Genomic DNA, 72,089 nt, shown 5'->3' with positions numbered 1-72,089 from the left:
AACATCTACATTTCTTTCCAGATAACATGACTGTGTATGTAAATAGATTGTAAGAATTTATAATAAGGATAACCAGGTTGATGATGTACACATTTCTTTTTTAATTAGAATGTATAAGCCACTGAGACCGGCTGATTGGCCATTGAGCAAACTGTTCTCTGGGATTAGGCATCTGGAACTTTGCTGGAAGTGGGCAGTGTAATGAGGGCTGCTTCTCTCCCCTTCCCTGTCTTCCACTCCCTTTTCTCCTCCCCTTCCCCTGCTCTTTTGCTCCATTTTCTGCTTCTTCTCCCTTCCTACTCACCTTCCCTCCTCCACCTCTCTGCCTTCCCTGCCCTCCTCCTGACCAGACCCTGGATACCAGTGAGCAGGGCTGGTCCAGTGCATGGCTCTGGGAAGTGGTGTGTAAGCTTCTGAGAGATCTCTGCCCAAGGGTGGACCCTCAGCCCCTGTTGGTGTGAATTCACCCTGGGGTTAAAACGCATGCCTGTTGGGGTGCCTGGGTGGCTCAGTTGGTTAAGTGACTGCCTTTAGCTCAGGTCATGATCCCGGAGTCCTGGGATTGAGTCCCACATCAAGCTCCCTGCTTGGCAAAGAGCCTGCTTATCCCTCTCTCCCTCCCGGCTGCTCTGCCTACTTGTGATCTCTCTCTATGTCACTGTCAAATAAAAATAAATTAAAAAAGAAAAGCATGCTTGTCAGTGAACTGCAGATATGCAACCAAGGAGCACTAGCACAGCAAGTGGAAAACCCCCAGGAACACGTGAACTACAAACACCTGGACAAGTTCACCTTGCTGGGGTAGGTTCCCGTTGTGGGAGTGCATTCCTACGTTCGAAGAAGCAAACTGCCCACTTCAGTTTGACTTCAGTGGGAATTACAGAGATTAGTTTTAGTTAATGTTATTTACTTTGAGCCCCTCCTGGGAGTGGCTTTACCTTATACAAAACAGCAACAACAGCACTTCTAATTGGGATAGTATTAGTGAACGGTAATGAGAGAAGTACGAGATTATGTGAATAATAATTCTGTTAAAAGGGGCTTTCTATAAATACAGGATAGTGTTATACTGGAATTTGAACTTTCTTCCTAATTCTCTTGACTTTCAAGTCTGAATTGTACTTAAACACTATTTTGTTGGTGGTGCGTTTTAACTTAATAATGTGCTCTTTTAAAATTGCTCATTATAGGTGGAGAGTTTTTAAACAGGGAAAGTATTCTTCAGATAATAGGCTTTTATAGGTATTTGAGCCTGTGTCTTTGTAATAAAGTGTACTTAATCCTTTAAAGTGCACAATCTTTTTATAATGTCCGTGGGGGTATTCATAGGTATTAAATTAGCTGCAAGGGGGTTTTGCAGCATTCTCTAAATGCTGTAAAAAGATATTGAGAAATTCAGAAAGATATTGAGAATTAGAAGAAAAGAATTAATATTACCAGATACTCTACTAAGATTCAAGTGTGTTCATTTTTTAGTAAATTTTCTTCTTATTTGGACTTTTTTGAGCAGAAGAAGCTTGCAGGATATTTCAGTGCTAGAGTCAAAACGTGGTTGTTTATGAGTGAGCTAGGTTATGGAATTTATCCATCCATGGTGTTTTAGAGGATTTGAATTCATCTCATCTGCCTCTTTGGCAGAGGGCGAACTGATCTCCTGCACTGGGTCTGGAATTTCAGCTGCACACAGTCTACAGTTTTCTCAGTCTTTCCTGAATATAATAGGATTGTGGGGATTACGCTATAAACATTCATTTGAACCCGGCTTTTGGTGTCCATTTGGGATTATCAAGAAGCTTGTTCCATTAGAAAGTAAGCTATCCATCATATTGATTTAAGAAGAGTAGTTGATATGTGGTGTTTTGTCCCACTGGAAATATGAGCAATGATTTCTTATATTGTATTTTAAATTTTGGGGCACCTGGGTGGCTCAGTCAGTTAAATGGCTGCCTTTGGCTCAGGTCATGATCTCAAGGTCCTGGGATCAAGTCCCAAGGCGGGCTTCCTGCTGAGTGGGGAATCTGCTTCTTCTCCCTCTCCCTCTGCCCCCACCCCCGTTCATGCTCTCTCTATCTCTCAAATAAATAAATAAAATCTTTTAAAAAATAGTAAAATATACCCAACTTTTCTATCAACATGGATGGGACTGGAGGAGATTATGCTGAGTGAAATAAGTCAAGCAGAGAAAGTCAATTATCATATGGTTTCACTTACTTGTGGAGCATAAGGAATAACATGGAGGACATTAGGAGAAGGAGAGAAGGGGGTTGGGGGAAATCGGAGAGGGAGATGAACCATGAGAGACTGTGGACTCTGAGAAACAAACCGAGGATTTTGGAAGGGAGGGGGTTGGGGGTTGGGAGAGCCTGGTGGTGGGTATTAAGGAGGACATGGATTCTGTGGAGCACTGGGTGTGGTGCATAAACAATGAATCTTGGAACTCTGAAAAATAAAATTATAATTAAAACAAACTATCAGAAAAAATAATAATAAAATATAAATTTCTTCATCATGATCACTTGGTGAATAAACTCAAAATTAAGATGGCAGAAACCCCACCCAAAACCGACAAGTTTTTAAGAACAAGGGAGATTTGAGAAATCCAGCGTTCCTCTGTCCGAGAAGTTCTGCTCCAGGCCAGTTCTGGAGGGTGGCGGTGTGATACTGGACGTCCCCTGTCCCCGGTGGGGAATGAGAGCTGTGAGGCTGCAGGTTACTTAATGAAGGATGCTGGCGGGATGACTGACACATGCCTGCATTTTCTGTCCAGGGTCTGATTAGAAAGGAGCCCGGATTCTGGCTGCTCTCAGGGAGAGCAGGCTCTGGGTTGCAAGGTGTGGACTCACGCATCTTGCCCTTGGCTGTATTTCTGGTCACAGCTGGGAGGAGGTGAGGGACGGTCCAGGCACATCTGCTTGCAGGACAGAGCGGAGTCTCCACTGCTGAATTTGCGTCTGAACATTTGCAAGGAGCCTGGCACACAGTGTCCATAAATATTTGCTGAATGAATGACTGAATCAATTGTCTAGCATTTTTTCTTAACCCTTGGTTCACTTAAAAAAAATTTCCCTTGAAGTATTATGCATAGAGAAGTGCACAAGCATAAATGTGGTGTTTAAGAAATTACACTGTGGAGCCATCCCATGAAACACCTGGTCGCCCCCCAGCAAGTTCAAGAAGAGAGCTGTCTTCATGCGCTCAGGCCACTATAACGAAGTACGGACTGGGGAGGCTTATAAGCTCCACCTTAGGAACCCAATCACTGCCCAGATGCCCCACTCCCTAATAACATCACTTGCTCATTCCCAGCATATGAATGTAGGTGGAACACAAATGTGCGGAGCACGTGAAGAACATTTCCAGCCCTCTGAAAGCCCCTGTGCAGGCGTTGCTAGGGTGTGGGGATGGGGAAGTACAGGTGTGTGCTGGGCCATGATGGGAAACATGATGGCGGGTCTTCTCATTGGCATCTAGAAGGATCCAACATTTGAACTGTGAGTAGTTTTCTATCTATAAAACATTTAATACAATTAACCTATGGTTTAAAAATTGACATAATTATAGCTTTATATAACTTTGATATAAAATTCTTGAATTTATTAATTATGATTTGTGTCTCATCTTTAGTTGAAAAGTTGGTTTAAGTAGTTTAGAAGAAAAATAACTTTTTTGGAGAGACTACAAGTATCTTAAAATTGTAAATTCTTAATAGTATTTCAATACATTTATAGACTTCCATATTTCATTATTTAATTTATATTTTGGTGGAAGTTTATTCAAATGTACACATTCTCATAATATTTCATTGTATATTTTAATCTGAAATATATCTTATAAAGTGGTGGGTTTCTTTGGAGCATGGAGAATGAACGTAAGTTAATTTCTGTGTGTGTGTGGAAACAGAAAATATAAAATTGGAGCTCAGAAATGAAAAGCTGAAAAAGAAATAAGAAATTTTTCAGAGAGAGAGCTCTGCTTAGATTAAAAAATAATCTGGAGACAGGGAAATTAAACAGACTTTTGTAAAGTATGACTCACATGAAATTTGCAAACAGGATATTATAAATTTTATAATTAGATTTAATTACTGACAAAATAATGAAAATGAGCAAGAAAATTATTCCCTTGCAAACAGAAAACTTAAAGAGGTCAGATAAAATCTCTTTGTATTCATTACTAAGGGAAGATTGCAGTTTTGATCAAACACTGAAAATGGAAAGGACTAATTCTTATCAAATCCACAACTAGACACAACTACAAGCCACAGAGCCCAGCCTGCTGCTAGAAGATGGGGTGACATTTGTGACATCAGTAAATTGGGCAAGAAGGTGGCAACCTCAGCACAGTGTCTTGACTGCATGCGAATGTTTGTAGAAAACACAGCCTGATTCAAATAGATGATTCAGATTTTCCTTTTGGTAAGCCCCACTGAAAACTTAGTATTTTACATCCAAATTGTTTCAAGTGGTAAAAGAAAAACAGAAACCAATTTTTATGCTTCAGGTTTAAACACAAAGTATTTTATTTGTGTGTGTGGTGTAAGGAAGTGATCCAGTTTCCTTCTTCTGCATGTGGCTGTCCAGTTTTCCCAATACCTCTTGTCGAAGAGACCTTTTCTCATTGCATGTTCTTCCCTGCTTGGTTGAAGATCAGTTGACCAGAGAGTTGAGGGTCCGTTTCTAGGTCTCTATGCTGTTCCATTGATCTCTGTGTTTTTGTGCCCGCACCATACTGTCTTGATGATGACAGCTTTGTAATAGAGCTTGAAGTCTGGAATTGTGAATCCTCCCTCTTTGGTTTTCTTTTTCAAGACTGCTTTGGCTAGTCAAGGCCATCTCTGGTTCCAAATTTTTGGATTGTTTGTTCTAGCTCTGCGAAAAATGCTATTGGTATTTTGGTAGGGATTGTATTAAATCTGTAGATGGCTTTGGGGAGCATAGATATTTTACAATATTTGTTCTTCCAATCCATGAGCATGAAGTTGTGTTTCCATTTCTGTGTCCTCTTCAATTTCTTTCATCAGTATTTTATAGTTTTCATAATGCAGGTCTTTGATCTCTTTGGTTCAGTTTATTCCTAGGTATCTTATAGCTTTGGAACAATTGTAAATGGGATTGATTCCTCCATTTCTCTTTCTGCTGCTTCATTTTTGGTGTCATTTTGGTGTAGAAATGCAATTGATTTCTGTACATTGGTTTTGTATCCTGCAACTTTACCAAATTTGTGTATCAGTTCTAGCAATTTTTTGATGGAGTATTTTAGGTTTTCAATATAGAATATTGTGTCATCTCTAAATAGTGGAAGTTTGACTTCTTCCTTACTGATTTATTTGGATGACTTTTATTTCTTTTTTTTTGGTCTGATTGCTGTGGCTGGGACTCCAGTACGATGTTAAATAACAGTGTTGTATCACTAAATTGTACACCTGAAACTAATATTACATAGTATGTTAACTAACTACAATTTAAATAAAACTAAAAAAAGTGAAAGCAAAGTATTTTATAACTGTATTTTACAACTGAGCTTTGGCCAAGATGCTATCTGTAATGGGAAATACCCATGTTCTTAATGATAAGAACACAAAACATCCCTTGCACATAAAGATAATACAAGTTTGATTATTAGCATGAAAAGAAGTTTGCATAAGCAGCCAACAGCTCTCAGTGTTCAAGAAAGATATGTGAAATTGAAATACGTTGAGGTAATGTTCCTAAAAAATTTTATGTCCAATATTTAGCAAGCATGAGCATGTGTGTGTGTGTGTGTGTGTGTGTGTGTGTGTGTGTGTGTTTAGCATGATTCCTCTAGTATAATACTTAAAGAAAGCAATAGAAATTGTCCTACTTTTGTAGGTGTGATTTCAAAGTTAAATGACAGAGTGGTGGTTGGACATGGAATATAGACCAAGATGGAAGCATATGAACATTGTCAAGGATGGAAAATTCAAGTGAGATCCATATTTCAATGATGAGTAAAGCAGGAGGATCATACATAAATGTTTAAAAAAGTAAATACTACTCACTTACAGCAACATTGTACAAAGGACTAATGTTCTGTTGAACAACTAACATTTATTGTATGTGTTATTAACTGCCATGCAAAAGAAAACAGGGACATCAAAAGAAGTGACTGTGTCTTTGGTTTAAATCCATTGTAAAGGGGCACCTGGGTGGCTCAGTGGGTTAAAGCCTCTGCCTTCAGCTCAAGTCATGATCTCAGGGTCCTGGGATCGAGCCCTACATTGGGCTCTCTGCTCAGTGGGGAGTCTGCTTCCTCCTCTCTTTCTCTCTGCCTGCCTCTCTGCCTAATTGTGATCTCTGTCTGTCAAATAAATAAAATAAAATAAATCTTTTAAAAAATAAATAAATCCATTGTAAAATGTATAGGTTTTGACTTACCTAAAAGACAAGATAAGCCACTTGCCATTTTAGGCATTGATTTAAAAGATAGTTGAGCCCCTATGGTAAAGGCATTCATAATACTGTATTAATAAAGAGGAGAGCTTACAAACCAGAATTTTGGCTGAAAATCCAAGCTGGGAGTCATGACTCCATTATACCCATCATGACATTTTTTGGAGCAATGAATGCAATAATTATACATGCTGTTTTCTGGATCTTCCAGGATACGGAATATCTTACCAAATTGGTCTTTTCAATCATTCTCCAATACTTGAAGGGAATAGCAGATAGACGCTGTTAGAGAAATCATATTTTATTTTGACAAGATGAAATATTTACTGGAAGAGTTATGTGAAACAACAGATAACCCTCAAGTAAAAAATAATCTGGTCCTCAGAGCACAAATGAAATAAATATTGCCTCTGTATTATTTGAAGTCATGAGGGTATGAACTCTTGTTTGCTAAGGATATGCAGCAAAAAGCTTACACAAAAGCCAACCCTAAATTTAGGATTAAAATAACTTGAAATATTTTTGTTTAAAAAAAATGGATTTCGCTCATGTGGAACATGCTCTGAAGGTTCCATTCCAACAAAACTTGAAAGCGTAGAACCAGGAAATGTACATGTCTGCATGCCTATGAAAAAGACTATGTAGTAATGATTCTGAAATGAGTCACACCCATTGTGACTTCTGACGTCGTCTCAAATGAAGAGGCGTTTGAAAAAAATTGGGCCGCATTCTGTCCGTTTGGTATTCTTTATAATGTTACAGAATTTTCTGGATTCAGGAAGAATTTTCTTCTTTAAAAGAAGAACTTACACTCTTCAGCTCAGTAAGAATTAAGTAAATAAAGTAAATGCAAGATTAAGGAATTCACTGATTGTATATTTTTATAGCTTATTTAAACAAACCCATATTCATATGTTAACTGAAGTCCAAACTTTATTTGGATTTTCTTCGTTTTTACCAAATGCCCCTTATCCATTCCAGGATCCTGTTCAGAATATTGCATTTCATTTGGTTGTCTTATCTCCTTAAGCTCTGCTAGGCAGTACTGTCTTTTCAGACTTTCGTTGTTTTTGATGACCTTGACAGTTTTGAGGAATTGCTGATTGGGTATTTTGCAGAATGTCTTTCAACTGGGATTTGTCTGATGTTTTTCTAATGATCAGACCGGGGTTATAGGTTCTGGGGAGACAGACCACAGGTGTTAAGTACTATCTGCACCACCTCGTATCACGGGGGACGCTCTGTCAGCATGATTTGTCACTGTGGATGTTGACTTCCAACACCAGGCAAGGTCCTAATTGCATTTCTTTACTGTAAAGTTACTCCCACCCCTTCATACTGTTCTCTTGGAAGGGAGTCTCTTGCTTTAGAGTGGAGAGAGATGCTCCACATCTTTGAGAACAGAGTATCTATATAAGTTATTTCAAATTCTTCTGCATGGGACATTTGTCTATCCTCCCCCGTTAGTTTCTGTATTCAATCATTTATGTCAGTGTGGAGTCATGGATATTTATTTTATACATCGAGTCATAATCTAATATGACTTTACTCACTTTGTTGCTCAAATTTGTCCAGCTTTGACAAATGGGAGCTCTTTTAATTGGCTCCCGTGACTTTTTGATATACCTCTGGTCATAGTTTTTAATTAACTATATTATATTATTATTCAGCACTTCCCTGCCTCTTGCACTACAAAATGCTAAGGGCTCCTCTTGTGCATTTCTTGCCCCAGTCCTAGCATCAGCCATTTCTCTGAGGACCCCTTGGTCCTCATTGCAGAGCAGTGTTGGAAACCAGGATGTGAGTGCTAGACGTGTATATTGCTACAGAGCGGTGGTGTTCTTGGGTGCTGTCACCTGATGGAACAAGGAAATATGTATGAGAATATTAACTGGGCATACACATTTGGCTGTAAATATTTCTTGATGAAATCATCTGTATCTATATCAAACTAAACATGGGTTTATGGGGATGCTTGGGTGGTTCAGTCTTAACTTAAGCATCTGCCTTCAGCTCAGGTCATGACACTGGAGTCCTGGAATTGAGCCCCACATCGGGCTCCCTGCTCAGTGGGGAGACTGCTTCTTCCTCTCCCTCTGCCACTTCTGCTCATGTTCTCTTACTTTCTCTCTCAAATAAATAAATAAAATCTTTGAAAATATGGGTCTATGTCTCAGCTCTAATCTGTTACTACTTGGGTCATTCTAGGGTCCTCCCCTTGCTTGTCTCCAACCTCCCACTCCAACAGTGGGAAACCTGGCCGCCACCATCCCCACCCATTTCCTTAGTTGTTCGGTTCTGGTCCAGAGGTATGGTGATTTCAGAACTGGTAATGTGTACGCCAGTGGGGAATACGTTATCAACTAGAGCACAGTGCTTACGTACAGTTTCCGTTGTCATCAGGACTGCTCATTTCTGGAGTGACTGAGGTCAGCACCTTTCCCCCTACCTCTTAAGTGACATTGTTTCACCTGTAATAGAGGTAGATTCTCCTGTCATGGCCTGCATTCCATCCTGGGATCCCATGACCTCTTACGTGATTAATTTTTTTGTATTCATTAAAGCTCCCTCTTTTTTTTTTTAAGATTTTATTTATTTGACAGAGATCACAAGTAGGCAGAGAGGCAGGCAGAGAGAGAGGGAGAAGCAGGCTCCCTGCTGAGCAGAGAGCCCGATGTGGGGCTCGATCCCAGGACTCTGAGATCATGACCTAAGCCGAAGGCAGAGGCTTAACCCACTGAGCCACCCAGGCACCCCTAAAGCTCCCTCTTTATACAGTAAAATTCTGTGGGTTTTGAGAAGTGCACAGTATCACATATGCACCATTACAGTGTCAGACAGAATACTTCTGCTACACTAAAAAACCCGTTGCTTCATGTACCTTCTCCCATGCCCAGTTTAAACCTTTGGCAGCCACTAATTTGTTCAATGTCTTTATGTAAATTTTTCCTTTGCCCGAGTATCATATAATTGGAATCATAAAGTAACTATCCTTTTCAGGATATGCAACAATATGCATTTGAATTTTATCTCTGCATGTGTGGGACTTGGTGGCTCCTTTGTTTTTATGCAGAATGGAATCACATTGCATGGACATGCCACCATGGGGTTAGTCACTCGCCTTTTGAAGGGCGTGCTTAGTTGCTTCCAGTTTGGGATGGTTATGGCTCAAGTTTCCATGCAGGCTTTTGTGTGGACCAAAGTTTTCAAACTGACTGGGTAAGTACTTAGGATCATGGTCGCTGGATCATATGGTCCAACCAGTTTCGCTATAAATGAAACTGGGAAACTGTCTTCCAAAGTGTCTGTACCACTTCTGATTCTCACTAACAATAAAGGGGAGTTACCGTTGCTCCACATTTTTGCCAGCATTCAATATTGTCAGTTTTTTGTTTTCTATTTTAGCTCATTCCAGCCATCTTAGCTGTTCATATAGGTATGCCATGATATCTCATTATTGCTTGGATTTGCATTTCCCCAATGAAAAATGATGTTGAGAATTTTTCAGATGCTTATTTGCCATCCATAAATCTTCCTTGGGGAAGTGTCTGCATCTTTTATCCATTTTAAAATTGGGTGGGTATTAAGGAGGATACGTATTGCATGGAGCACTGGGTGTGATGCATAAACAATGAATCTTGGAACACTGAAAAAATAAAATAAAAATTTAAAAAATTGGGTTTTTTTTTAATTGTGTTTTAAGCTTCTTTGTTTATTTTCAATATAAGTCCTTTATCAGATATGTGTTTTGAAAATTTTTTCTCCAGCCTGTGGATTGTATTTCTCTTTTTTTCCTCTTCATACCCACCACCAGACTCACCCAACCCCACCTCCCCTCCAAAACCCTCAGTTTGTTTCTCAGAGTCCACAGTCTCTCATGCTTTGTCTCCCCCTCTGATTTCCCCCAATTCACTTTTCCTTTCCTTCTCCTAATGTCCTCTGTGTTACTCCTTATGCTCCACAAGTAAGTGAGTTAGAGGAGATTATGCTGAGTATTTCTATTCTCTTAACAGTGTTTTTTACACAACATAAGTTTTTAATTTTAATAAAGTCCAAATTATGAATTCAGTTTTTTCTTTCATGGATCATACTTTTCTTTTTGTATCCAAAACCTCATCATCAAATTCAAGTTTTCATGGTTTTTCTCCTCTTCCAGAAGTTTTATGATTTTACATTTTATGTTTAGAGCTAATATGAGTTAATTATTGTTAAAGGTGTAAGATCTGTGTCTAGATCTTCTTTTCATATTGACATCTAATTGTTATAGCATCATTTTTGAAAAAAAGTTCTTTTTAATATTGAATTTCCCTTTCCTTTTTGTAAAAAATCAGGGGACTGTACTTTTGTGTTCTATTTATGATCTCTCTAAACTGTTCCATTGACCTGTTTCTCTGCTCTTTTGTCAATACTATGCCGTCCTAATTTGTGTGGTTTTAGAGTAAATCTTGAAATCAAATAGCATGAGTCCTCCAACTTCATTCTTCTTCTTCAGTATTGTATTGCCTGTCTAGGGTTTTGCCTTTTTATACATACTTTACAATTAGTTTATTGATGTTCACAAAAGAGTCTTGTAGGATTTTGATTGAAAGTACCTTCCATCTATAGATTGAGTTGGGAAAAATTGACAACAATATCGAGACCTCCCATCCATGAACATGGGATATCTCTCCATTTATTTTTATCTTCTTTGATTCCCTTCATCAGTATTTGGTAGCTTTTTACATGCAGGCCCTGTATATATTTTTGTTAAATTTTGCATGATCATTCCATTGTTTGTCGATATTGTATTAGTTGGTATTTGTACTGGTCAGAGTTCTGTAGAGGGATAGAACCCACAGGACGGGTCTGTATCTATCTATCTATCTATCTATCTATCTATCTATATCTATGTATTTTTCTATCATCTATCGAGAGGTTTATTTTAAGGAATTGGCTCACATGATTGTGGAGGCTTGTTAAGTCCAAAATCTGAAGGGTAAGCTGGCAGGCTGGCAACTTAGGGAAGAGTTGTATTTTGAGTCCAAAGGCAGTTTGCTTCTAGGATTCCTTTTTCCTCAGAGAAGCCTAGACTTTGTTCTACTAGTCTAAAAGTTCTACTACTTTTTAAAAAATCTTCAGCTAATTGGATTAGGCCCACCCATCTTATGGAAGATAATCTGCTTTTATAAAGTCTGATGACTTAAGGGTTAATGTCATCCAAAAAAACACCTTCACAGAAACATCCAGTACAATGTTTGACCAAATATACACACATTGTGGGCCAGTCAAGTGGACACATAGGATTAACTATCAGAGTATTTTTTAAATTCCATATTCCAATTATTTATTCCTAGTTTATAAGAAAGCAATTGACTTTTGTGTTTTAAGTGTGTACTGTGGGACCTTGTTTAACTTGCTTATTAGTTCTAGGACAGTTTTGTTGAGCTTTTCTTCATACACAATTATTATCTGTGAATAAAGACAGTTTTACTTATTTCTTTCCAATCTGTATGTGCCTATTTCTATTTCTTTCATTATTGCACTAGCTAAAACTTCCAGTGCCATGCTGAATAGGAGTGGTAAAAGAGGACATTATTGTCTTGTTCCTGATCTTAGCGGGGGAAGTGTCCAGTCTCTTAGCCTTAAGTAGGATGTTAGCTTTAGGTTTTTAATAGATATCATTTATCAGTTTGAGGATGTTCCTCTCTCTTCCTAGTTTTCTGGGAATTTTATCATGATAGGCATTGGATTTTGTTAAATTACGATTAAATGATTTTTCTTCTTTAGCTTGTTGATATGATAATTATATCAATTCATTGATAAACTTTTGAATGTTGAACAAGCCTCATATGCCTGGAATAAATCCCACTTGGTTTTGGTATGTAGTTCTTTTTATACATTGTTGGATTTGATTTGCTAACATTTTATTGAGGATTTTTTTTTTAATGTGCTGTTTGGATTTATTTTTTAAGATTATTTATTTATTTATTTATTTATTTATTTGACAGAGATAACAGCAGGCAGAGAGAGAGAGAGAGGGAGGGAAGCAGGCTCCCACCAAGCAGAAAGCCCGATGTGAGACTTGGTCCCAGGACCCTGAGAACATGACCTGAGCTGAAGGCAGAGGCTTTAACCCCCTGAGCCACCCAGGTACCCATGCTGAGGATTTTTGCATCTATATGCATAAGATATTCATCTATAATTTTCTTTTTAAAAAATATCTTTACTTGGTTTGAGTATTAAAGTAATGCTGACTTCACAAACAAGTTAGGAAATATTCTTTCTGATTTTATCTTCTAAAAGATATTATGGAGAATTAATATTATTTCTGCCTTAAATGTTTGGCAGAATGTACCAATGAAACCTTCTGGACCCAGTGCTTTCTTTTTTGAAATGTTGTTAACTCTTGATTCAATTTCTTTTTAAGTATAGGGATAATAATATTGTCTACTCCTCTTTGTGTGAATTTCAAGATATTCATTCCTTTTAAGATATTCATTCATTTCATCTACATTATCAAATTTTGGGACAAAGGTTGTTAATAGTATTCCTTTATTATCCTTTTAATACTCAAGGAATCAGTAATGCTGATCTCTCTTTCATTTCTTATATTGGTGACTTGAATTCTCTCTTTTCTCCTTCCCTCCCTTTCTCTCTCCATCTTTCTCTTGTCCTGGTTAAGGATTTATCAATTTTATTTATCTTTTCAAAGAACTAGTTTTCAGTCCCTTGATTTTGGTTCTTTGGTACTTTCTCTGAATCCCACAAATTTTGCTGAGTTGTATTCTCATTGTTATTTAGTTTAAATATTTAAAACATTAGCTGAACTTCTTTTTGACCTATGGGTTTTTAGAAGTATGGTTTAATTCCCAAATATTTGGGGATTTTTCAGCTACCTTTTTGTTACTGATTTCTAATTTCATTTTGTTGTGGTCTGAGGATATACTTTGTATTATTTCTATTCTCTTAAACTTATTAAGGTATTTTTCATGGCTCAGAATGTGGTTTATCTTGGTGAATGTTCCACGTAAGCTTGAGAAGAATGTGTGTTCTATTATCACTGGATGAAGTATTCTAAAACATGGCAATTAGATCAAGTTGATTGATAGTCTGTTCAGGTTATCTATATATTTACTGATTTTCTGCCCACTTGATGTATCATTTACTGGCAGAGGCTGTTCAGGTTTCTAGCTATAATAGTGAAGTCGTCTATTCCTCCTTTCATTTCTTTTTTTTTTTTCCTCACATATTTTGATGCTCCATCATGTGGCACATTCATGTTGATCATTCTGTCTTCCTAGAGATGTGACTCCTTTATCATTATTTAATGTCCCTCTTTATCTCTGTTAATCTTCTTTGTTCTGAAATCTACTTTTTTTGAAATTATAATAGCTACTCCAGTTTTTTCCTCCATTAGTGTTATCACAATACATCTTGCTCCATCCCTTCAATTTTAACTTGTGTGAGTCTTTCTCTGTATTTAATGTGGGTATTTTTTGTAGACAATACAGAGTTGATTTTTTTAAAATTCCACATGAGAATCTCTATCATTTAAGGAATTTCTGAGGCTATACACTTTAAAGTGATTAGTGATATATTTGGATTGATATTTACTGTTCTTAACCATTTTATATTCATTAATTATTTTATTCCTTCCTTTTTATGCCATTTATTGTTTTAATTGAGCCTTTATGTAATCCCGTTTTATTTCCTCTCTAAGCATATCAATTTTACTTCTTTTAAGAATTTTTAGTGGCTGCCCTAGCATTCACAATACACTTTTTAAAGTACACTACATCAGTCTTCCAATTGCACTATATCCTACCATGTATAGTGCATGTATTTTATATGTGTAGTATATTTCCCCTCTCCTACCCCTTGATACATCCCTGTAATTTATGTGCTGTAATCACACAACACCGCATTACTATTATTCCCTTAAGCAATGCTATTATTCCCTTAAGCAAATAATTATCTATTCAGGTCAATCAAAAATCAGAACAATACAACTATTTTACTTTCATTTATTTCTTCTCTGATGCTCTTCCTTTTTTAAAAATGTAGACCCAAGTTCCTAATCTCTATTGTTTTCCTTCTTCCTAGAGAGAAACAACTTCTAACATTTCTTCCAGTGCTGATCTACTGACACTGAAGTTCCTCGGTTTTTGTTTCTCTAAGAAAGTCTTTATTTTTCCTTATTTTTGAAGGATTATTTCCTTAAGGGATAGAATTCTAGGGTTTTTTTTTTTTGATATTTCAGTTCTGTTTTCTGAAGAAAAACACTGAAATTCTTATCCATGTTTTTGTATAGACAAGATGTTCCCCCAATTTCTTTCAAGATTTTCTCTTTGTCTTTGGTTTTCCACACATTGAATGTACTGTGTCTAAATGAGTGTGTGTGTGTGTGTGTGTGTGTGTGTGTGTGTGTGTAAACATGCATTTTGGTATTAATACTGCTTGGTGTTTTCTGAGCTTTCTAGATGTGTGGGTTGGTGTTGTCATTAATTCTGAAAAAGTCTGGCCATTATTGCTTTCTCTATATCTTGTGCCCCTTTCTATCTTCTCCTTTTGCTATTGACATATCATCAAGCTTGCTGACTCTTTCCTTGGCTGTGTCTAGTTTACTGATGAGACCATCAAAAGCGTTTTTCATTTCTGTTACCGTGTTTCTGATTTCTAGCATTTCCTTTCAGTTCTTTCTGAGAGTTTCCATCTCCCTGCTTACATTAGCCATTTATCTTAGTCTTTTCAGGCTGCTATGCCAAAGTGTCACAGACTGGGTGGCTTTTATATTTATTTTTATTTTTTATTTTATTTATTTATTTTTATTACTTTAAAAAATATTTTATTTTTTCAGTGTTCCAAGATTCATTGTTTATGCACCACAACCAGTGTTCCATGCAATACATGCCCTCCTTAATACCCTCCACCAGCCTCACCCATCCCTCCCCTCTAGTAGAAATAATATTGCTCACAGTTGTGGAAGCTGGGCATCTAAGATCAAGGCACCAGCAGAGACATATCTTGAAAGAAGTTGCTGTGGCCAATGTCGAAGAGGTTACTGCCTATATGCTCCTCTAGGATTCTAATGGATTCCTGCCTCACATTAAGGTCTTTTATCCATTTTGAGTTTACCTTTGTGTATGGTGTAAGAGAATGGTTGAGTTTCATCCCTCTAACACATAGCTGTCCAATTTCCCCAGCACCATTTATTGAAGAGCCTGCCTTTTTTCCACTGGATATTTTTTCCTGCTTTGTCGAAGATTAGTTGACCATAAAGTTGAGGGTCCATATCTGGGCTCTCTACTCTGTTCCACTGGTCTATGTGTCTGTTTTTGTGTCAGTACCATGCCGTCTTGGTGACCACAGCTTTGTAATAAAGTTTGAAATCAGGTCACGTGATGCCCCCAGTTTTGTTTTTCTTTTTCAACATTTCCTTAGCAATTCGGGGTCTCTTTTGTTTCCATATAAATTTTAGGATTGTTTGCTCCAGCTCTTTGAAAAATGCTGGTGGAATTTTGATCGAAATGGCATTGAAAGTATAGATTGCTCTAGGCAGTATAGACATTTTAACAATGTTTATTCTTCTGATCCATAAGCATGGAATGGTCTTCCATCTTTTTGTGTCTTCTTCAATTTCTTTCATGAGTGTTCTGTAGTTCCTTGAGTACAGATCCTTTATCTCTTTGGTTAGGTTTATTCCTAGGTATCTTATGGTTCTTGGTGCGATAGTAAATGGAACCGATTATCTATTTTTCCTTTCTGTATTTTCATTGTTAGTGTATAAGAAAGCAACTGAATTCTGTACATTGATTTTGTAACCTGCCACATTACTGAATTGCTGTATGAGTTCTAGTAGTTTGGGAGTGGAATCTTTTGGGTTTTCCATATAAAGTATCATGTCATCTGCAAAGAGAGAGAGTTTGACTTCTTCATTGCCAATTTTTTTTTTAATGGTAGCTGGATACTGATTTTTTTTCATCTTTATTTTTTTATTTTTTTAATAAACATATAATGTATTTTTATCCCCAGGGGTACAGGTCTGTGAATCACCAGGTTTACACACTTCACAGCACTCACCATAGCACATACTCTCCCCAATGTCCATTAACCCAGCCCCCTCTCCTGAACCCCCTCCCCCCAGCAACCCTCAGTTTGTTTTGTGAGATTTAAGAGTCACTTATGGTTTGTCTCCCTCCTGATCCCATCTTGTTTCATTTATTCTTCTCCTACCCCACTCACCCCCCATGTTGCATCTCCACTTCCTCATATAAGGGAGATCATATGATAGTTGTCTTTCTCCAATAGACTTATTTCACTAAGCATGATACCCTCTAGTTCCATCCACGTTGTCACAAATGGCAAGATTTCATTTCTTTTGATGGCTGCATAGTATTCCATTGTATATATATACCACCTCTTCTTTATCCATTCATCTGTTGAGGGACATCTAGGTTCTTTCCATAGTTTGGAAAAACCATATATATATAACATATATATATAACTATATATATATATATATATAGTTATATATATATATATATAACTATATATATATATATATAAAACCATATATATATAACTATATATATATATATAAAAACTACATATATATAAATCCCACTTGGTCGTGGTGAATAATCCTTTTAATGTACTGTTGAGTCCTATTGGCTAGTTTTTGTGTGAGAATTTTCACATCTGTGTTCATTAAGGATATTGGTCTGTAATTCTCTTTTTTGATGGGATCCTTGTCTGGTTTTGGGATCAAGGTGATGCTGGCCTCATAAAATGAGCGTGGAACTTGTCCTTCCATTTCAATTTTTTGGAACAGTTTCAGGAGAATAGGTATTAATTCTTCTTTAAATGTTTGGTAGAATTCCCTTGGGAAGCCATCCGGCCCTGGACTTTTGTTCGTTTGGAGATTTTTGATGACTGTTTCAATCTCCTTACTGGTTATAGGTCTGTTCAGGTTTTCTATTTCTTCCTGGTTCAGTTGTGGTAGTTTATATGTCTCTAGGAATGTATCTATTTCTTCCAGATTGTCAAATTTGTTGGCATAGAGTTGCTCATAGTATGTTCTTATAATTGTTTGTATTTCTTTGGTGTTGGTTGTGATCTCTCTCCTCTTTCATTCATGATTTTATTTATTTGGGTTCTTTCTCTTTTCTTTTTGATAAGTCTGGCCAGGGGTTTATCAACTTATTAATTCTTTCAAAGAACCAGCTCCTAGTTTCCTTGATTTGTTCTATTTTTTTTTTTTTTTTGGTTTCTATTTCATTGATTTCTGCTCCGATCTTTATTATTTCTCTTCTCCTGCTGGGTTTAGGCTTTCTTTGTTGTTCTTTCTCCAGCTCCTTTAGGTGTAGGGTTAGGTTGTGTATTTGAGACCTTTCTTGTTTCTTGAGAAAGGCTTGTGCCGCTACTTATTTTCCTCTCAGGACTGCCTTTGTTGTGTCCCACAGATTTTGAACCATTGTGTTTTCATTATCATTTGTTTCCATTATTTTTTTCAATTCTTCTTTAATTTCCTGGTTGACCCATTCCTTCTTTGGAAGGATGCTGTTTAGTCTCCATGTATTTGCTTTCTTTCCAAATTTCCTCTTATGAGGAAATTTGGAAAGAAATTTTTTTTTTCTTTCCTCAGCACTGTGGTCTGAAAATATGCAGGGAATGATCCCAATCTTTTGATACTGGTTGAGACCTGATTTATGACCCAGGATGTAATCTATTCTGGAGAATGTTCCATGTGCACTAGAGAAGAATGTGTATTCTGTTGCTTTTGGATGAAATGTTCTGAATATATCTGTGATGTCCATCTGGTCCAGTGTGTCATTTAAGGCCCTTATTCCTTGTTGATCTTTTGCTTGGATGATCTGTCCATTTCAGTGAGGGGAGTGTTAAAGTCCCCTACTATTATTGTATCATTGTTGATGTGTTTCTTTCATTTTGTTATTAATTGGTTTATATAGTTAGCTGCTCCCATGTTAGGGGCATAGATATTTAAAATTGTTAGATCTTCTTATTGGACAGACCCTTTGAGTATGATATAGTGTCCTTCCTCATCTCTTGTTACAGTCTTTGGCTTAAAGTCTAATTGATCTGATATAAGGATTGCCACTTCAGCCTTTTTCTGATGTCCATTAGCATGGTAAATTGTTTTCCACCTCCTCACTTTAAATCTGGAAGTGTCTTTGGGTCTAAAATGAGTTTCTTGTAGGCAGCATATCGATGAGTTTTGTTTTTTTATCCATTTTGATACCCTGTGTCTTTTGACTGGGACATTTAGCCCATTAACATTCAGGGTAACTGTTGAGAGATATGAATTTAGTGCCATTGTATTGCCTGTAAGGTGACTGTTACTGTGTATTGTCTCTGTTCCTTTCTGATCTACTACTTTTAGCGTCTCTCTTTGCTTAGAGGACCCCTTTCAATATTTCCTGTAGAGCTGGTTTAGCGTTTGCAAATTCTTTCAGTTTTTGTTTGTCCTGGAAGCTTTTTATCTCTCCTTCTATTTTCAATGATAGCCTAGCTGGATATAGTATTCTTGGCTGCCTGTTTTTCTCGTTCAGTGCTCTGAATATATCATGCCAGTTCTTTCTGGCCTGCCAGGTCTCTGTGGATAAGTCCGCTGCCAATCTAATATTTTTACCATTGTATGTTACAGACTTCTTCTCCCGGGCTGCTTTCAGGATTTTCTCTTTGTCGCTAAGACTTGTGAATTTTACTATCAGGTGACAGGGTGTGGACCTATTCTTGTTGATTTTGAGGGGGGTTCTCTGCACCTCCTGGATTTTGATGCTTGTTCCCTTTGCCATATTAAGGAAATTCTCTACAATAATTCTCTCCACTATACCTTCTGCTCCCCCTCTCTCTTTCTTCTTCTTCTGGAATCCCAATTATTCTCATGTTGTTTCATCTTATGGTGTCACTTATCTCTCGAAATCTCCCCTCGTGGTCCAGTATTTGTTTGTCTCTCTTTTGCTCAGCTTCTTTATTCTCTGTCATTTGGTCTTCTATATCACTAATTCTTTCTTCTGCCTCATTTATCCTAGCAGTAAGAGCCTCCATTTTTGATTCCACCTCATTAATAGCTTTTTTGGTTTCAACTTGGTTAGATTTTAGTTCTTTTATTTCTCCAGAAAGGGCTTTTATCTCTCCAGAGAGGGTTTCTCTAATATCTTCCATGCCTTTTTCGAGCCCGGCTAGAACCTTGAGAATCGTCATTCTGAACTCTAGATCTGACATATTACCAATGTCTGTATTGATTAGGTCCCTAGCCTTTGATACTGCCTCTTGTTCTTTTTTTTTTTTTTTTGTGGTGAATTTTTCTGCCTTGTCATTTTGTCCAGATAAGAATATATGAAGGAGCAAATAAAATACTAATAGGGTGTCAAAGACCCCAGGAAAATGCGCTTTAACCAAATCAGAAGAGACCCCAAATTGTGGGAGGGAGAAAGGGGATAAAAAGAAGTTCAGAAAAAAAAAATTAAAGAAGGAAAACAAATAAAGAAAAAAATATAAAAAAGAAAAAAATATATATATATATATTAGATAAACTCGATAAGAAACGTTATAAAACAAAACAGTAAAATTAAAAAAAATTAGCAGAAGAAAAAAGTAAAATAAAAATAATTAAATTAACTGCAAGACTAAAGAATCATGGGGAGAAAGCCATGAGTTTCGTGCTTTGCTTTCTCCTCCACTGGAATTCTGCTGCTCTACTTGGTAGGTGAACTTTGTCTTGGCTGGATTTCTTGTTGATCTTCTGGGTGAGGGGCCTGTTGTAGTGATTCTCAAGTGTCTTTGCCCGAGGTGCAATTGCACCGCCCTTACCAGGGGACGGGCTAAGTAATCTGCTCGGGTTCGCTTTCGGGAGCTTTTGTCCCCTGAACACTTTCTGTAGAGTTCCAGAGGCCAGGAATGAAAATGGCGGCCTCCCAGTCTCTGGCCTGGAGGAGCTGAGAGTTCAGGGCCCCACTCCTCAGTGTGCCCTCAGAGAAAAGAGCCCAATCACTCCTGTCTCCCTGGCCTCTGGCTGTGCTCCGATCTCACCCAGCCTGTGACAGGTTCAAGGTAACCCCGAGCTGAGAGCTCACTCCTCGGCTCTGTCTCTGTAGCTGGCTTCCCCGCTCTAATACCTGTGAGATCTGTGACACTCAGACACCCCCGATCCTTCTGTCACCCTGCGGGACCTAGGACCATGCTGGCCCCACGTGGGCTTCACCTCTGGAGTATGTCTCTCAGTGGAGCAGACTTTTAAAAGTCCTGATTTTGTGCTCTGTTGCTCTGCCGTTTGCAGGGAGCCGGCCCCTCCCCCCGCAGTCTATCTTCCCATCTCTTTGGATTCACTTCTCCGCTGGTCCTACCTTTCAGAAAGTGGTTGATTTTCTGTTCCTAGAATTGCTGTTCTTCTTCTCTTCGATCTCCCATTGGATTTGTAAGTGTTTGCAATGTTTGATAAGCTATCTAGCTGATCTTCGGCTACCGATGTAGTCTCAGCCTGCTACTTCTCCGCCATCTTGACTCCTCCCCTCTTCATTACCAATTTGAATACATTTTATTTCTCTTTGTTGTCTGATTGCTGTTGCTAGGACTTCTAACACTATGTTGAACAAGAAGGGTGAGAGTGGGCTTCCTTGTCGTGTTCCTGATCTCAAAGGGAAGGGCATAACCTTTCCCCATTGAGGATGATATACACTGTGGGTTTTTCATAAATAGATTTTATGAAGTTGAGGAATATTCCCTCTACTCCTATACTTTGAACCATTTTAATCAGGAACGGACAAAGGCAAAGGAAACAAAAGTGAAAATGAACTTTTGGGACTTCATCAAGATCAAAAGCTTTTGCACATCAAAGGAAACAGTCAACAAAACATAGAGGCAACCCATGGAATGGGAGAAGATATTCACAAATGACACTACAGACAAAGGGCTGATATGCAAGATCTATAAAGAACTCCTCAAACTGAACACACACAAAACAGATAATCACATCAAAAATGGGCAGAGGACATGAACAGACACTTCTCCAATGAAGACATACAAATGGCTAACAGATACATGAAAAAATGTTCATCATCACTAGCCATCAGGGAGATTCAAATCAAAACCACATTGAGACATTACCTTATACCAGTCAGAATAGCGAAAATCAACAATACAGTAAACAACATGTGTTGGAGAGGATGTGGATAAAGGAGAACCCTCTTACATTGTTGGTACGAATGCAAGTTGGTGCAGCCACTTTGTAAAACAATGTGGAGATTCCTTAAGAAATTAAAAATAGAGCTTCCTTATGATCCTGCAATTGTACTACTGGGAATTTACCCCAAAGATACAGATGTAATGAAAAGAAGGGCCGTCTGTACCCCAATGTTCATAGCAGCACAGTCGCCAAACTGTGGAAAGAATGAAGATGCTCTTCAATGGACGAATGGATAAAGAAGATGTGGTCCATGTGTACTGTGGAGTACTTTGCCTCCATCAGAAAGGATGATTACCCAACTTTTGTATCAACATGGACGGGACTGGAAGAGATCATGCTGAGTGAAATAAGTCAAGCAGAGAGGGTCAATTATCATATGGTTTTGCTTATTTGTGGAGCATAAGGAATAACATGGAGGCTGTGGGGAGATGGAGAGGAGAAGGGAGTTGGGGGAAATTGGAGGGGGACATAAACATGAGAGACTGTGGACTCTGAGGAACTGAGGGTTTTGTAGGGTAGGTGGGTGGGATGTTGGGTGAGCCTGGTGGTGGGTATTATGGACGACACGTACTGCATGGAACACTCGGTGTGGTACATAAACATGAATTCTGGAACACTGAAAAGAAATTTAAAAAGTAAATAAAAATTTAAAAAGAAGAAAAAGAAAAAAATAAAGTAAAAAAAAAGTCAATCAAGCAAAGAAACTAATTTAAATACAACTTGGGAAAAATACAGTATAAGCCAAATTACATATGAAACATATATATACAAAAAAAAAAGGCATCAGCAGATTCAGGGTCTGATGGTCAGATTCAAGGTCTAGATGGCTGTCTCTTTTCTATGACTTCATATAGCAGAAGGAGCAAGGGAGATTTGTAAGTTCTTTTTTTTTTTAAGATTTTATTTATTTATTTGACAGAGAGACCACAAATAGGCAGAGAAGCAGGCAGAGAGAGAAGGGGAAGCAGTCTCCTCGCTGAGCAGAGAGCCCGATGCAGGGCTCTAACCTAGAACCCTGGGATCATGACCTGAGCTGAAGGCAGAGGCTTAACCCACTGAGCCACTTAACCCACTTAACCCACAGGCACCCCTGTAAGGTCCTTTTTTATTGGGTCACCTCTACACCTTATGAGGGCTCTGTCTTAAAGACCTGGTCAACTTCCAGAGGTCCCTCGTCCAAACACCATCACACTGAGGTTTAAGATGTCAGTATAGTGCTTTTGGGAGAACACAAACATTCACTCCATAGAACCATCTGTTTTTACATGTTGTCTCTTTACCCACTTAACATACTAATTGTGTTTATTTAAACATACTAATACTTAACGTATGAATCATAGTTATTTAAAATTCTCTGGCTGCTAATTCCAACATCGTTTTATTTGAGTCTGATCCTCATGCTGCATTGCCTGTTTAGACTGTTTTTCTCTTACCTATTTGCATACTTTATCTGTGTTTTGAAGGTTGAGTAACAAGAGTGGAGCTAAATAGGTCTTTATTGTGAAGATTTATATTAATCAGGCTAGGAGTTGGGCTGCTTTTTATGGATTTGTTAGTTTTAATGTTAGCTATAACTGTAGATGCAAGGGGCTTACAGTGTCTCTGGCTTCAGTGTTTTTGTCTCTCCTATTGTCTTTACTTATTTTTTTATTTTTTATTATGTGATTTTAGTCACCATACAGTACATCATTAGTTTTTGATGCAGTGTTCCATGATTCATTGTTTGCATATAACACCCAGTGCTCCATGCACTCTGTGCCCTTCTTAATACCCATCACCTGGCCAACCCCCCCTCCCCAAACCCTCAGTTTGTTTCCTATAGTCCATAGTCTCTCATGGTTCATCTCCCACTCTGATTTCACCCCCCTTCATTTTTCCCTTCCTTCTCCTAATGTCCTTCATACTATTCCTTAGCTCCACAAATAAGTGAAATGATAATTGACTTTCTATGATAATTGACTTTCTCTGCTTGACTTATTTCACTCAGCATAATCTCCTCCAGTTCCATCCATGTTGATGCAAAAGTTGGGCATTCATCCTTTCTGATGGGTGAATAATATTCCGTTGCATATATGAACAGACACTTCTCCAAAGAAGACATACGAATGGCTAACAGACACACGAAAAAATGTTCATCATCATGACCCAGCAATGGTACTCCTGGGTATTTACCCCGAAGATACAGTCATAGCGAAAAGAAGGGCCACATGCACCCCAATGCTCATAGCAGCAATGTCCACAATAGCCAAACTGTGGAAAGAGCCATTTGATTTGATTCAAATCAAAGCCAGATTGAGATACCACCTTACACCAGTTAGAATGGCCAAAGTTAACAAGACAGTAAACAACATGTGTTGGAGAAGATGTGGAGAAAGGGGAAACCTCTTACACTGTTAGTGGAAATGCAAGTTGGTGTAGCCACTTTGGAAAACAGTGTGGAAGTTCCTCAAAAGGTTAAAAATAGAGCTACCTTATGACCCAGCAATTGCACTACTGGATATTTATCCCAAAGATACAGACATAGCAAAAAGAAGGGCCACATGCACCCCAATGTTCATAGAAACAATGTCCACAATAGCAAAACTGTGGAAAGAGCCGAGATGCCCTTGAGCAGACAAATGGATAAAGAAGATGTGGTCTCCTGTTGTCTTTAACTTCCCTTCAAACTCTTCTTAGACAGAGTGCTTATGGTGGTGTTGGCTCTGTTCCATGCTCATACTGGAGTCTTGGTGGAGCTGGTGGCAGGTGTAGGGAATGGGCAGTGTTCCAGTGTCCTATAATCTGATCGACAGTGACTGGAGCCTGGTCTTGGGGCTGTGGCTTTTACCAGTTTCTCTCCATTGGCACAGGTTACCCCCATGGCACTTCTTTGCTTCCCTCCTTTTATTTCCTTGAAGGCTGGCCCTGTTGACTCTTTTTCTCCTTAGATGAGACAGCTAGCAGGGGCTGGAGCAGGATGAAAGTCCTTGACACACCTAGGATAAGGTTCTGGCAGTGTGTTTTTCCCTGAGGCATAAGCCTTTGCTATGGAGATGGTCTGGGCATATTTCTTGATGATTATTCTTGCCTTCTCCCTGACATGGCCATGAGGGGATCTCTTTTAGGTCTTCACCACAGAAACCCGGTGTGGCTTCTGGTAGTAAAGTCCATGAGAATGTTCACCCTCCCACCCCCAGAGGTGTGGCTTCCAGGAATTTCCTACTCTCTTGGTGGTCCACCCTTATCCTCCAGCAGTTCAAATTGCTGTTTAAGTGTTCCTACCAGTTGGCGTCTCCAGGGGCTTCTGCTCCAGGCAAGCAGATCTGCATTGCCCTATCTCTCTGGTTGTGCCATCTCTCCTCTCCAGGTTTGGGGGTGGTGGTCTGTCCTTCAAGCTCAATTTTTCTGCTAGGTTCAAGAAAAGTTTTTGATTTTCAGCAAAGGAGAAAATTGCACAGTTGCCCCAAATTTGGGTTACTTTTTAATCGGGATCTTAGGTGTGATGCAAATGAGACCATCCTGCAACTGTTTCGCTCTCATTTATGCTTGTCTTTACTCCTCCACTAGCTTCCTTTTGCTTCTGGGGCTAGGACCCATCTGTTTCCTCTCCCTAGTCCCTTCTCCCCTGTAGCCTTCTGGAAAGGGATGTAAAAGCCCTTCTTAACTGCAGTTCCAGGGTAGAAGAAGCAAAGCTGATCCTGCATCAGTGGGCTGAAAATGGGAAAAGGGGAAAAGGGGTTACAGCACAGAGGTCTTTCTGAGGGACCACAATAGGTCTTGGTGACCAGCAGGTAGGATGAAGGGGAGGGGGTGGAGATAAAGGTAGGAGAAAGGGTATCACAATTTCAGGCTGTTTGACTGGCTGGATTAATCATTGGTTAGGTATGCCCTGAGCATACCTAGTAAGTGGACAGGTCGTCCCACGATGCTGGGAAAGTCAAGCCGACTGTTGCACCTGAAACAGAAGAATTGCTGTGATCACATCTGTGCTTCTACAGGGCGACCTCAGGAAGGTGGAAAGAGCACCCAGAGTGGCAGGTCATTGGGAGGTATGTAGCAGGAAGGTAGATGCCTGTCTTGTCTTGTCTCTGGTCTCCTTGATGGAGACCCAGAGGGGATGGGTCAAGTTCTGAGACTGAGCAGGCATTGGAAGGAAACAGCAAAGTTGCTCACAGATCTCCTTGCACGGTTTGTTGTGAAAAGAAACTCAATAAAAGCTACATTTTCAAAAAAAAACATTAACATTAGGCTTCTCTTCTGAGAAATAAATGCCTCTTTCTTCGTCCTTCCTCCTTCCCTCCTTCCCTCCCTCCCTCCCTCCCTCTCCCCTTCCTTCCTTCCTTCCCCTGCACTAACAAGAAACAGAATTAAGGTTGAGCCTCATGCCCAAGGCTGCAGTTCTCATCCCCACGATCCAATATTGAAGGTGCACATGGGGAAACTGATGCCAGGGTGGGACTGCAGAGTCCCCCACAGGCCGCGGGAATGAAAAATTCTGTGCCTTGAATTGCGAGCAGGCTTTGAAATCCCAGATGTGCTTCTACTTGATTCTGTTTTAGAATCATGACAAATCAATATGAAAACATTTATATGCTAGGAGCAACTTTGGAAAAAAAATGTCTTCACTCCCCTGAAACCATCAGGTTTGAAGGTCTCCCACACATTAGTGTGTGGTCCAGGCACAGTACCACTCTCCATCCTGAGCCATGAGATGCCCATCGTCCTTTCAGATCCTCCAAGCCCACGCTGGGTGTTAAGTGGTGTCGGTCCAGAATCCACAGTGGTCAGGGTTCATGGGAGCATGAAGGAGCAGGTGTAGCCACATTGGGGGAAAAGGAGAACTTTAGACTTTTACAGAAGAATTCAGGTTTATTACTTTTAAATATATGAATTAACCCAAGCTGGCCAGAGAAAGGGCTGCCCCCTGAAAGGAAGGGCTTGACTTGATAAGGCATCATTCTAATTCTTGTTCATATTTCCGTAACCTTGTTTCCATGTATGGTCTGTTCAGATAGGTCTAAAAACAATTCATTTTCTTGATTAGTAAACTTTTCTTCATAATATACACATTTTAGACACTGGTTTTTCAGATTCTAAGGAAGGAACTTTTGCACTGGCCCTTTGCAGACGGCAGCTGGCAGGTCCCATGCTCTGGATGCCGAGGACAGTGATGGATGAGCACATCTCCCAGGACACACTGTGAGAACCCCCTGAAGGAGTGTGTGCAGATGCTGAAGAACCTGACAGGTTCATCCAGCCCCGGAAGAGCCTCCTTCCCAATTAACCCCACATACATAGTTAGCATTGATTGAGGACTATAGAGGTGAGTATACAGCAGTCCTGTCCTCGGGCACCAGGAGTCCAGTTGGTAGAGACAGGGAGGTGGTGGGGGGCACGGTTGTGCAGGAGGAGTCATGGCAGAAGTAAGCACTGGGTCTACAGGGATGAGTAGTGCATTCTGCCTCCAGTGGGAGTGGAGGCTCGGGAGAGTTACATAGAAGTGACTTTTGGTTTGGGTTATGATAAAGGGGTTGGTTGAGAAACAGGACCCAAGATGAAGGAGCGATGAAGGCCCGGGCCATGCTAGGTGGGAATCACGTGCTGTGAATAGTGCAGTGTGGTTGGGCAGTGATTGCGCCTCTGTGTGTGGGAGGGGGAGAAGCTTTCATCAGTGTCGTGACATGTGGAACCAGACAGACAGCAGCAGGAGCTGAGATCACGGGGGGTTTCAGGGACATAGCAAACAATTTAGACTCTATTCTAATGACTTGGCAAGCTGGCTAATGGCCTTCAAGTTTTTTCTGTAACTTTTTACCTGAAATAATTTTGGACTTAACGTGAGAGTTACAAAGATAGCACACAGAGTTCCTGCACAGCCTTCCCCTCACTTCCTCTACGGGTAATATCTATGCGACCCTGGCACATTAGACGGAATCAGAAATTGACCACAGTGTAACACTACTGACTCAGCTGCAGACGAGTGAGAGTCCATCAGTTCCCCACATGTGTCCTCTTCTGTTGAGGCCTCTTCTGTTGAGGCCTCCAGGGCAGGTTTGCGATGCTTCCAGTCCTCATGTCTCCCCAGTGTCTGCTAGTCTCTCCCTCGGTTCTTGCTCTCATCTTGCTGACGTGTTTGGAGACTATTGGCCAAGCATATTGTAAAATCTCTTTCCCTTCTTTCCTTTCTTCCTCCTTTCCTCCCTCCCTTCCCTCCTTTCCTTCCTTCCTTCCTTCCTTCCTTCCTTCCTTCCTTCCTTCCTTCCCCCTTTTCTCCCTTCCTCCCCTTCTTCCTTGCTCCCTCCCTTCCTCTGCCCCTGCCTCCCTACCCTTTTCTTTCCTTCCTTCTTTCCTTCCATCCATCCATCCATCCTTCCTCTCTTCCTTCTTTCATTTTTGAACATTCTCTTACCTTATGGCACTACCAACTGCTCCAGACTCCTCTCGTGATGTATGTCTCTTGCTCCTAGCTAACTTGGTTTCTAAACAGGGACTGAGTGACATGACAAGGGACGTGTTTGGCAAGATCCACTTCGTGGAGGGCAGATGGGTGTGTAGCGGGGTCACTATGGCACTGATCAGGCTGTAGATGAGCAAGCCAGAGCTGAGTCAGTGGCATCAAGGGTGCAGGAACAGGGGAGCACAGGTAGGTGGAGAAGAAGTAGCATCAGCAGGGTTCCAGGCTGTTTGGGGGAAAGGAGTATGTGATGAGTGGGTTTCTGTGATATTGGTCAGTGGGCTGTTGGTTCATGGGACTGGAAACTCAGGAGGGGGCTTGGCTTGCTTTTTAGGCTTCCAACAGCAATATTATCACATAAGTTTTCAGCACTCTTCCTCCGGGCTCTTTTCATGTTGTCTCCTCAGCTCTCTGGATCCTCTCCTTTCTTATCAGAATTAACTGAGTTGCCTCGATTTTTGCAAGTGCGCCCTCACTGCTCAGGTAGTCCTTTGTATCTGAGATGTGGAAGGATGACGTTCGTTCTTGCTCTGCCAGACTCTGTTACAGGAAACAGGAAGGAAACGTCACACCCAGATAACTGCTGTCACGAAGCTGACCAATCTAGGGTATACAATAAACTAGCGAATCCAGAAACAACCCAGAATATTCTAGATAGTGAAATCAGTGTGATGCAGGACACACAGCGGAGTAATCTGATGCAAAGTGGCTGAGGAGGGGGAGGGGTAGTTCTGATCCAGTGTTCTTCGCATGTCTCATTAAAGCTGGAGGGGGGCGGGGGTTTTGAGCCAAGACCTGCAGGGAAGGTCCAAGGAAAGAACATTTCAGGCAAAGGACTGGCTAGTGCACAATCATCAGGAAGGGGATGAGATTGAGTGCATATTTTAGGAACCAAGAGAGAACCCATGGGGCTGAAAAATGGTGGACTGCGTGGAAGAAGGCAGACGACGTCAGACGGGAGACAGTATGTGTGGACCAGTCAGCCAGAGGGAAAGGGTGAATTATATTTGAAGGGGAGTAGAAAGCCACTGAAGACTTTTACTTAAAGGAGTAATATGGTCTGATCTATTTGTTGTTGTTGTTGTTGTTGTTTGTTTGAGAGAAAGAGCGTGAGTGGGACGGGGGAGCAGAGGGAGAGAGAGAATCTTAAGCAGGCTCCATGCTCAGTACAGACGCTGATGTGGGGCTCCATCTCACGACCCTCAGGATCCGATTTATGCTTTTAAAAATTCACCCTAGAGCTTGTGGTCTCAGGGTGGTAGGAAGGCAGCAGCAAGTGCCAAGAGTTGAGAGGTGAGATATGCTAAATGGTTTGAAGAGGGTGGTGGAGATGGGCATGAGAGAGGAGGACACATTTGGGAAATATTTTGGAGGTAAAATGACAGGATTTGCTGATGAAGTAGGAGCAAAAATCAGGGATGAAATCTGAGTTTTGGCTTGAACAACTGGGACCTGAGGACAGTTCCCTGAGGGGCAGATGTGGAAGGACTGAGTTTGCAGAGAGGCAGTGAAGAGTGTCATCTTGGGTTTGTTAATCTGTGATGCTGGTCAGGAATCCTCATGGACATGTTGAGAACATAGCCGTGCATTTGGTGCTCTGGTGAAATATTAATTTGAGAGTTGCCCATTTGAGGTTGGTGTTTCAAATGTTGGGGCTAGAAGGGGCCACTGTGGGAGAAGGTACAGATGTAGACCTTGATTTTTGTACCTTCAGAGTTCCAACCCCCAAATGATTGCTTTAGCCATACAAGGTGGTAAATTTCATTAATATACAAATAAAACAACTGGGCTCTGATTATAAGGAGACTATGCCATCTACCTGGGTTGAGATGGGGATAAAAAAATGCAATAAAATTATTGCAAAACCAAAGGCTAAGAAACCACTGACATGTCCATAGTCCCTTGTCTCTGGGACCAAAGAGGATCCGCAGTGACACTCTACCCTTCCTGGGACTTGCATTCAGAAGAGCAACAGGAGAGGACAGAAGCAGAGCCACGCGAGGAAGGAAAGGAAAGGAAAACTAAATGCCTTCCATCTAACTTCTCTTAAGGAGAATGGTTAAAATAAGATTTCTTGCTTTTATCAAATCAGTAAGGGTGGCGGGACCAGAGAAATCTAACAGAGGAAGGGAGGTGGAGGGCCTTGGGAAATAATCTGGGGCAACCCCCAGGAGAGACTGGGGACCTGGGCCAAGGTGTCAGAGCCAATACTGGGAGGTCCTGGCAGAGCCACTAAGGTGATGGCCTCTGAGGAGTAGGTCAGCATGGGAGACCAGAAAGTGGACATTTAAGAGGGTGAGCCTGTTGAGGTCAGCACAAAGTGTGCACGGAATGTCTGAGAAAGTCTCAGCGGCAGTTTACTCCACAATAGCATATCCAAGGCAGTGATGGAACAAGGACCTGAAGAGAAGGCACACTGAAGATGGCCATTCAAGGTGCACCAGGATGAGTAACACAACATTAGGAATGGGCTAGATTGGCTCTGATGGGGACTGTCCCCACGTAGGATGCTCTAACTCAAGAACATGCAGGCAATATTCTGCTGAGTGGCGGATGCTTTTGGGAGATTCTGAACTTCCTGATTTCATCTCCGCCACTGTGGGATAATTCCCTAGACGAAATCTGGTGGTATATGCTCGAAAATAAAATGTTGGAGGTTGGAATACTAAAAGAAGATGAAAGGAAGGAAGATTTGGAATTCCAGCAACTGGGTTGACTTTCCATTTTGTGGGGAGGGCACCAAATAAGAAGTGGTGGTTCTCCACTGGGAAGACAGGTGGGAATGAGGGGAAGGTGTCCAGTGGGGCGCGTTTGCAGAGTCCTCCAGTTCCACGGCAGGGAGGGACGTGGCCATCATGGTGGCCCGGCTAGACTCATAAGAGAAAAACCATCAAACATTCAACAGAGCCCATGGTCCCGGGAGCCCTGGAGCAGGAAAGAGAGAGGGAAGTCAGGGGGAAAAGGGAGATGGAAAGCATTTGTGTGTGCAAGAAGGGACAGGGCCTCAATGAGACCTGGAGATCGGCATCCTGCTGCTGCAAACTTCTAATCTTCGCGGGAGGGACACTCATCTGCAAGGATTCTCAGACAGGAAGGCCCGGGACGCATTTTCCCCTGTGTGGTGAGAGCACTTCCAGGAGCAGCCATGATGGAGAACTGGATTCACGCAGGCTTGTGTCACCGGCTGCAGACCATGTTCAGGGCTGGTGGCACGCACCCCACACTCAGAAGGGCCCCATACTTGTTCTGATGCTCTTTGTGGTCACCAGTTTGAAATCATTAATCACTTTCTATTTGAATGTGTGCTTTGTGCATGACATCTGGTGGGACGAGCAAGCATGCATATGAACAGAGACGATCTGGGCCATGAGCAGCCACCATCCCTGCCTCCTTAGTCCCATGTGGTGTCAGTTGGCCCATGGGCTCTCTGTGTGTGGGATCTGAATATTCTAAATTTTGGGGTGTGCTGCCAGGGCTGAGGCTGTCTTCTAGTTTTGGTTAACTCTTTAGATTCTTAAAGAGTGAAGATTTTGAGCACTTGGGAGTTGAATGAACCCAGTTTCTGAGGTCTGGCAGGACCCAAGACGACTTGTAGGGCAGACAACTCCGGCTCAGCTTCTGAAGGAGCCTCATGGTGCTTGCGTTTGGGAGGGAGCAGAGCAAACGACCTTACTTTTTTTTTTTTCAGTTTAATTTCTTTATTTTGTGATTATTATTATTTTTTAATTTAGTTTCATAACATTTAGTGAGTGTTGTCAATATTACAGATATTCTTTAAACTTAAATGTTTCATTGACATAATTTTGTCCTTTGTAAAACTTTCCTGAGACAGTAGATTTTGGACTCTAATTCCTTTGACTTAGACGTTTTTTGCTTTCATTCCTCTGGATTTTAACTGATGAGTAGAAGGGGATTCACCTCTGGAAGTTAATCCTGAGAAGCTGTTCCATGAGGGAGTTTATGTTCAAATCGGAGGCATCTCGGACTGCAGGCATTTTATTATTCGATTCCTGTCCTTGTCACTTCAGCTCACTGTGCCACCGGGCCTCCCCCTTGTCTGACGTCATGGTCCTCTCCATTGAGAGGAGTCACATGCTCACATTCTCTGCTCTCGTCCCCCTGGAGCCCACATTGTCTGAAGAGGCCGACCGCGCGCCCTGGCCCTCACTGTCCCCTCTCTCCAGAGGATCTTGCCCTCCTCCTCTGTCGTACAAACTCAAGGCTCGTGGCAAATGTCACTGCTCTCCTGGGACGCGCTGCCTCTCTCCTCTTTCAGCCAGTCTTGCAAACCTCCCCCACAGGCAGAAGTGGGGAGTCCGGCTGGGACTTGGCCACTGTGACCCCTGCAGCCCCATATTTCTTGACCTTGGCCTTCCTGGGGCCTGACCTTCACCTCTGCCCTTTCCAAGGTTGTCTGCTCTCAAGAAGAATGACGTCTATCACAGGCACTGCTGGCTTCTTAGTTTACAATGAGTCAGCTCAAGGGGAGGGGATTCTATAGAGAGTGTGTGAGCCATTGCTGGGTGATCTTAGAAACTGGCACACCGCAGACTTGATACGTCTTGATGGATCACTAATTGCTCATTTCTCCAGTGACAATGACATATGTGTCCCTTAGATTTTGAGTCCTTTCCTTGGAAAACTATGGACAAACCCAGCTACTCTGATTCTGGGTCCTAATTTTGGAGTGCTCCCGATTTCTATCTGGAGATGGCTCTCCTAGCAGGTATTTGGAAGAGTGGGGTGATTTTTATTTATGTCACTTCTGAGGAAGCTACTGGCAACCTGGTGGGCTTTGGCCAGGGCTGTGGGACACACTCATGATGTGGGGACAGGTTTGCACAGTATTGCTCGCAGCCACATGGTTTCTCAAGAGAGCACGCTATACCATAGATTAGGTTTCTTTTTAGTAAGCTATAATTACAGTCCAGCTGCCTCCAGCATACTTCCAGGTTATGTTTTGGGCAAAATTTTTTATGTGTCTTTGTGTGAAGTGACCATTTTTAGATAGCATAAAAATCGTCTCTGGGAACCCGAGGGGGAAGAAAAGCGGCTTCTAAATGACACCAATAACAGAGGGCTGGGGCTTAGGGTGTGGAAGAGAAAATGATTCTAGAAGAGTTTTTCTATGGCTACCTGATGAAAATTAGACCCGTCCCATCACTGTCAATACCGGTGCTGCAAGGTCGATGTGGTGCTTGGGCAGGCTGACCTCTCTCCAAGTCAAAATAGCTCTGACTGCATTATTTTGTGGGGGTCCCCCTAATCCAATGCATTGATGAGCCCTATAGATTTTCCTTTCTGCTTCTCTCTTGGATCTGTCTCCCCCTTTCTACTGCCACTTCACAGCCCACCCTACCAACAACTATTTCTTGACTTTATACCACATGCCAGCCACCATCCTAATTACCTCTGACTTAAGACTTACCTTTGTGGCTTATTTGGTTTCCATCTCCCAGGCTAGGCCACTTCAGTTACTTCTTCCTTCTGACAATCTCAAGGAGTCATGTCAGTTTATTGAGCAGAACACTTTACTTCTCCTGTGCCCTCTGTGGTTCAAAATCCTACTGGGCAAGACCCATCCTTCTCCAGCGTGATTCCAAACCAGCTTTCATGTCCGATCCCTGACTCCCAGCCCACTGACCTTCCAGAAGGATGGGCTTCCCTGAGCTTGCTTTCATCTTTACTGTGTTTAATCCAAGTTTTCTTCCTAAATTGCTTCCTCCATCTCTGCCCATTGAAATAGAACTCATCCTATAAACACCTTGCTAAATCATTTGTGCTTCACAAAACTTTTGAAATTTTTCCTGAAGAGATATAATGTGTCCCCTTTTAAGGTGGAGAGAGACTTCCTTCCCTTGCTTTAAGTTTCTATGTAGACTATTCCCATCAGGTAGCACTCCTATGTCTTTCCTGTGCCTATATTCAGTAAGTATTTGTTGAATTGGAGTCATTATGGAGTTGCCATAGATCTCTGAATGTTGAGTGTCACTGAGGACAGGCTAGGTGCTTTGTTTCTCTTGGGACTTTGAAAATAGGACATGGGACATCTGTGGCATCAACAGATTGATATATTCAAGTGTTAGCACTCCCTTATTCTTTTTTTTTAAAAATTTAATTTTATGTTTTCAGTGTTCCAAGATTCATTGTTTATGCACCACACTCAGTACTCCATGCAGTATGTGCCCTCCTTAATAACCACCAGCAGGCTCACACATTCCCCCAACCCTTCCCTTCCAAAACCCTCAGTTTGCACTCCCTTATTCTTGTCAGATTATAATTGCACTGTGCTTTCTCACAAGACATAGAGCTATTCGCCCCAACACATGTTCTCAGATAGAATTCACATTTGTTGTGTTTTATGGGCACTAAGGCATTTTAACTGAAGCTTTTTTTTTTTAAGATTTTATTAAGAGATCACAAGTAGGCAGAAAGGCAGGCAGAGAGAGGAGGAGGAAGCAGGCTCCCTGATGCAGGGCTGATGCAGGGCTCAATCCCAGGACCCTGAGATCATGACCTGAGTGGAAGGCAGAGGCTTTAACCCACTGAGCCACCCAGGCACCCCAGCTGAAGCTCTTTTGTTTGAAGCTCTTAATACTGTCCTATGAGATTTGTCTAATATAAATAATATGAAGGAATAGTATCCATAGTGATCCATTTCCTACAGCCCTAATATTGATGGGATTATAAAGCCTTTCTTGTTATGCATCGTAAATAGCCCAACATACAATGTCATGGGTGTTTACCATTTGTTTTTTACCAACCACGACTAACAGATCTACAGACATACAAAATCCATGTGTGTCACATGATGCATGAACCTTTACTCACCATATGTTTTTTTCTGAAATGAATGTGTCTTTGACCGTGGCTGTTTGCATTTGAGATAGAGGAAACCCATGGTGACCATTTACTAGTGTTACTCAATGAATACCATGGCTTTGGAGACCGAAGACCCTTTGTGGTCTTTAACTAAGGAGAAATTGGTTTTTCCCTTATGTGATTGACTAATGTTGGAATTAAAGATAATTTTTTTCCCTCCACATCACTGTTTTATAAAGAATGAAAAAGAAATCTGAAGACTCTGCCTAAGTTGCCACATTAGGGATATGTGGTAGAGGATCTAAGAGAGCCTGTTGCCAGCCACCATAGCAGTGGTCCTATTTCAGGGCCATAAGGGCTAAGAGAGATCGCTCTCAGCCCAGCTCCACTATCAGGAAGAAATTGGAGCAGTGATGCCAAGATATTTTCTGCCCAAAAGAATATCTTTGTGTGCCAGATCCTGTGCTGGGTGGAAAGTTGCTCCACATCACCCCTAGAGTGATAACAAGTGGGGGATCTGTAAGAAATATGAGTTTTGCCTGGCTCTTATTCAGGGCAATTCCCCCAGTTTCCTGAGGTTGAGGCGTGAACAGGTGTGCGCCTATGTCACCTGCTCCTTCTGCGGGTTGGATGCTCCAGAAGCAGACTGTGAGACTGAGTTTAGCGTCAGGACATGTATTAAGGAAGCCCCTGGTATCAACAGCTCTTGGAAGGGTAAGGGAGGAAGCAGGATTGGGCTGAGATGCACCCTGAGGATGGCCTTGGCCAACTCCACGAGAGCTCTGAAGCAAAAATGGCCCTTCGATGTTGTCCTGAAGTAGCTAAAGTAGCCAGGGTCCTTTATACCCCTGCTCCACCAGGCATTAGACGTTATCCTGCGCTGGGGAAGTCATGATCTTGGCTGAAGAGGTTCAGTAGAGACTTTCATGTCTGCCATGTATGAGCTAGGAAATGGTGCACATGGAAGATCCATGTGGGACCCCGTCCATTTTGGGCCCCCACTTGTCTAGGAAAAAATTACTTTGATAGGTTAGCCTCTTCTGATGGCTCTGAGGTTCAGACCTCTGATGGGGGTTGAAGGTATTTTGGGATAGGGTCATCTTGGGGTTCTTTTCAATAATCCTAAGCATCCCAATTCAGAAACCCGAGAGTAAAGGTCTCGGAAGCTGTGTCCTTGAGATATGTTTCTGAGAGCATCCCACCTCCTTGAGATTCAAATAAGCAATTTGCTGTCAGACTTGATCCCTTCTGCTTAGTGTGTCAAGTCACATTTAAAGAGACTAAGGTGAAACTAGAAAGCCTTTTCATATTCCAAATAAAACTTAGCAGTACAAATCCAAGAGAGGTCAAAATGACTCTCTAATTATTTAAACACAGAGCTGACACTGTGTATAAACACGGTTTGAGACAGTCATTATCTAGGCCAGCTCTCAGGGAACTTCTGCTGCCGCCTTCCTGTTGCCTCCGCTGGAATGAGTGACATTTACAACCTTTAAACACACGGATGAAAGAGGGATTGCAGCTGCCTCCCCAGGTGATGCGACGCTGCTTGGAAATGTCGGTCGGTAGCGATATTACTTCCATGCTCTGGAGTTTATTACTGCAGCTTAACTTCGGATTTCCATGGAAAATATCCTCTAACATGAACTTCACGTTGGTAACTGTTTTGTGGAGCTTTGATGCAGAAGTGCATTTCAAACTACTCTTCAGAAATAATTTCTCTGTGCACTGTAATGAAATCGGATTAATCCTGGTTTATAGCAGATATTTGTTTAAAACAGATTTAAAAATCAAGTAAAACAGGCATGACCATGGCCATTCAAATATAACTAAAGAATTAACTGTGAGTAGTTAGATTTGCGAGGTTCCTTTGAACCTTACATTTTTGTTTTATTTGAGATTACGCAGATGTGTTTTATTCGAGAGTACTATAACAAATGCAGGAAAATATCACCTTGGAGTTTAAATAGTTACGAATACCTCACGACTCTATGTTTGCCAGTTTTGTAACCATTTCACAGGCAGTAGATTCCTCTTCAGTAGTGAAGATGGCATGTCATGTTGTGCATGGAGGCAATAATGGGGAGAAAACAGGAAGTGCCCAGTTTAGGGTCTTGGGTTTGCCTGGAGCCAGACAGCGGGGCCCATGGGCCACTTCCCTTTGCCCAGGTCTTTCTTGATGTTGTATGGTGTTATGTTTCAATTCCAGATTGCCCCAAATTAGAATGTTAAAACTATGCCATTGCAGAAATACCCATGCTGCCCATCGCCCCCTGCCCTTCTTCTGTGCAAGGCTGCGATCATTGCTTGGGTGGTGAGCACACCTGTACCTGAATTAGCTTTAGGCTCTAAAGGTTCTCGGGGGAAATAATGTTTCATTTATTAGTTGGATGTAAGACTTGGATTCAAGGCTTTTGGATGACAACTGGCCATTGTCTGTTGTATGTGCTCTTAAATAATAATTTTAGGAAATGGTAAAATAACCATTCTCATAAACATAAAATTAACACACATCAAAGAATTTATTTCACTCTTTAATCAAGGAGGAAATCAGTAAGATATTGTAACTGGTAAGTAGTCAACTGGCGGCAGTCAGGTGAATCTGCACCAGACACAGCTTGCTTCATGTGCGCAAAAAGCACTAGCATTACTGTCACTCCTCTGCCACGGACATAGCTGTACAATTGCTCAGGCAGAGATCACCTGGAAGCAGTCATATTTGCTCACTTCAAAGTCTTTGATGCTTTTCCCTGACACTATATTTTGAATGCTACCTTTGAACTACACTTTAATACCTCCCATAAAGTTTGCCCATGAAATGAACATGCTTGAATTGTTCTACCTTGAATTCATATGTAGTGAAATACATCTGAGCTAGCAACAGAATAATTCTGTTTTACACAAATAATTTTGGACCTAAAATCATAACGTTTCCTTCTTCCAACTGGACACATTTAGAATTAATAAAAAAAAATACGTATAGGTTAGGATAATATGGCAGGTAGGATTTCTATCCCCAACCCGCCCAGGAACTTCTAATAAAGTCACTAATGGTGTCCACTAGAGAAGCCTTGGATGGAGGTCATGAGACTTGTATGTTCCTTTCTGAATGGCTGCAAGACCTAGAACCATTTTTTTTAAATTTCTCTGGACTTGGGCTTCTTCAACCATAAAGAACAGTGTTTTTGTACTTATGATTCTTTCAGCAAAAGACTGAGTGATTCTCTTTACCATCTATCTCCACTGTGAGTACTGAATACTGAGCATGTTCCTCAGAAAATGTCACATAGTCCCTGTCCAGGGTCATCAGAAACATCTCGGAGCCTTGGCCCAGTAGCCACTCCCTTTACCAGCTCTGTTGAATCTTTGATTCTCCTATCAAATTAACATCTTTACTTTTATTTTTTTATTTTTAGTTGGTGTTTTTAAAAAATTTTCATTTATTTTTAAAATTTCTTTTCAATGTTCTAGAATTCATTGTTCATGTACCACACCCAGTGCTCCATGCAATATGTGCCCTCCATAATACCCACCACAAGGCTCTCCCAACCTCTCATCCCCCTACCCTCCAAAACCCTCAGTCTGTTTCTCAGAGTCCACAGTCTCTCATGGTTCGTCTCCCCTCTCTCACGGTTCGTTCCTCCAACTCACTTCTCTCCATCTCCCCATGTCCTCTGTGTTATTCCTTATACTCCACAAGTGAAACCATGTGATAATTGACTCTCTCTGCTTGACTTATTTCACTCAGCATAATCTCCTCCAGTCCCGTCCACGTTGATACAAAAGTTGGGTATTCATCCTTTCTGATGGAGGCATCATACTCCATTGTATATATGGGCCACATCTTCCTTATCCATTTGTCTGTTGAAGGAAATCTTGGTTCTTTCCACAGTTTGGTGACTGTGGCCATTGCTGTTATGAACATTGGGGTACAGATGGCCCTTCTTTTCACTTGAAGCTATAATTCTGAGGAAGCCATAAATTTACTCACCAATGTACTCCTCTTGTAAAACACTGAGAACAAAATAACTACCAATGGACACTCTTTCTCTCATATATGTGAAAAATGTGAAATGCCAGCTCACTCAGAAATAAGAAACAAGAACAGCCCTTCACTGTGCCATTCCCATCTTCCACATTATGGTTCCAATCCGCGTTCCAGTCAGCAGGCCTGAAGTCTTTTGTATTTAGTTAGTTAATATACGGTGTAATACTGGTTAGCGCACAGGTGTACGATACAGTGATTCGACACTTCCACACAACACCTGGTGTTCATCATGACAGGTGCACTCCTTCACCCCACCAGCTGTTCACCCGCTCCTCTCCTCCTCCCCTCTGGTGACATCCGTGTGCTCGCTAAGGTTAAGAGTCTGTTTCTTGGTTTGCCTCTCTCTCTCTCTTTTTACCATTTGCTCATTTGTTTCATTTATTAAATTCTACTTATGAGTGAAATCGTATGACATTTGTCTTTTTCTGACTTATTTCACTTACCATAATACCTTCTAGCTCCATCTGTCATTACAAATGACAAGATTTCAGTCTTTTATATGGCTGAGTAATAGTCCATTGTGTCTATATATACCATATACATACCATTGTGTGTGTGTGTGTGTACACGTATCTTCTTTATCCACTCATCATTTGAGGGACACTTGGGCTGTTTCCGTGTTTCCATAATTTGGTTATTGTTGACAGTGCTGCTTATAAACATTGGGGTGCGTGTGCCCCTTTGAATCACTATTTCTGTATCCTTTTGATAAATATGTAGTAATTCAATTGCTGGATTGTAGGGTAGCTCTATTTTTAACTTTCTGAGGAACCTCCATACTGTTTTCCACAGTGGCTTCACAGCTGGCATTCCCACCATCCATCCCTCTCTCCACATCCTCACCAACACCTGTTGTTTCTTGTGGTGTTGACATTTGACAGGTGTGAGGTGATATCTCATTGTAGTTTTGATTTGTATTTCCCTGATGACCAGTGATGTTGAGCATCACTATCTTTTCTGGGCTTCCTGGTAGGCACTTGACACCTGTTACCTATTTTAAGCCCTCAGGATTTTCCTAGAACCTAAGAGACTTGCCAGGACTCTACTCATAGAGTCCAGATCAGTCATTGGACCGAGAGTATGTGGACAAGACATGGAGATGTTTGAGTTGATGCCATACATGTGCTATCTGTTGTGCATGATTCTCAGAAGCCTGATTACTTTTAAAAAATTGAAATCCAAGGTCAGTTGTAGCTAGAGCTTTCTGAAAGAAGCATTCCTCTGTTTCCCACTGTCTCATGCTATGAAGGAGGGAGAGCTCAGGACCCTTAGGCATGGTGAACGAATATGCCATGACTAATGGTTGTATTGCCAAGTAATTTAAATAAGAAAAACCCTTAAATACTTAAAAATATTACTACCCCTCCAATTAAAATTTGTGATATAAGGAGTTCATTGATGACTATCTTTATCACATTTTACGTGTTGTACTTTGAATTGTACAGATTGGTAGCTTTAATAAGCTTTCTAAATGTCACTTCTTGACAACTCCTTCCTGACTACAAGCTTGGTCATCAGTCTGGTGATCTTGCAGGACAAGAAAAATATTTTCACATTTGGATTCGGAAGAAGGATTTGAGCAGAACATAAACATGTTTTCAATAAATTTTGAGCAGCAGGCTGTCTGCTTATAGAAAAAAAAATCTTTGTCAAAGGAAGAGAACATTATTGCGAAGGCATTGACTTCTTTAAAAAGGCATGTGTTGAAAGCTCTTTTTTTCCATGATGACATCATCCAGATTAGAATTATACCCCAAATGGTTTTTTCCTTCCGTTTGAATTATGAAATTAAATTTTAACAGTGCACTTTAAGTTATTGCTTTAAAAAAATAAAGTTGAAATACAGAAGAGTTGTTAAGATACTCTCATTTGACTGCTTTCTTTCACACCCTGTCCTGGACGGTTTTGCTGTGTGGCCTTGGACAAGTTATGTAACTTCTCCGAGTCTCTGTTTTCTCATCGGAGAATGGCAATAGTAATAGTTCTTGCCTCCTGGGGTTTCTATAAGAATTTTAAAAGTTAGTCAACATATATCAAATGCTCAATAGATATTTGGGTACTAACTGTTACTTCTTTCTTAAGGCAGATGAGAACAATCCTAGATTGAAATAAATGTGCTGAACAATGTATTTAAGATTATAGAACACACATGTTCAATGCTGTGTCTTAGTACAGTGTACAGCTGGTAAACTGGGCTAGGATGGAATCAGAATCACATCACTGGTTTGCTGGACTGCAGATAGCTGCCTGTTGCTGCTGGTTCTTCCCTTGGGATTTTCTAGGGAGCAGGTGGAGCTCCTACCCTCCAGTTACATCAAGCATCATTGACTCTGGACTGGTCTAGTTTGCTTGTCTTCAACAACTGTTCTGAGGTTACAGAGTTCATACGTATGACTATCAGAATGAAAACTAGGAATCCATACACTGATAATTGCAAATACAAAGAAGTTTAGCTCCCAAATAATGCCACTAGGTTCACAAAGATTTGGCCCATCTGTGTCTTAGGGTAGTCCTTAACTGCCGCTGAGGTTGGGACCCCCATGCATCCAGAATGACTAAGTTAATGAAGCAGAAGTTAACTTGTAAATTGTGTCTATTAGTTTGCTCGTTTTGAGCATGATATCTTACTGGTTTCTAATCATTCATGAATTTAGAAATGTTGACAAATATTAAATTTACAAACAACACACTGATCACGTGAGATATTTAGACTCAAGTGTTTCTTCATTATAATCAGTGAATCGTTTATATTTTCCTTGTAGAGATCTTCTTTCACCTTCATTATTTTTTCCTCGGTATATTATTTATAGTCACCCAACAGTAACTAGCTCCTTTGTATTTTTGTCCTGTGTTAGTGCTGGAAGCACAACTGTGCTACTGTGGGTCCCCTGAGAAGCAGACACTAGGTGGGATTAGACATGTGAGAGGTTATCAGGACAATTCCGGTGAAGGAGACCAGTGGGGGGCACAAGGAGGGGGGTCGGCCTTCAGACTGCAAGGCAGGCCTGATGCCAGTGAGCAGAGAGGGGGAAGAATGGTGGAGGAAAGCTCCACACCACCATGCAGGTGGGAGAAGGCCTTGACCAGGCCGATGAGGTATTCCCTAACTAAGGCTGCTCATCGGGGGAGTCCCTGGTTTGTCAGGAGTGGACAGGCAGGGGCTGAGAGCATCCTTGGGGAAGCATGGCCTTGGTGTGAAGGCCATGATGGAGGCATCCCTGAGCCCCTTGGTCAGTATTGCTCCCCTCAGCAGGAGAGCATAGCTGTGCATTAGCATGGGCACCACAATGACCTGCACCAGGACCCAGGCTCCTGTTGCAATAAACTTGCAGCATGGTTGGGAGTCGGGCTATGGTAACTTCCTTGGGGGCATGTCCGGATACCTTTGCAGACAAGTGGGAAATAACCATTTGCAAGTCTTTGGGAAAAATACTCGACCAATAAAAGACTTACTTGGTGCAACAGCACATGATCATTATGGACAGGATGCAATGTGTTTGTCCAATTCAGTGTATGCTTGTTGAGGCCACATGGTAACCAAGGACCAAGGAGCTCAGTGGGGAGCTGAGTGACCGAGATGGATGGAGGGTCATCACTGCTAGCTGTCCCATACACAAACTCTAGGACCTTCGAGTCTGTCCACCTATGGTGCCTCTGCTGGACTGTGAACTCTTTGAAGACAGAGAAGATGGTATAGCTTCTCTGCATTCCCAGGCACATTGTAGGCATGTAATAGATTTGTTCTCGTTGATGAGCAAAATGTCGAGACAGTGATATATCATTATGATCACCATCACAGTTGTCCCCAACCCCATCTCCAAGCCCTATCAACCCTCCCAGGGAATCCTTTCAGGGAACAAGAGAACCACCATCTCATGGGAAGGGCGCTCACGGCCAGTGTAATTTATGAAATAACGACGGGCTACACATAATGAATAGAGGATGGACGGCTTCCCTTCACCTGAATCTCCTTGCTTGCTGCCTTGGGCTTTTTCCACTATTCCTGTCATTTGCCTCCAACCTACGAAGGGTGTGGACCCCACCCCCCCAATAAAATCTCTACTTGAGAAAGAAGTGGAAATCAGACTTAGGTGGCCAGCTCCTGGAATTCGAGCCTCTGGGCTTCCTGTCCCTGGGCTGTTTGCCATCTGATAGGAGAGCACCACAATCTGCAGTCAGGGGAAGGTGACCTATAGTTGAAATCCTTCCCCTGTTATCACCTCCAGAGTTTCTTCCTTATAGTTTATCCCTTTTTAATGTTGTTTCAATGTAGTTCATTCCTTTTCAATTCACTTTGAGGGTGTAGGAGCACATAGAAAAATATAGAAAATATAGGAAACCATCACAAACTGACTCAGCTAGGTCAAATCTTAATATTTCACCACGTTCTCTTCCTCCTTCTAAAGGCATAAAGTGTTGCAGATGAATTTTGTGGATATTCCTAATCCCCTCCACTCACTTGTTACTCCTGGGCATGTTTAAAATTTATTTTTAAATTTAATTTAATTTTTTAAGGAATTTCTACACCCAATGTGGGGCTTTGGGGCTTGAACTCACAACACCAAGATCAAGAGTCTCTTGTTCTTCCAACTGAGCCAGCCAGGCACACGTCCTGGGAATATTTTTATATCTTCATATCATACACGTGTCTTCATAAACAATGAATAGTCTTGTTTTGTATGCTCTTAAACTTAAAACAGATGATATCATTTTGTTTGTGTTCACTCTGAGGGTACCCAGACCACCCAAGTTTCAGCGCTTCCCCAAGGATTTGGCAGGTGGTCAGGCTCATGGCTGTGAATTGTTCCAGTCAGGGATGCAGCACAAAGTCAGCACAGGGGGTGAAGTCAGGGGCACAGGCTTACACCAGTCTTCCCCCAGAAGTCACACAGAACATGCTAGGTCCCTCCACATGGGAAAAGCTGCCTTCCAGGAACGCATCAGGAGCTTGGGACCCAGGGTCTTCATTGCGTGGGGTGCTCACATCAGTACCCCTGCCTGGCATGGTACGCAGACTCCAGACTCCCCAAAGGAAACCTGTTCCAGCACAGACTGCATTGTGCGCTCACATGGTTTTGTCATACTGAGCCTTAGTTGTCCTTTAGGGAATGCTGGGAACCCTCTGGAAATCCAAGATCCCAGATGCAAGCGAGTCTTTCTAAGGACAACAGGTCCAGGGTGGCCATGTTATAATGCTTTTTTTGCATAGTATCCATATTGTGTCAGCATTTATTTTTTTATTCAACATCATGAGTTTAAGATTCAGCTACTTGATACATTAATTCTGGTCAGCTTATTGAATTTTTACAGTATTTTATTGATGAACATTTAAATTATTCCCTATTTTCAAAAAAAAAAAAAAAAAATTATTCCCTATTTTCCAATGTTGCATGTAATATGCAACAACTATCATTTTAAATGTCTCTTTGGACATCTATGCATGTGCACGTCTTCAAGTTTGCTGGATGTAACCACAGTACTTTTCCAGACCGTGCCTACCTTATGATTCCACCAGAATGTGTGTGAGCACCCATTTCCTTCCCCCCTCACCAAGGCTTGGCACTGTCAAGCTTTTTTACTGATATGATTGGAACAAAAAAGGGGGACCCTTAATTACTGTGAGTAAGGTATGCATATACCTGGGGAACTAGGGCTCAGGACTGCTGGAAGCAGTCCGTGCAGGCTCAGGACAGACAGAAGAGATAGGGCAGGGGCTGTCTTCCCCACCAATTCCCATCTCTGGCAAGGACGCTTTGGATAACACTGAAACAGCATCCACGGAAGTTACACCCCGTGATCTATTACATTTATCCGTCGTCAAATACTGCCAGTTTCTGGGTAAAAAATAATCAATGTTTCTTCCTGTGATTCATACACTAGTCAGAAATCCTTGGCTTCCTAGAACTCCAATAAAAACTTCAAATATCTAAGTAATAATTTGTAACAGTACTTTCTTTTTTTGGCTGAAGAACACCAGGAATAGGGCCAGGCACAAAGGTTAATTTTTTTTTTAATAGATCTCTGCAAGGGTTTCTCAAGGGGCTGCCTTCCCTGAATGGCCCTAGTCAGTGGGATGAGTGGATACCCACTCATGTGCTGCAGGTGCTACAGAGGGTGGGTTGGGGGCCCAGCAGATGAGATAGGCCCAGGCTCTTGGGAAGCAAAAAACATCAAATCAGCAATCCCCGGACGCCTGGGTGGCTCAGTCGGCTAAGAGTCTGCCTTTGGCTCAGGTCATGATCCCAGGGTTCTGGGATCGAGCCCCACATTGGGCTCTCTGCTCAGCAGGGAGTCTGCTTCTCCCTCTCCCTCTGCTCTTCTACCTGCTTGTGCTCACTCTCATTCTCTCTCTCTCTTTCAAATAAGTAAATAATATTAAAAAAAATCAGCAATCCCCACACTGTCCTGCCTGGTGACCTGCCTAAGACACAGAGAAGGTGAGGATGCTCATGGTTTACAGGAGACCTTTCGGCCAAACAAAGCGATTTATTGTGACAAGAACGAGCTGTTTTATGGGCTGAGCTGTGCCCATAAAAGCATATGTTGAAGTTCTAATCCCCCAGTGCCCCAGAATGTGACTGTGTTTGCAGACAGGGTTTTTATAGAGGGGATTACCTTGAAGCAAAGTTATCCGGGTGGGCTCTGCTCCAGTATGGCTAGAGTCGTACTGAAGGGCAGATCAAGACACGGACGTAGCTAGGGAAGACCATTCGAGGGCACAGGGAGAAGGTGGCCATCTGCAGCCCAGGAGGAGGGGTCAGAAGGAAGCAACACCACCAGCCTCTGGATCTTGGACTCCTAGTCTTCAGAATTGTGAAAAAATAAGTGTATTTCTGTTGTTTAAGTCACTGAGATGGTGGTACTTTGTTCTGGCGGCCCTGGGGAAGCTGATGCAGGACACAGGATGGACCCACGAAGACAGGAATGAGCCAGCCGCAGGAAAGGGGTGCAGGGAGAGGAGGTATGGAAGGAGAGTCTAGCTTCCCCATCTCTTTCACTGCTTCTCCTACCCCCTTCTCCTGTCTCTCAGTCATGCCGTCGGAAACACGCCTTTGGGAAGCCCCACACTTCACAGGTGGAGCTCTAGCCACCCAGAGAGACGACCAGAGCCCTCCTCCCAGCCTGAGGGTCAGAGTCCCCTAGGGCAGGACTTGGATTGGTTCCACTTGGGTGGGGGTCTGCCCTGAACAAGCCGCAGTGCTGGCGTGAGAAATGGCAGTGCAGGGGCAGCCACGGAGGGGATACGGCAGGGCAAGAGGGAAGAGAAGGCCCAGGAAGTCAGGGATGTGGCTGAGCAGATTTCACGGTGGTCTGAGGGGATGGGGAGGACTCCTGGAAGGGGCGGGGACTTCTGGGCGAGCTATGCTATGGGGTCAGGAGGAGAGGGCTCGGGTGTGTTGTGATGGTGGTGGACCCTGTGAGTGGAACCTGAGATGCACCTGGGGAGTTGGGCCCAGAGCACCCTGGTTTGGCCTGAGGGTTTTAATCTTCTCAGAGTGTGACGGAAGGTGCTGAGTTGCAGAACAGCATGCTCAGGGTCAGATCCCAGTTTGCTCCTTGCTCCAATAGCTTCTGAATCAAGCAAGGCACTGGCTAAACATTGGATTTATAGCCACACACAAGACTTTCCAAATCAGACTTCCTGGGGTAGAAGCCAGGAATCTAAATTTTTAACCAGCTCTCTAAGCAAGTTGGAGACACGCTGGGGATTAAGAACCATCGATCAGGTGTCTGGAGGTGCACCGTGGAAGTTGCTGCCAAAGACTTTCCTTGCCCTGTCTCTCTTTCTCTCTTTGTTACCTTCAACCTTATTCTAAGCAGAGCAGCATCTTGTTTATTTTGCAAGGTTACATTCCCTAGCTATAGAAAGTGTGCGTGTGTGCACCCGTGCGGGTGAACGTGTGTGTGCAGAAGACTATTTCCTATGAAACCCTGGAGCATCTGCTACATGAAACCAAGACCGTCTCCCTGGGGAAGCAAAAGGAAGCAAAGCAAAACAGCTCATATAAAAGGACGAGAAGAGCAGAAGCAGTTTGGATTAACAAGACATTGAGCAGGGCTAATCTGTAGCCCTCTAAGATCAAAATCAGGCATGCAAGGCACAATTCAGCATAAGGAAGATAGGCAGCTCTCCTGTGGGCAGGGGCTGATTTTCGGGGGGATGGGATCTCTTCTCCTGACTTTGCTGAGGGTTTAGGCCTCATTCCTGGGCCTCCTGTTCAGGCGGCCATGCTGGGTGTTGGGGATACAGCACGCATCTCTCAACACACAGCAGCTTGTATGCTGCTTACCAATCTGTTGCCTCACTGGCAGTGCTTCCTCACAGACCTGAGGCATGTGCCTCCAAGATGTGTGTTCTCTCTGAGGCTAGTTTATAGGGGTATGGCAATCAGGTCTCAAGCAAGGATGGAAGGAGGGTCCTGACAGTGACATCTGGGATGATATAGGACTCAGGACCATGGAGAGGTGGGTAGGGATGTGTGAAGGAGAAGGGCTTGCCATTCTCTGGACCAGTTCTAATTCATCCTTGGGGAGTAGTGTCATCTTCTGCTGAACCATACATCTCTTACAATGCACTCTGCTTGTCTGAGACTGCGTGTTGAACCTATGTGAGCTCAGTGCATTCCATGAGCCATTTCTATTCTTTGTCCAACCAAGATTACAAATAGATTAGGGAGGAGATCTATGTCAGCTTGGCGTGGTGGCTGTGAATTCCCACAGACATCTTTGCAGCATTCAGGAATGTATGTAAAATGCCTTGGGAACTCAAAAGCTCCAGAGTAGTACCAGCAATAGTTATTATTACTACTGTTTTCATTGATTCTGGTCATCTGCTTAAGTCTAGCAGGGAATTTTGTCAGATGCTGTTGATGTCAGGGCCCAAAGCTCTTCTCACAAGGGGAGGGCATACCTGCACCAAAATATCTACTCTGTCAAGTTGCTAGCCCTCCAAGATCAGCATGAGTTCTTGGGTTCGGACTTTGATTCTCTACAAAAATATGTTGCCAGTGAAGAGACATTCATTAAAAATTGGTCTCTGGTACCATTGGGTATAAGGGTGGGGGAAATTGGGGTTGGTTCCACCATCTTGGAGCTCACACTTTGGTGAGGAAACACTCACTAATCAAACAATCACACTGAAGGATATATTAGATGTGCTCTTCGGAGAAAGAGAAGACACCTCACTGAGAACGTGTAGCCCAGAACTGGAATTCCCTGCGAATGGGGGAAGGGGTACTTGTTGAGATGCCTATACTCTGGGAATAGGTGGGCCAGACCACCACGCTGGATCAGAGAAGACCAATTAAGTGAAAGCTATGCTCTTGTAGAACAGTGAGGTGTGTGTGGCAGTAGTGAGCCGTGGGTTGATTTGACGGGTACTTGGCAGCTGAAACAGACAGGAATTGGTGCTGAGTTGACCCTAGGAGAGAAGAGGGAGATACTAAGGATCATGTCTAGGATGTGGCTTATGCATTTGGTGGATGGTGGTGCCATTCACTGAGGAGGGAAACGTTAGGGGTCATGCTCGTGGTGGGAGGGGTAGGGGTTGAGGTGATGAGTCCAGTGTCTGGTGTGTGCTGTGTTGAGTTTGACATCACCTTGAGACATCCAAGTGAAGACACTGAGCAAGCACTTAGACATGAGGGTCTAGAGCTCCATAGATATGTCTATGCCCGGAAGGTTCACTGGGGAATCTTTGGGGGGTATTGCTGCCATGCTGAAAGTTGCCTCCAGAGTCTGCATCATTTATCATCATCGCATTCGTTGTTTTAGTTACCAGCTCCCTTGGACCCAGAATTTCTATGAATGAGGCCATGAATGAGGGCCTAAGTAGGAGAGGAGTATGGTCTGATTTGTGTTTCTTAAAGACCACTCTGCCACGAGGAGATGGAGAAGAGGGGTGCGAGTCCAGGTGGGGAGACCAAGTATAATGCTATTCTGATAATCTGGGTGAGAGATGTTGTAGTTGGGGATTCCTGGTAAGGAATAGGGGATAGGGAGCAGGATGGCTTTGGTTATGTTTTGCAGGTGGAGCTAATAGGATTTGCTTAAGGGTGGGATGTAGAATGTGAGAAAATGACAGGAATCAAGAATAATTCTTAGATGTTTTATCTGAGAAACTAGGACTATGGTGCTTCAGGGCACACAGATGGAGGAGATGGGAGGGGCAGCATGTTTGGGGGTGTGTACCATGTTTGAGACATCCATGTTTACATCAAGTGGGGGTGTCAAGGAAAAGGCTGTTGGAGTCTGTTGCTGAGGAGGAAGTATTGGCTCCTTGGGTAACTCAGGACACGAGGGACATCTGAAGGAATGAAGGGTGTTAAAAATTGGGATTATAGTTGTTGAAGACTCCCTGTCCTCTGAGATGTTTCCTTTGGGACTGGGAGGGGAGGTGTGGGTCTCTAGTCTTGGCTCTCTCTCTCCTCCTTACTGGCTCCATGCACACATGACTATTCAGATAAATGAGGTTGAAATGAAGGCCAAAGCAGACTTGAATGTTTCCATTTATCCTATTACTTCCTTCATCCCTCATCCTTCTAAGGTATCTGAGGAGGCGGCCAAGGGTGAGAGAGGAATGGCCTTGTTATAAGCGTCTACCCAGAGGGGAGTGAAAATGTTCTACCAGAGCTCTGTGCATGGCCCCACCAAATGGCCTTATTTAACTGATTAAAGGACTGCTTGATCTTTGGGAAATCCTGGAGCCGATGAAGAGTCAGTCCAAATCATTCTTTCTGTACCTTAAATAGTCTGCCTGTTGGCTGTTGTGGCCAGCTGCTTTTCAGACTCTTCTTGCCATTGTCTCAAGAAATACTCTACTCTCTGTATGGGCACCCCAACTCAACCACTCATCATAACAACTGGCTTTGTTCTGTCCCAGAACTCTGGATTTTCCCCTCATGACCCAGGAGAGGAGAGGGGCTTTAGGGAAAGTTCATAGAAGTGGCCAATATGTTCCCTAGGCTGTTTCCCTTCTGTTCTCAGGGACCTTAATGCACATGTTCTCTCTGATCTTTCTGGATCAAGAGGTTTTCTGTGTTGCGTAAAAATGTAGTTACTTATAAAATTGTGACCCATGCTTATTGTAAAATATCTCTTAGCTCTCAAGATAATCAAGATGTAGAGATGGCAGGAAAGGCCTGTGACCTCCTGATCAGCTGTGTTTTAATTGATCGGGTTCCCAGATGTCAGATTTCTCTAGGGTCACGATATAACTTCCCTGGAGGGCTGGCTCTATTGACCCCACCTGCAGGGAGCCAAGCTGGTTTTGTTCTATGCCACACAAAGACATATTCAACTGTACATGGTCCCAGCAAGTGTTTGACAATTTCCAGTCCAGAAAACTTGCCAGCTGGGCTAAGGCCAGATCTAGTATCTCCTTTTGAAAAGAAACAAACCATAAGATGGACACCTATTGCCTAGAGATGTCTTCCTCATGTGGCCAGTGCAGAAAGCCTCATTTCTCAGGTGCTTGCTGGTACAGGGACCGGGGGGCAGATCTGGAGTGTGGTCATCAAGGTCAGGCATTTTTCCCTCCAGGACCTGAAGAGCCTATAGCCTTCAGGGTCTGGGTTGGGTGGTCTCTGATTGCTTCTGGTGAAGCCCTCTCTCTCTGTCTCTGGGTGGGCCATGTGGGCCTCCAACAGCCCGAGGCCACTGCATATGGGGAGAGTAAGTGACCAGCTTGACTTGTTGGCCAGGTGTCCAGAATGCTGTGCAACTTCTGGGATGAAAGCTGTTAGGAACAAATCCAGGTAAGATGGGGCATTTCTGCCAGTTTCCAGTCCTGACCTCCATCCAGTCTCTAAGCCACTGGGCTATTGTTAAATCATTTTTGGTTGGGTGGAATAAACTCAGGTGTTTTACAGTTTTTTTTTTTTTTATTTGACAGAGAGAGATCACAAGTAGGCAGAGAGGCAGGCTGAGAGAGAGGGGGAAGCAGGCTCTCCGCTGAACAGAGAGCCCGATGCGGGGCTCGATCCCAGGATGCTGAGATCATGACCCGAGCAGAAGGCAGAGGCTTAACCCACTGAGCCACTCAGGCGCCCCTGTTTTACAGTTTTGATGTAAGAATCTTCTTCCCCTCCTTCCCTGCTCCCTCCTTTTCCTCCTTCCTTTTCTTCCTTCTCTTTTTCCTCCTCTTTCTTCTGTGGAATCATTTACCTCTTTTCTCTGGCCACTAATTCATCTATAGAATCCTTGGAATAAGGTCTCATGGTATTTGCCGCACTATGAGGCTGGGTGGCATAAAGAAAATCAAATTTGGCTTGATTTTCTGCTTTATCTTTTGGGACTTTGTTCCTGTACTTTTGTCTGTGATTGATTTAAGACAAGTGGTGCTATCTTTAATTTGCAAGTTCCCTACTTCAACATTGCTTCCCTGATTGAATAATATGTGACTTAATACTTCTCCTGAGAAGAATTTCCCTAAAGGTCGTTAATGCAATGATATCAAAAGTTATTTTCAAAACCAAATTTATTTCCATTGCTATAAATCTTCATTTTGACCCCCACGAGAGCTTCCTGGAAATCTTTTATGGTCTGTCTGAAATTCAGTGCAGTGAGATTTGACATAGTTTTCAAAGGGCCTCAGAACAACAGGACGAAAACTTTGTTGGATATTACTGCCAGTAAAGTATCTGCATGCCCCAACAGAATTATTTCTTACATTATATTCATTTACTTTCTGGATTAATTTTATGGTGGAAGAAGTTGACTCCTGATTTCTTCTGGGAAACACATAAGCAGTCCAGATTTTAATATATTCTTTCCTTCTGCCAAGAAAACTTCACGAAGTCTCAGTTTTGTGAATATATATAACCCGGATATCGGAATTCATTTGTGGAGTAGTCTAAATTCAATCCATTAAGCCAAATCCTATGGTCCCTGTGTATGCAAGACTCTCACTAGAGATTAAATTAATTGATAAATACTTGTATCTTTATGTTTCAGATTATTTCAGAAGGTGCATGGGTTACCTGCCATTTCTAAGGTGGTTAGTGATGAATGGCTACCTTTAACAAAGAGGCTAACATCAATCATGAAACACTTGCCTATTTGTCATAGTTATTAGCAAAAATTCTACTTAGAGAGCCACTGAATAAATGACCGAAACCTTGTGGCTGCTAAAGAATTGACAATTCAGGAAACAATTAACCTGATTGCTGGTAGGCTTACTTCTCCAATAAAGAGCCCAGAAGTGCAGGGTGGCTACAGTGGACTCAGCTGGGAGTGTCCCCAGCGAGTCTCTCTTGGGAGACTCTGCCCAGATACTATAGAAGACTGCTTCTTCTGAATGAACTGATTCTGTCAAACCTTAACTATGGTGAGGTACGAGGTACATATCTATGTTCTTGGTTTTGGCATGAACTAATCCCTGCATTCTTTTCTCTTCAAATGTAGTATCAGGTTTCCTACTCACTAAATAGTATTTTTTAAATAATTTTATGTATTTATTTATTAGCGAGAGAAAGACAGCATGAGTAGGAGGGGCAGAGGGAGAGGAAGAGAAAGAATCCAAGCAGACTCCATGCTGAGCATGGAGACCCAGGCGGGGCTCAATCCTAGTTACCCTGAGATCATGACCTGAGTGGAAACCAAGAGTCAGAAGCTTGACCAACTGTGCCACCCAGGTGCTTTCCACTAAATAGTATTAATAAAAAATCACCCCTGGGAGCACTGGAGACTCCACTTTTTGCCCCCCATGAAGCCAGGAATGGCCATATGACAGGCTTCTCTGACGGGAAGTGAGACCTGCCCCTCTGGGTGATGTCCTTCCTGAACTTGGAAGCCCCAACATCGTGTGTCCCAGACTCTCTCCCATCCTTTCTGCTGATGAGAATGTAGATGATGGAGCCACAGGGTGGAACAAACCTGGTTCCTGCAGGAGCTTGTGAAGCAGAATGGCTCCACCCACCCAGGCTGGACACAACATGGTGGCCGTATGAGGAACTGCCTTCTGGGGTTTTTTTGGGTTTTGGGGTTTCTCAGGTTAGAACTTATTAACGTGTACTTTAATGAACACATTGAATCAGTTCCTAAGACTTCTGTAACAAAGCATCACAAACTGGCTAAAACCACAGAAACTTATTATCACAGCTCTGGAGGCAAAAGGCAAAATCAAGGCGTCAGCATGGCCATGACGTTCTGAAATCTGCAGGGGAGTCCTCCTTGCCTCTCAGGTTCTGGGAGGTCCACTGGCAGTCTTTGGTGCTCCTTGGCTTGTAGGTGCGTCATCTCCATCTTCATCTGGTGCTTTCCCTGTGTCTTCACATTGTCTTCCCTCTGTGCATGTTGGCCTCTGTGTCCCAATTTCCCATTTTGATAAAGGCACCAGTTGTGTTGATTTAGAGCCCATCCCAAATGACTTCATCTTGATTTGATTACCTCTGTTAAGACCCATCTCCAAATAGGATCACATTCTGAGGTATTGGGGCTTGGGACTCCTGCATATCTTTTGGGGAGACCCAGTTCAGCCCATAACACACACCAGTATTTACTGAGGCCTTATGGTACTCAAGGAATCTCTCTGAGCATTTATCCAGATTACCTTATTTTGTTATTGTGGTGACTTCATGAAGGAAGTTCTCTTTGCTGCCTCTTCACAGGGTAATGAAACAGGGGTGCAGAGGTCTGAGGTAATACTCCAGGTCACACAGACTAGAGGTGAGCCCTTGTTCTGCATCCAGAACCCACACTGTGTGGTCTTTTCCATCTCTCAGAATGGAGCTCTAGCCATCAGGAACAAGAGAGGCAGGAAGACCAGGCTGTCCCTGGGGATCCTGTGCCCCACTGATTACTCCGCAATGACCTGAGACATGGGCCTGCTTTGCTCTGAGAGGCCATAGGGAGATTCCAATACATATGTGCTAACTGAGGTGAGTGGACCAGGAGCTCCCAACTTTGGTCTTTTGGGAGCCCCAGGCAGGCCACAGTGGGGTTCTCTGTCTTGCATCTGGCTGTTTCCCTATGGCTGTGGATTTCCTTTGTAAGTGGTAGTACGCTCTTGCGTAACATCTGGCCTCTCCTTGTGGCCAGTTCTGTGTCTCTGGGAGCTTCCCTTTCTGTTTCTGCCTTGTGCCCATGGGTCTCTAAGGGGTCTGAGTCCAGCTTCAGGAATCCAGGCTCTTCTGTGTTTGTAATGGAGCTACTTGGAGGTGAGTACACCATGTGGGGTGTGTCGTGGGAGGTGTGACTGTGGAGTTCCATTGGAGCTGGATAACAGAGAGCTGAAATGCTAATGGACAGCAATGGGCCATTTGGGGTGAGATCCTCACTGCCTGTTCTTGAGGCTACCTGGTTCTCTGGAGAAGCTCAGAGTCGTCTTGCCCCAAGAACCCACTGTAAAGATGACATCTACTGATTAACGCCCAAGGAAAGAGTTTGTTCCAGCCTTGTTTAGATGGTGATGTCCTACCATCAAGTTGCCTACTGCCCCCACATCCCCCCTTCCAGCCCATAAGCTCTGAAAGCAGTTTCAATTACAAATGACATCAGATCTAAATCAGGATCTGAGGAAAGCAGCCTGCTTTTAATCAATCACTCCAGTTCACTGCTCTATGTGCCTGCTGGCAAAAAATAGATTCAGGCCGTTTAATAAGATGGCTCAGCCAAGGAGTTAGCATGACTTGTGGGTTCCTTACTCAGGAGCAGCAGGCGGGACTCTGGGAACAGCCGGCACCTGCAGGGTGGCGGGGAGTTCCGGGGGCTTCTCAGCAGAGCTGTTGGTGACCATGGGTTTCTGACTGACATTTCTCGTTTACAAGGTGACCCGAGCACAGGACCTTTTAATTAGCCCACAGATCCGGCGTGCTTTGTGTGGGTGACTGTCAGTTTCTCTGCCTTCTGTGGCCCTCTGTTGCCATGGCAACACTCTCCCAACAATGGATAAGGCTGCAGGGCGGGGGTGGGGGGTGGGGGGGCAGCAGAGAGGCAGGCAGCCCTGTGCCAGCTCCCAGCCAGATAGTAAATATTCATGATAAGACCGTGAGGTGAAAAACTGCATTGCCGATGAGTTTTATTATTCAGGGTCAGCATTACACAGTGCTGGGGGGGCGGGCGGTGGAAAAAGGGAGCTTGTTTACCTTAAGGCTAAAACACAGAAGCAAAAGTACCCAACTCTCAAAAAATTTACCCAGAGAGTGTGAATGCTTCTCAGCCGTTGTGTCTTGCCTTTATTAATATCAAATATTTCTGTGGAGGTAGAAAGAATATGGGATTATCTTTATTAACAAGTAATATTACTGTAATATTTTCTTGCCCATCTATTTAATAATACAGAGTCACAAGGGAATGTGATTAAAAAGCTGAGATCCAGTCAACCTGTAATTAATAGTCTTCTGGACACATTTAAGCTGCCCTGGCCTTATGAACATGTTTATACCTTCCTGTGATGACATTTTAGGATGAGTGAATCTGAGGGTTGATACTATGTCTATGGGAAAAAAAAAAGTCTGTTCCTCCATCACACCACTGATACTGATCTTTTGGATAGTTCCAGAAGAGAATTGATGGGAACCAGTCACAGGCAAATTCAGGTAAAACCTTTCTCTGTCCTCGGGTCACTAGGGTCTGGCATTCCTGGAGGGCTGTTGCATGCTAGTTGGTCCCCAGGCTGGTTTGCAGGGCAAGACTGGAGTCAATGAATAGGGCAGTCTGGGCCAGAGGCTGAGAAACCGGCCTTCTTTTCACCTGAAAATTTAATTCCATGAGAGAATTATAAATTGCCAGTTGGATCCTTAGATCCTTGTAGGAAATCATTCCATAGTAATGGGGCTGCTTCAACAGAGGGAAGACTTGCCATGTCAATACTTATAGGAGTATTTCATTAAGTGTTAAATAACTATTGTAATTACATTACCTGCTGCTTACTTGATTATTTAATTCAGTCTGTTGAGGAATTAATTACTATTTAATCAGTGCTGTCATTTAGAGGACAGACAGTCACTGAGGCTCTGTGCTGGTAATGACACACTACCATTCTTTCTCTCGGTCTGTTGTGGTCTAACAGCTGGAGGCCATGTTCCCATCAGCACGTTGGATCCTTCAGATCCAGATGAACGTGGGCTGGGTGTTGGCAGGGCACCTGTAGGGAGCCATTCAAAGTGTATCTGCAGGTCTCAGGGGGACATTGCCTGTTTGTCTTGGCACTGTTTCTAGTGCCTCTGGATGGCAGGGTCAGGAGCATCTTCCATAGTGAATGTCACAGCGGAAGCCCATGGCCAGCCAAGGCTACAGGAGGTAGAAAAGCAAAGCCATATTTTAAAATTTCCAGTAGGCCTTTCACTATTGCTTGAAGAGAAAAGCTGATAAATTTTAAAATATCTGTCTGCAAAAGAAACTGTCAAGAGAATGAGAAGACAAGCCACACATTAGAAGAAAATATTTGCAAAAGACACATATGATATATCCAAAATATACAAAGAACTCGTAAAATTGAACAATAAGGAAATGAACAGCCTGATTAAAAAAACGGGCCAAAGAGTTGAACAGACACCTCACCAAAGACGATACACAGATGGCTAACAAGCATGTGAAAAGATGTTCCACAGCAGGTCTCATCAGGGAAATGCAAATAAAGCAACAATGGGATACCACTGCACACCTATTAGAAGGGCTGACATCCAGAGCCCTGACAGCACCAAATGGTGGTGAGGATGTGGAGCCACAGGAACTCTCACTCATTGTTCATGGGAATGCAGCATGGCACAACCACTTTGGAAGACATTTTGGCAGTTTCTTACAAAACTGAACATACTCTTAACCATATGTTCCGGAATTTGTGATCCTTGCTATCCACCCAAAGAAGTTGTAAATTTATGTCCACACAAAAACCTGCACACAAATGTTTATAGCAGCTTTATTCATAATTGCCAAGACTTAGAAGCAAGCTAGATGCCTTCGGTAGGTGAATGGATAAGTAAACCATGAAACATCCACACAATGGAGTATCATTCAGTGCTAAAAATAAATGAACTGTCAAGCCACGAAGAGACACAGAAGAACCCTAAATGCATACTACTAAGTGAAGGAAGCTGATCTGAAAAGACCACATACGTATGATTCCAACTGTATGACATTCTGGAAAAGGCAAAACGACGAGACAATAAAATCAGTGGTTGCCACAGGCTGAGGACTAGGGGAATAGGAGGAGCACAGAAAATGTCTAGGACAGTGAAACAACCCTGTGTAGTACTATAATGGTGGATATGCATCATTACACATTGCGAAAACCCATAGAGGCACAACATCTCGAGTGAACCGTAATGTAAATGTGATCCCTGATGATGGTGCGGAGTCCCTGCAGGGTCATCATCCCAGCATATGTGACTGCTCTGGTGTGGGATGTTGATAGTGGGGTGGGGGGAGCACATTATACATGTGTTGGGGCAGGAGCTATGTGGGAATGCCATACTTACCCCACAATTGTTCTGTGACCCTAAACTATTCATGAAATTAAGGCTTATTAATTTAAAAAATAATGCACAAGAGAAAAGGCATGTAATTGAACAAGATTACTATGGAGACTTCAAGATTACCAAAGAATCATCCCCTTTCATTGTGTGTAGCTACATATCTGGGGCTCTTTGCAAGAGCCAACCAAGTCTTGGACTGTCATGTAAGATGGACGTATATGCAGGTAGGGACCTGGTGGTGAGCCAGCTTCTTTTCATTTCTTGTGAGGCTGCTGAAAATACCACAACACTGGCTGGGGGCTCAGTCCAAATCATGATGGAGTTTTCAAGTGCTCTGGGTTCTATTGGGCGGCAAGATCTGGAAGAAAGATAACTGTGGACATTTCGAACTCGAGAAGGGAGCCCACCTTTCCACATCATTTCTGGGCATCTGCTGCCTGTGCAGAGTGAATGGTTCCTCCTGTGATTGGCGTGAGAAGCCAGCATTAAATCAAGTGACACCTAGAAAGTGCTGAGGAAGTTTTTCTATGGAAAAATTTTCAATTATATTCATCATATAAGAGCGTCAATTCACCTGATTATAATAGCTGTGATTTATTGAGTGCCTTCTACGTGCCAGGGATATTTTTTATCAGAATGAGTAGGTAAGTACCATCCTCCCTCTTGTAAATGTGGGAGGGAAGTTCACAGAGGTTAAGAAACTTTCATAAGGAGCTATGTAAAGTGAGGGCAAAGTGGGGATTCCAGCTCTCTGGTGAACTCCAAGGCTGATGTGGTTTTTAGCACACCCCCGGAAGTCTTCCTCTGGCTCTGACACAGCATGGGGAAATCCCAGCTCAGCCACTCCAAATTCTTTAAACCACCTGGTAGATTTGGTTGACCATCTTCCAGGAGGCCCTGCTTTAGCCACTAAGAGTCTGGGTGGTGATGACACAAATGGGGATAGAGCCAAATGTTGAAGTCAAGGCTCTCTTTCCTTCACCTAAGAGATACCATTTGTTGCCAGTGGACATTCTAGCTCTATTGACTGCTACACCCAATTTGGTAAAAGAATGTCAGATTCAGGACATCCTGGAATTCCTAACACCCCCACAGCACTCGTCAACAAGCAGAAATTCCCCTGTAGAATGCTGGAATCTTTAAAACTCACGTCACGCTGAAGATGGGAACACTCTCTTCTGCAGCCAGAAGGCCCAGTCCCTCAACAGCGCACTTCCTTTTCAGCAGCTCTAAGTGTGAGGAAGTTCTTTATGGTCAGCTGGAACTTCCTTCCCTGTGTTTCCTCTTGTCAGTCGCTGCTGTGCTTCTGTAATCACTCAGAATAATGCTGTTCCCCACCACCTAGCTGTCAGATGGATTTTTGGCCATAGGGTTCAAGACATTTCTCAGGTGCCTTCAGCTGTGTCTTCATGTGCTGAGGTGAACACCCGAACCGAGCCTTGAATGAAGAACTAGTGTCCACGAGCACAGGCAAGTGCCACTTGCACAAGCTTGCTTAGAGTCCTGTAATTTCAACTCACCGACAAGACAAGACGAGTAGGGGGAGGGTGGATATGTGTACAAGACAGCCAAATTCAAGTTCATCCTTAAATCAAGCTGTGAGAGGTCTTATTCCAGCCTCCCCCAGCTGGCCCACACTCTCCCTCGATCCCATGCCTGTTTGACTTACTTTCTGTCGTAGCCCTTTTCCTCCCATGGGGACCATTACAGGATCTCAACCTTGAGAGGCAGAAAGTGGACAGGCCGATTTAACTCGCACAGACACTAGCGAGAATCTACAAAATGCCTTGCCCTTGGTATCACATTTTTAAGGGAATTCAATGAATCAAGTGGTGTTTCCGTGCTAATATCTAGGTATAGAAATGCTATGTGTATATTGCCTCAGGAATTAATAAGCTCAACTGTCCCCATCTTCTCTCACTCTGCCCCTTTTATCTCTAAACTGTGAAGAAATATGAAACAACTGTTTTCCTTTTCAGGGAATTCATTGTGTTTTTTCAAAACATACTTTTCTTTTCATTCTCAGTGTGTGCTCTGGAAGATAGGGAGGAAAATTCTGTACAGAGTGTGACTTGGTCTGTGAATTTCTTTATAAGTGCAGTGATACGTTTAAAGGTAAAATTTACATTTTTTTTCCCGCCGATGACCATCTGGTATCTGAATAGCACCTTTTATGTGGATGTAGAAAAAAAGATTTTTCTTTAATAAGCAAAATGAACAGCTGACTCATTCCTCTAATCGTAATTCGTTCAAATACTGTATTTGTATCACCCCGCATCTTTTTTTACTGCTTTACCTCTAAGATGAATGAGGCCGCTGCCTTTGTACTGTTGAAGCCTTGTGTCTCATGAGGCCCAAATTCCAGAATGATGATAGATCAGTGCAGATTGTCGTAAATGGAAGTCATAAGTGCCCTGGAAATTATCTTAACAGGTGTGGAATTTGTGGTGTTGCAGAAGTGCAATTAATTTCAAGGTTCAAATACTGGTATTTTCTAAAAAGTTCAGCTGAAGAAAAGAGGCTTGCTGCACTGGAACTGCAGAATGCATAAATTAGCGGGGAACTACATAGGCAGGATCATTTTGAATGTATGATAATCTGTATCTCAGCATTTATAGTTGCCTCATATAAATGAAGGGCAATTTCAGTTCTGCCATCCCTGCAGGAAAGGCTGACATGTTTTGGCATCTTCATTTGAAATGTGCAGTCTGTGTTCAACAGGACTTTTTACCCTAGATTTGTTAACCTATCATAATGAGAATCTATAATGCAGAGGGAGTTTTGGGCTTTGTAGCTGGGCACAGGGTGCAATGAGATTGAGAATACATTTTCTTGGCACGGAGCATGAATTATGATTTCCATAATGGGCTGCAGTTCCCTGTAAAATACTTCCTATTTATTGAAAGTAAATGTTAAATTGTTAACAGTGTGTTTCTCTGCATTTCTCAAATTATTATTTTGTGGCAGGAAATGAAATATGGATTGCAGTCTTAAAAAGCCTTTACACTAAGCATCAATTCAAAACACTTTGCTGCAGCAAGGCATGAATCAACGGACAGCAATAGTGTGCACCCAGCAACTCCAGAGCCCCAAATTGCAGACGACCTGTTAGCTGTCACCTTTGGCTTGAGCCGCCAGCCCAAGACATATTTGCTGAACTTGGCTCAGGGGGGCTGTGAACCCAAGTGATGGCCACCTCCTATGTAAATGCAGTTAAACTCTGTGTGACAGTTGGTGAGTCAGGTGTGTGTGTGTGTGTGTGTGTGTGTGTGTGCTGTGTATGACGAGCCTGTGCTTCATGTTTAATTTGACTGTGCAGTTTCCATGGCACCCTTGTGATGCTTTTGTTTGTCCCTGTGGAGATGAGCTACATTTGCAGCTGTTGCTTGTCTGAACCCTCGAACACATGTCTGAGCTGCACAGACACACACCCATGGGTACGGGGGTGAGTTTTGGTGAAGCACAGTGAGTCTAGGCAGGAGGAGAGTGGCAGGATCACATGGGTCGCCCCAGGAGTGCAACAGAAGGCTAATGCTGGAGATGACTGACTGACTGACTCCGTGCATGTCGCCCGTCTAAGTGCCTTGAAGCCGAGCAGAGCCACAGGACACAGATTGGTCTCCTGTGGCCACCATGCAAAATAACACAAATGGTGCTTGCTGGCCATCCTTGGGGATCCTTGGTGTCCTCACCTGTGGTCACACCACTGCAATTTCTCCTTGAGTCTTCACATGGTGGTCTGTGTGTCTGTGTGTCTGGGCGTGTGTGTGTGCATGTGCATGCCCAAATTTCCTTCTCCTAGGAATAATCACTGAGTGAGGACCTAGCTAGCCCACCCTGACCTCATCTTAATGTGATTACAATGATCTTCCCCTCCCACTGATAACCCACCATCACCCTCTGTTTCTGCTCATATTATAGGTTTTATACTTTATAGGAAACTTTATAGGAATTTTTAAACCCCCCCCAATTTTTAGCTACATTTTTTGAGGCAAAAATTGATGTAAAGCACTACACATATTGGAGGAGATTATGCTGAGTGAAATAAGTCATGCAGAGAGAGTCAATTATCATATGGTTTTGCTTACTTGTGGAGCATAAGGAATAACATGGAGGACATTGGGAGATGGAGAGGAGAAGTGAGTTGGGGGAAATCGGAGGGGGAGACGAACCATGAGAGACTGTGAACTCTGAGAAACAAACTAAGGGTTTTGGAGGGAGGGGGATGGAGGGTTGGGTGAGCCTGGTGGTGGGTATTAAGGAAGGCACGGATTGCATGGAGCACTGGGTGTTATATGCAAACAATGAATCATGGAACATGACATCAAACACTAACTATGTACTGTATGGTGACTAACACAACACAATAAAGAAAATAAAGTATGTGTTTTGACGAGTTTGGAAATACATGAACACCCGTGTTACCACCGCACAAATCATATACATACCTGTCACCTCCAAAATTTTCCTTGTGCCCCCCTCCCTCTATTGTGGTAAGAATTCTTATCATGGGATCTACTCACTTAACAGGTGTTTAAGTGTATAATACAGCATTATGAACAGTAGATACTATGTGTACAGGAGAGCTCTAGAATATTCATCGTGTATAACTGAAACTTTATACCAATGGAATAGTTCCCCATTTCCTCTCCCTGCAGTCCCAAAATAGCCACCATTCTACTCTCTACTTCTATGAGTTTGACTCCTTCAGATATCTCCTAGAAGTGTATTCATGCCGTATTTGTCTTCTGTGACTGGCTTATTTTTCTTAGCATGATGTCTTTCAGGTTCATCCATGTCATTGCAAATGATGGGATTTCCCTTTTAAAGGCAGAACAATATCCCATTGTATAGACAGACCACATTTTCTTTATCCATTCAACTGTCAATTTGGGACGTTTGGGTTGTTTCCATATCTTGCCTTTTGTGAGTAATGCTGCAGTGACCATGGGAGTGCAGATATCTCTTTCAGATTCAGATTTCAGTTCTGTTGGGTATATGCCCAGAAGACCGATGGAACAGAATAGAGAGTCCAGAAATAAATGATGCATATACGGTCAACTGCTTTTCAACCAGGGTGCCAAGAATACATAATAGGGAAAGAACAGTCTGTTCAAAAAATGGTGTTGGGAAAACTAGTTATCTAACGTGAAAGAATGAAATTGAATCCTGGTTTTACTCTTAAAAAAAAACCCCAAAACCACAAACCACAAAAAACCCCACTTCAGAATGGTTAAAGATGTAAAAGAAAGACCTGAAACTAAAAATGTTTCAGGAGAAAACACAGGGGGAAGTCGTCATGACATTGGGCTTGGCAATGACTTCTGGAATATGACGCCAAAAGCAAAACAATAAAAGAAAAATTAGACAAATGGAACTATGCTAATCTAAAAAACTTCTGCACAGCAAAGGCAACAACAAAGTAAAAAGGCAACTTACAGAATGGGAGAAAACATTTACCACCTATATATCTGATAAGGGATTAATTTCGTAAATCTCCAAGGAACTCCTACAATTCAATAGTGAAACAAAAACAAAAAACAAAAAAACCTAATGTTGAAAATGGGTAAAAGAGCTGAACTGAATGCCAGAGAAGACACACAACAGACCGGCTGGTGAAGGAAAAGATGCGCGACATCACTCATCATCAGGGAAATACCAATCAAAACGACAACAAAAATGTCACCTCGTATCTGTTAGGATAGATACTATCAAAAAGAAGATAAAAGTTGTCAGGGTTGTAGAGAAATTGTACACTGCTGGTGGGAACATCAAATTGTGCAGCCGCTATGAAAAAGAATACGGAGATTCCTCAAAAATTTGAAAATGCAAATACCATATTAGCCAAGCAAAGTCAAGCTAAGGGGTTGCTAACCTTGTCCACTTTCACCAAAATCGTAAATAGACCAGAGGTGTGTCAGTCTGACTGAGCATCTGACTCTTGGTTTTGGCTCAGGTCATGATCTCAGAGTTGTGAGATCGAACCCCAAGTAGGACTCCATGCTCAGTGGGGAGTCTGCTTGGGATTCTCTCTCCCCCTGCTCCTCCCCGCTGCTCACACTCTCTCTCCCACTCTCAAATAAATAAATAAATCTTTAGAAAATTGTAAATAGACCAAGGCTCTTTTTCCAATAAGATCAAGTTCACATGTCCCTTGGAGTCGTCAATTTTGAAGGGATATATTGAACCCACTACAGCCCACATATCTTGTTCTTGCCAGTGGGCTAAGATTTATTTATTTTCATTATATTTATTTTCATTAATATACTATTTATTTTTTTATTTTCTTCAATTAGTTTATTTTCATTAATTTATTTTCATCTATATATTTGAATTTATTATCATTAATATACTTTTATTTATAAAATATTTATTTATTTATTTACTTTCATTAATATACTATTGGATTTGTGTGGCATTTCTGAGCTGAGGCACTTAATGATTGGGTGCAGGACGCTCCAGGGCCCTCTTTTGCTATGTCCATGGTGGAAGTCACATGTACCAGGTAAGGCAATTACAGCTTGGCAGAGGCTCTGCGGAAGAGAGGTACACTAGATGTTTGCCTGGACTTGCACTGGACCTTGTAAGAAAGAGTGAAGAACAAACGTGAACTGTGTTAAGCCACCCAGGGGCTGAGGAGCAACTCCTCAGGGTGAGGAGGTTAAGGACTTTATGGAGCAGGTATGGCCCACCCCCTTCTTTCAGATATGTGTGCTTGAATACCTGTGTCCTCTCCTCTCTTTGTCATGGGCCAAGCTCAGGGCACAGGTTCTGTCTCTTCTATGGGAGCTCTGTGTGGGCCAGCCCTGCTAGTGATGGTAGCTAGGTGAATCTGGATAATTCTGAACTAGGGATTAAGATCAGTTGGCAAGATGACTGAAGCCATGGTCTTCAATGTCTACTTAATGATAAAAAAGCACTATCTTCATACCAATTATTTCCCCTGATGTTTTCTCCTAGATGGTTTAGAATACAGGTGAGGGAAAAAGAGTGACATTCACTGGTCTCTTCAAATCCTTCTAGAAGCATTACATCCATAAAACCAAACCAAAGTCTCACAATAGAAATATTCAGAGTAATAAATCACTTTTAGGGTATAAAATAGTATTAATAAATACTAATATTTTTGAAATGCTTACTATGTGCTGGACATTGTTGCAAGCATATATGCCTGTCTGTCTCTCTCCCTCCACCCATCCATCCTCATTTAATTACCATGACAATCTTCAGAAGTAGGTAGTTTCTCTCCTCATTTATTAAAGATGGCAAAACTGAGGCACGGAGTTATAATCTTTCTGTAGTAACCAGCTTCATGGTCTACATTTAACTCTATTTTCTTCTAAAGTGTGAATTGTTAAAATAAAAATTCCAGTTGAAGACTAGATGATATCAAGGAAATTGTCTACTGCATAGAAGAAAGGACAAACAGGTGATACTGCAGGTTTGTTCAAGCAGCCTTTCCTATCTCTAGATCAAGAAGTACTTCTCACCATTCTTCTAGTAACTTGCTGGTTTCACCTGTCACGTTTGAGTCTCTAGTCTGTGTATGAGATGACATAGGGATCCAGCTTCCTTTTTCACCATATATTGAGCGAGGTTCTCCAACAATCCTACTGAACACTATTTCTCCAGGATTCTTGGTGCCATTACTATTGCATAAATTCCCACGTATGACCTCTTTGTTTTCTTTCCTTGTTCTTTTTTTTTTTTGCCTTTGATTGTACCCATAACTTATGGTTATTATTATGAGATCTTTTTGAATGCCTTAATGGCTGGTTGAGATATTTCTTAGACACTTTATAAAATTGTCTATGAATTTGGTATCTTGTTTTTAACATTTTTTGGAGATGAATTACATAATTTTTTAGATTTACCTTGTATTCTGCCACCTTCCTGAACACTTCCTGAACACAATAGATTGTCAATTATGTTGGCTTCTCTGGTAGATGTTCATGGCTTCTTGAAATAATTACAACTATATCTCTTCTTTCCCTGATTCTTACACTTATTTTTCTTCCTTATCAAGAAGTATGTTCAACTATAGAGATGAAAGTGGCATTTTTTCCTGATCTTAAATTGAATGCTTATAGGCTCTTACTTTCTAGTCTTGTTTTTTGTTAGATTTTTATTTGCTAAGTTTTAACACCAGTTATAATAATTCTTTGCTTGATTGGGATGCTCATTTAATTTTTTTAATCTCTTAGTCTATTGATGTTATGTTAGCGACTTTTAAAATAATGAACCATTTTTGCATTCCTAGGATCAATTCTCCCTGCTAATGATGTTTTATTTTCATTAATACACTATTGAATTTGGTTAGCCACTATTTCATTTAGGATCTTTGTATCCACATTCATGAGCAAATGAGGCTATACATTTTATTACTCATATTGGTCTCCTTAGTTTTGAAGTGAATACATGCGTGTTTAGAGTTTTGTATTTATTTTACAACGACTGTTTCTAGGTGTGGTGGAACACAGAAAGAAAGTTAAGCCTATTTTGGTTTCTTGTGCTTATTTTTTTTTTAAAGAGAGGAGAATTCACTTAAAATTTATGAATTTATACAAGATATCTATTTTTCTTGTACCATTTTGCATTTTATCTATTTTTTAGGGATGTATCAGCTTGAATTAAGTTTTCAAGTTTGTCCTGCATAACTAGGTTTCCTAGTGTATTACTGTGTAAGTACTGACACAGACACTATTCTGTGTTGTTATTATTTTAAATCTCTATCATATCTGGGATCACGTCCCCTCCACTGCTTCATGCTCTTTTTGGATCTTTTACTTTTTGCCCTGGATCAGTTTGCCAGTGGCCTATATTAATAATCTTTTAATACATCAGCTTTTGACTGCATGCTCTTTTCTATGATACTTCTGTCTCTGTTTTTTCTAACCTTCCTTTTTATTTCCTGCTTTTTCTTTTTCCACCTCCTAAGTTAACACAGTATTGTTTTCTAGTGACAGTCAATGAATAGGAAGTTAAGTTAAATGCATTTTATTGAGAGTTTCACAGGCAACCCATGGAAGAACCAGAGATCCCTCTGTGGGATGACGTGGTGAACACTGTCTGGTTTCATCCTCCAGCTCCACCACATCTGGCCACGTCTCAGTGCCCTTTGGTCTTGTGGCTTCATTTGGAAATTGAAATTAGAAAGGTATCTACCTTGCAGGGCTATCGTGGACTTCAAATGAATTAACAGACCTTTAGGCTTAGAACAGTACCTCAACATAATGAAGCTCAGTATGTATTAGCAAATGTTGATGGCGACAGGGATGATGGTGAAGATTAATATTATTAATCAGCTCTCAAGCACTGGGAGGAGACAGTCCTTACAGCTCTCCCTGTGCACTCACCCAGCATCTATGTTCTCCTCTTTTGGGTCCGCAACTTGACTGTATTTTCCAGATCTTGCATCTAAGTGGAGCCACATAATTTTGTGAGACAAAGTGAGATGTGAAATATCCAGGTCAAGGCCAGGCAATGTGACTGTGCCTTCTCTGGGGCCCCCTTCCCCCACTCACTAGGGGAATGCAGGGGAGAATGAGGCCCTAGAAAGCTGAAATTGCTGTAAGATTTTATAGAAGGAGTGCAGGTCTCTGACTGCCTGGGACCTCTCTGCTCACACGTCATGGATATTACAACAGCAAGAAATAAACTTTCCTTGTGTAAGGCACTGAGTTTCAAGGAAGGAGATCCACACATCATGAAGGAGACTTCAGAAGTCACCAAGTCCAGTCTCTCCCAAACTTGTTCTTATCAGCCACCTGCTCCAAATTCCTGGTCTTATGTCCAGACTTCTGAATTCCACAGTGTAGTTACCAAAAGTCTTTCTAAAAAGTTCCCTTGAGGAAATTAATGAAATCAATTCACTGCATGATAATTTGGGAATCACTGACTGTATATCAACTTTCAATAGAAGCAAATAACCCCTATTCTGGGTTGTTAATAGGGTGAGGTCTAAAATTCTCCTGAAAAGACAGTTTCACAGTCCAAAGCGTTCTCTCCATGTACTTCTTTAATGTATTATGCTCTTTCCTGAGTCAGCCTAGCTGTGCGTCTAATTCCCTTCCCTTTGTCAAGGGTTTGCTTAAACATTACCTTCTCAATGAAGTTTACTCTGACCACCCTCCTTAAAATTGTACCCATGTCTCTGTTAAATGTCTATACTTTTCTTTCTCCCATTGCATTTTTCTCCTTCCTAATATTTCATATGAATTCTCATATATTTTATCTCAAACAGAGGATAAGAGCTCCACAGCAAGAATTTCCTTGTGTTTGCTGATGTTTTCAAGGGGCCTAGGACACTGCTGTGCACATAGTAGCTGCTTAATGAGATTTCTTGAACGGAAAAGCATATGGCTTCATGATTCATGTACTATTAGCAATGCTCTGCCTCCTACAGGTTTCTACAAAACAAACCAACGACCTGGTTAACATTTAGGGTGAATATATATTGAACTGTTTTTGAGTTTGGTTTTTCCCTTTCTCTATTTTTGAAGAGATTTTTCAAGACTCAAATGTAAATCTCTCTGGTCTGGATGGAATACAGCATTTCATTTTGTTTTTTACCTTCTTATTTGGGGCATAAGCTGGGTACATATTTTGACCAGTTGGTGAAAGAAATACAATTCAATATATTCTAGTGAATTGTTTTTTACATATGTATCCCCTACTGTATTCTACAATACTTACATTTTGGGTAAAAAATATTAATATTTAAGCAACTAAAACTTTGAGCTTTTAAAACTTTGAGCTGCTACTCACCCATTTATCCAGTCATTGGTTTTCTTGAACACCAACATGTGGCCAGTGTTGGACTGGGAGTTGAGGAAGTGTCCCCACAGCTTACGAGTAAGTGCATGTGTGTATGTATATGAGGTCTCTTCAAACAATACATTTTAAAATTTCTATCAACTGGTTGATTGAGTATGATTTTGAAAGTGCTCAAGAGTTCTAAAGGGCAAATGGTTGCACCAAGTTTTAGACGACATTAAAGATGTGTTTTACTGGCCTGAAATCAGAATTCCTAGGCTCAGTGAATGGTTTTTACTGTGACATTTGTTGTGGCCAGAGTAAGTGCCTTGACCCCTCAGAGTCGTCTTCATTGGGTGTCCTTTTCTGCTTCACAGAGAAAGAGAGGAGGTGTGGGATGGGCCTTGGATCTCTAAGAGATGCTATTTCAAGTATTTTATTACACAGCACACTAATCCTACAACAAAATCAGAATGACAGTCCATGCAAACTTGAAAGATAAAAAAATATTGTTTTGGATAGTTATTAATAGAAAAAAGAGACTGGGAATAAAATTGCCTTTAATAAAGCAATCCTTCATAATTGCAAATCTCCATGCACCAGAAACTCTCCAGTTAACTCTAGTCACTCAGTTTTTGCTCAGATTGACCTAAAATATCTTACCTATGGCAGGAAATGACACCAGACCATTTTAATATGGAAACATAATTGCTTTGTCATTCTTTTTTCATGCATTAGGATGATGGAATATTAGTATCTTTTTTTTTTTTTCATCTCTGAGAAGTTTTAAAAGGGAAACTATTCTTGGTTGTGTTTTAGTTGTGAAAATGTTGGCTTTGGGTTACTGTTGCCACCTTCAGAGGGAGGGCCAGAGGACTGTGGGCAAAGTGGGAGCCAGGAGAATGTGCGGTGAGAGGGACAGGTTCTCTGAGGCTGAGCAGCCTGAGAAGGGAGGAGGACAGCACATCTTGGAGCTATTGTGGTCCATTGTGGGTCTCCTGACCTGCTCCCCAGTGTAACCCCACACCCTCTGGCTGTGAGAACCACATGCACTGGGATTTCTAGAGTTTCCAATGACCTCATGTCCCCAATACGGACAGCCCCCAATCAACAGAGGTCTCAAGATGCTCCTTAGACAGGAGCAAAGGACATCCTCGTGCTAACCAATGTGGACATATAGCCAATAAACAAAAAGGCCATCTAAAGCCGTGGCCAAGCGTGGTTTCCTGGAGTAAGTGTGACCGGGAGAGGGAAGAGCCCTCATGATAACTGGGATGGGATAACCTCTGTCTTCATCAAGATAATGGCTTAGAGTTAGAAGTAACAAGATTTAAGAGACATTTAAAAAACATTCTTTCTTGACTTTCTGAATCTGTAGACTGAAATTAATATCTGTGTCATTGACTCATGACATCCCTTGGCATGTCTAGCAATGAGGACATCAGAGGCTGAGGCTTCCAAAGGAAAATCAAGAGAAGAACACCTATGCCATGGAAATCCATATGCCTCGCTGACACCTGAGTACATGGAAGCACCCAAACACTGGACATCAGGTCCCACGAGAAGCACATCAAGAATGCTCATGCTGCTTTGAGCAGACCAGAAGAATCTCCTGACATGAGCTCCTGTCAACCTCCCGACACGCCCACAGGTGTGCTCTGCCCAGGCATGTCTTGTCTGTGAGTCTGGGCACCTCGCATGTGGGTGAGACACGTTTGTTGCTTGATGTGATCTGCAGTTATCCTTGTAGGTCTTAAGGCACAAGCCCATTCTGACCTTCTTAAAAAAATTAGCAATGACAGCATCTTGAATGGAAGGCCTTTCTAGTTTTTGTTTAACGTCCTGTGAATGGAGGCCTCAGGGAGGAAAGCAAGACTCTTACAGTGTGTGGTTTTTCATACACGGACATATTAATGTGGCTGTTAGCTTTTTTGTCTGTTCTGCGTAGAAATCCTCTTGATCTACAAAGGCACATATATACAAATGCAATTTTAAAACAAATTTTTTTCTGGTCCCACAAAGCACAATTCACACACCATGGAAAATTCAAAGGCTTTTTTCCTGGCAGGCTTTTTAGTTGTTGCCCCACTTCCTTATTCCTCATGATAGGTCAGGTGGGGTCAGTGAGGCTGTGGGCAGGTCTGCCAAGGTGCTTTTGATAAGCCCGTCAAAGATAGAGGTATTCTGTTATTTCTTGGATTTGAAGAAATGGACCTTATTCACTTGACCTGAGTCCATCTCAGTAGAAAAGGGAGATGCGGTGGCAGGTTCTCCCCATCAGGCCAGCTGTGTGAGCTTCGTGGTTTGAGTGATGAGCCTGTGGGCGGACCTCCACTGTGTACGGCGTGTCTGTGAATGTGTCCTGTGCCTGGAAGGGGATCAGCGACGGCTGGCCAGTGTTAGGTCCTGTCAAAACACTACATAAAGCAAGTAATTTCTGAGGTTTTAAAGAAGGAAAAGAAGCCAAGCTGAAAGTCCCATCTGTTTCACCTCTAACCATTTAACTGATTATTGCAACTAAAGTGAGGAGCTGAGGTAAGAGAAAAATCAACATGGAAAAACTCTTTACTGAGAAATTAGCTAAGGAAGAATCTGTCAAGCTGACTGGACAGGTAGAAAGAGATACCCGAGCCATTGCCCAACAGAGGACGGAGTCACGGCACCCCTCCCAGGGGAGCTCCTGGAGCACGGTGGCCGCAGGTCCAGCCTGCTGGGCTTGGAGAGCTTGGGGTCTCCTCCAAGTCCCCCTCCAAAGGCCAGCTTCTGGCTCCCCACCTCACCTCTGCTTATCTGCTGCTGCCCACCCCAGAGTCTATCTGTGGCTTTTTCAAGTTTCCAGAAAATGTCTCAGTCTCTCTTGGTCTTGGTTTCCTTGTCTGAAAACTGAAATCAGAAATGTATCCACCTCATAGGGCTATTGTGGAGTTCAAAGGAATTCATAGATATTTAGGCTTAGAACAGTGTGCTTGGGGGCTCAGTCATTAACCATCTGCCTTTGGCTCAGGTCATGATCCCGGGGTCCTGGGATTGAGCCCTACGTCTGGCTTCCTGCTCGGTGGGGAGTCTGCTTCTCTCTCTCTCATTTCCCTGCTTGTGTTCCCTCTCCCTGTGTCTCTTTCTGTCAAATAAATAAATGAAATCTTTAAAAAACAAACAACAAAAAAGAACATAATGCTGCTCGGTAAATGTTAGCAGGTGCTGGTGCCGGTGGCCGTGCTGGCAGGTGATGGTGCTGGTGCCGGTGGCCATGCTGGCAGTGGTGGTGGGGGTGACGGTGGTTATTAGTACTGTCAGTCAGCTCTCCATCCCTGGGAGAAGACCCTCCTTACAGCTCTCCCTGGGCACTCACCAGCATCCATGCTCTCCTCTTTCTAGGTCCGCAACTCGACTGCATTTTCCAGATCTTGTGTCTAAGTGGGGCCACGTGACTTATCCAGGTCAAGGCCAGGAGATGTGGGTGGGCCTCCTCCAGCAGCTCACTTTCCCCACAGGCCAGGGGAATGTGAAGGAGGAAGAGGCCCTAGAAATTGAAGATAGTTTAAATGTGTTTAGTGGTTACAGGGCATTTTAGCTTAGCCTTTTCCTCTTGATTGAGTTTTCCTAGTTAGTGGTTCTGAGGAACTGGTCCATGTTCTAAGTTGTTGAATTTATGAGCATAAAATTGCTAACGGTACTCTCTTGTTACATATTTAGTGGCTGCAGAATGTATAGTGACAACCCCTATTTCATTCCTAACATGTTTTTTATGTTATGTTATGTTATGTTATGTTATGTTATGTTATGTGAGTCACCATACAGAACATCATTAGTTTTTGATGTTGTGTTCCAAGATTCATTGTTTACATAGAATACCCAAGGCCCCATGCAATACCTGTCCTCCTTAATACCCATCATTCCTAATATTTTTGATTAATTTTAAAAAAAATAAAAGCTCTCAAGTCATAAACCAGCTTAAAACAACGCAGTGGATCTGTTGCCTCCGTGATATAACTCCAGCCAGGGCACGGTCCCAGCCTCCCGT

This window comes from Lontra canadensis, unplaced genomic scaffold (assembly GCF_010015895.1).
Source record: "Lontra canadensis isolate GAN:19392208 unplaced genomic scaffold, GSC_riverotter_1.0 scaffold22, whole genome shotgun sequence".
Classification (NCBI taxonomy): Eukaryota; Metazoa; Chordata; class Mammalia; order Carnivora; family Mustelidae; genus Lontra; species Lontra canadensis.
The sequence above is the reverse complement of the archived record's forward strand: the minus strand, read 5'-3'. Positions refer to the sequence as shown.